This window comes from Magnolia sinica, chromosome 2 (genome assembly GCF_029962835.1).
Source record: "Magnolia sinica isolate HGM2019 chromosome 2, MsV1, whole genome shotgun sequence".
NCBI classification, from domain to species: Eukaryota; Viridiplantae; Streptophyta; class Magnoliopsida; order Magnoliales; family Magnoliaceae; genus Magnolia; species Magnolia sinica.
Window position 1 is genome coordinate 28,094,431 of NC_080574.1, and position 72,089 is coordinate 28,166,519.

At 38.2% G+C, this 72,089-nt stretch overlaps 2 protein-coding genes across 4 annotated transcripts; one reads left to right on the forward strand and one right to left on the reverse strand.

Annotated features, from left to right (window-relative positions):
• The first annotated feature begins 2,238 nt into the window (after positions 1 to 2,238).
• LOC131224673 (uncharacterized) lies at positions 2,239 to 26,360 on the forward strand. The gene is made up of 8 exons (XM_058219957.1): positions 2,239 to 2,732; positions 16,612 to 16,884; positions 17,036 to 17,466; positions 18,385 to 18,471; positions 18,633 to 18,733; positions 19,575 to 19,621; positions 19,739 to 19,815; positions 24,896 to 26,360. Exons 1-8 carry the CDS (start codon positions 2,324 to 2,326, stop codon positions 25,310 to 25,312), a joined length of 1,842 nt encoding a protein of 613 aa, XP_058075940.1. The 5' UTR covers positions 2,239 to 2,323; the 3' UTR covers positions 25,313 to 26,360.
• Positions 26,361 to 26,462: 102 nt separating this feature from the next.
• On the reverse strand, positions 26,463 to 50,461 carry LOC131236816 (myosin-1-like). 3 transcript variants are annotated; one of them, XM_058234278.1, is made up of 23 exons: positions 49,757 to 50,461; positions 49,069 to 49,595; positions 47,739 to 47,840; positions 47,502 to 47,645; positions 47,252 to 47,402; positions 47,112 to 47,139; positions 45,715 to 45,880; positions 45,461 to 45,521; positions 45,139 to 45,240; positions 38,616 to 38,719; positions 38,349 to 38,487; positions 36,719 to 36,837; positions 36,484 to 36,636; positions 36,317 to 36,406; positions 35,209 to 35,286; positions 31,198 to 31,356; positions 30,906 to 31,109; positions 29,736 to 29,941; positions 28,897 to 29,032; positions 28,059 to 28,188; positions 27,827 to 27,973; positions 27,537 to 27,616; positions 26,463 to 27,378 (listed from the first exon to the last, which is right to left on the reverse strand). In XM_058234278.1, exons 2-23 carry the CDS (start codon positions 49,489 to 49,491, stop codon positions 26,689 to 26,691), a joined length of 3,612 nt encoding a protein of 1,203 aa, XP_058090261.1. In that variant the 5' UTR covers positions 49,492 to 49,595; positions 49,757 to 50,461; the 3' UTR covers positions 26,463 to 26,688. The 3 variants fall into 3 exon arrangements, with proteins under 3 accessions (XP_058090261.1, XP_058090259.1, XP_058090260.1); XM_058234276.1 differs by adding an exon at positions 45,312 to 45,325 and having other exon boundaries at positions 45,139 to 45,223; positions 45,458 to 45,521; positions 49,069 to 50,461; XM_058234277.1 differs by having other exon boundaries at positions 49,069 to 50,461.
• Positions 50,462 to 72,089: the final 21,628 nt, after the last annotated feature.

The following is a 72,089-nucleotide window of genomic DNA, read 5'->3' on the forward strand; positions in this document are numbered from 1 at the left end:
GGAGCCCGCAATGATGTTAATGTATATGTTTTATCAACGGTGTTCATCCATTTTGACATTTTGACATGTTATTTTAAAATATGACCTAAAAAGTAAGTAAATTAAAGGCCAAAGTGGACCACACCCAAGGAAGTAGTGGATAATAAATTCTTACAGTTGAAAGTTTTCTAGAGCCCATAGTTATTTGCCATCCAACATGTTCATGAGGCCAAATAGGCATGTACGAAGTCCAAACATAAATATCGGCTTGATACAAGTACCGAAGTTTTAAAGGATAAGCTTTCAATCCGTACTGCTTGCTGTGGTGCAGTGCACGTGAGTCTTAAATCTACTTCTGTTTTTGGTCTATATGCACTGATAAACTGTCAAAATGATTGGGCGGTGTGTATAAAAAATACACATCAGAGTGGGTCCATAAAGTCCTGACAGGACAGACCGTCTCTATCCAGGTCTTGGTGGGTAGCACCCAGAGTCCGCCTAGACAATGGTGCACCAGAACTTTAGTATACAATTCTTTCTTTCCTGCCAACTTGTTCATTTTACAGGAAATCTGGACCGTTCAAAATATGCGTCTCACTACAAAGACCACATACATAAAAATTTATAGTCCGCTCGTTAGGTAGGCCACAGATGTACTTTGATCCAAACCTTTGGCCGTTCATTAATTTCAATGGCACCGCCGGACTGATGACCGTACCATCATGGTTTTAATTTTTTAACCGATTCATGGTGCGGCCCACCTTTCACACAGAATGGATGTTCCAGCCAACTCAGACATTGGCGGGAAAGAAGTCGCATGTGAAAGTTCGCGTGCAAGTTCCATATGAATATTAGACATTTAGAATATCCGGAATTCGCGCGTGAAACCCAATCCTACTCTCACAAACGGCAATTAGAACCCGGAGCATCCCTCAGGTAGGTCCCATATTTAGGTTGATCCTTTTTAACCGTCCATTTCCTTTCATTCAATACTAGACCGTCTGATGACATGAACAGCCGAAATCTGGACCATTGCCGGCACAAAAGGTGTGACCCAGGATTCTAAGACTTGCTCCGGTGGTAGACTCTCTGGAGTTTCAACACCCAGTCAAGGGTTCGAGTATCCATATGTGGTGAAATCCCACTACAGCGTGAGTGTGTGGGGGTGTGTGTGCGTGTGTTAAAAAAAACAAAAGAAAAGGTTTGACCACTCTCTGGGTCCTTACTCATACCTTGGCTGTAGACTTAAAAGAGTAATTTCAATGCGAGTTCATGAATCTGAGTAACCATTGTGGTGAAACCCACCGTGGTGTGAGTGCGCGAGTATGTGTGCAAAAAACAAAAGGTGTGACCCACTCGAGGAACGGACAAGATCTCTCCCACAATTGCAACATTTGGCTTTAAAGCAGCATCCACCGTTGCTGATTTGAATTGTAAAAATTGGATAGCAGGCAGCAAGCAACTGCAATGAAAGCTCCTCCCATAAAAGAAAGCGAAGAAAACGAAAACGCCCGCCAACCGAAACTCTCTCATCTTCGTCTCGCAGGATACAACGCCGAGAAAATTACTTTTGCATGATGCATGGCCGGCATCTTTTCACCCAATACACGGCTTTTCTAGTTATGGCAGGTGTGGGCCCACGGTTTGGTTATCAGGACCGTCCGTTTGTCAAGTCCCATCGTGCGTATACCAATATTAGGACCTGATCAGTTGAATGTGGACCATTAATATATTTCTCTTCTTAACCGTTTATCTGTAGGCCGAAAATAAAAACTTTCGTACAGTAACGTTGAGTGAAATTTTAAGAAATAACCGATCTATGGTTGGAAGGAAAAGACCAGTGGTCTAGATTACAAATCCATAGGGCCCCACTTGTCAGAAACCAAAGGTAGCGCAAAGATACAGGACACCAGCACCATACAGTTCCTCTTCAAACCAAAGCAAGACTCTTCCGTTTCTCCTCTCTCTCTCTCTCTCTCTCTCTCTCCATTTTCAAAAAATCGAACAGCCATCAATGGGTTGCACTAAAATCCATCGATGCGTTTCGTTCCCACATCTTCCTCTCGTTGCCGATATCCGATATCTTGCTTTCCAACCTCTCCACCCTTTTCCGACACCGATATTTTCATACCTCTCTCCCCCCAATTATATCGGAAGAATCCAACATCTCTATCTCTCTCTCTCTCTCACTGGAATCCTATGCTTCCAACCTCCAAAACCCCTATATTTACCTCTCTTCTATATTTAGAACACCCATCCTCACAATATAACCTCTCTCTCTCTCTCTCTCTCTCTCTCTCTCTCTCTCTCTCTCTCTCTCTCTCTCTCTCTCTCTCTCTCTGTAATGAGCAGGATGCAGACTGGAGGAGATGAAGCTAAGCTCAAAAGCTCCTCATCTCTATCTTCCTTCTCTTCTTCTTCATCTTCCTTCTCTTCTCTTTCTTTCGCCACCTCATCTTCTTCAGTTCTTTCAATGATGCCGCGTACCACCTTCGATTTTTCCGGGGAGAGAGTTGGGTTGGTTGGAATTGGAGATTGGACGGTGGGTGAGCATCAGTTCGGACCTGTCGCTGGCAGCATCAACGGAGGCCTGATTCCATTGCCAAATTTCGCGGCGGCCTCCTCGGCAACGGCCGTGAATATCACACAGAGTGTGAAGGTCGGCATGGGAGAGACGATCGATGTCGAGCAGGTCTTCCATGTCAATCGCAGGTTCACTATGCCAGCACCAATAGCGTTCCAATCGCAGCCAGGTTTGATTCTTTTGACTCAGTGACTCGGTTCTTGCTCAGCTGGGTTGACTCGCGTTTTGAGTATCTCTATTTCATTTTAATGTTCGAGTTTGATTCTGGTTTCCTACTCTGTGAATGCCATTTATTTCATTTCATTTCTTGCTAGCTTTGTGACTTTCATTAGTAATTAATCTTATTTTTAAAGTCCAAATAAATATGGATATAATTTTAAAGATTCTGAAAATTGGGATGATTAAAACCTAATTTAACACATATATGGGTTATTTCATTAGTTACTAAAGGAATGAGGATTATAAAACAGGACCAAAAAATTTAAAAAAAAAAAAAAAATTTTAAATCAAATAGAAGATTAGTTCCAAGTGCACCGAATGTGCCTCCAATACCTTCCATGCCATCAAATCCAAATATATAACCATACAAACGAATGAATCAATACCATCCGCATACAGTGATGCGGGCGATGCAAACGATATGTTTGAATACTATGTGCAAATGGAGGTATTTACATTTTCTAATTAATGCCAACAATGAATTTACAGCGGAAACATTTGCTGCGCCTTTGAGTTTTAAACAGTGTTTTTATCATGGTTCGACTGTTCCAATGAATTGTATTTGATAGCATGTTTAACCCAATAAATTCACTGGACAATGCAATAAAAACATTCAAATACCGAAATGTATTGTATTGTATTCAGAGTGTATCGAGATAGGTCTATATGATACATATGGATGGTTTTTTAAGTGATATATGTGCATGATATTTTGAAACTTGTTTTTTTTTTTTTTTTTTAAATGTTCAAAATATCAGAATATATCTTATTGTATTCGTGAATGGAATCAATAAATTCATGTATTGTATCACAATTGTAACTCCTACAAATGTTGATCAACAATATTCCAGTGCATCTAAATGTATCACGAATCAAACCAATACTGAAAAAAAAAAGAGTTTCTTGCACATATCCCCTAATTAACTTTTCCATATACTGAAAAAATCCCCACACATTCCTTTAGTTTTGAGTTAACTCTGATTCGTTTAAAGAGATAATTATTATTTTACCCCATAGAATGTGGGGGTAGGTGATTGTTCTACCCCACTTCTATTGACCTCCCCTTCCATTTGATCTCCCCTCATTATCTTCATCTCTCTCTTCCACCATCTCTTCCCTTCATTCATTTTGTAAGGAGAAGTGAGGCTCATGAACCTTTCATTATAATTGTCTATAGTATGCATAGTTGTACATATGTATCCTAAGCTTTAACACATGGTACTGGGGGTAATATGTTTAGGGGTATAGGGCCTATTTGTTTTTCAATTTATACTGGAAAGCATTGCAAATGAGTAATTAATATTAGTGACCGGTTAACTATGCCTCAGAAACTATAATCTAAATACATCGAAATCGGATGAGGAATGCACTTGTAAAATTTGTGGAGCCCCATCATTATGCATGTGTCCGATCCATGCTATCCATTCATTTTATTTGCTCATTTTAGAGTATGAACTGAAAACAGAGATAGATCCAAAGCTTAAGTGGACCACACCATAGGAAAAAGGAAAGACAATGATGTCCACTGTTGAAAATTGAAATGAACCTGGCCCCATATGGATGTCTATCTATCATCCAACCAGTTCTTAAGGTCAAACAAACAAATGGATGAAGGGTGAACACAAATATAGATTGATCCAAAACTTATGTGCCCCCAGTAGACCATCTAATTCCCCCTAATAGGTGCAATCCACTTGAGCTTTGTATTTGCCTCATTTTTGGGCTCATGCCTTATAAAATATGAATGGATGGCATGGATTAGACATACATAACAGTGAGCCTCATAGATTTATTGCTATCCTTTAATTTAAGGTTTTAGCGTCAAATCATTCCAAACAGATATAGCTGTCAACATCAAGTGGAGGTGCTGAAGTGAATTACAGATGTTAATAATGATTACTTATTTATATTTTATCATTGTAAAGGAAAAAACAAACAGTCTCTTAGTGTATTTTACGGTTAACGGGTACTGGGGTTTCACCCCTGGCATGAAGAAGAATAATAGGACGCGGAAGAGCTGAGGTTTAGGGCATGGGGTTAATGGGTTTTGTGTTTTGGGGATATTACAATATCGCATGCATGAGGATTTTGCAGTACATGGAAAAGTAAGGTGGGATATGCACACACACACACCCAAAAAAAGAAGAAGAAGAAGAAGAAACCCTTTAAAAAACATTCTCACAGTGAATCAAAATATATTGAATTGTATTGGGAATGTATCACAATGCATGCCTACACAATACATGTGGAGGTATCATAAAAAAAACATGTGGATGATATTTTGATATTCTCATTTTAAGTGTTCAAAATATTGGAATGCAACCTATGGTATCATGACATAACCCAATAAATTCATATATTCTAAAGTAAAATCCTTGTATAATTCAATAGAATACATGTGAAGAGTATGTTTAACCGACAAATGTGGACATTATTTGGAAACTTGTTCATTTTTAGTATTCAAAATATCAGGATGGATTGTATTGTATCACGAGTGGAAGCCGATAAATGCATGCGCTGTATCATGAGTGTAACTAAAACAAATTCATTGTACAATACTTTAAAAAATCATTATGCATTGTGATATATGTTTATATGATATGCATGGGCGGTATTTTAAAACTCGTTCTTTTTTTCTTTTTAACAATATAAGAAATCATAATGCACCGCATTTTACCACAATTTTATGTGTTATATGACATGTTTACACTGAATAAATTCATTGGACAATACAATATAATCATTTGCATGGGCGATTGTTTGTATCTTTATCATATCTATACTTAGATACAAATACATTGTATCAAATATGTATTGTATGGTATTGGGGCAGCAAATCGTGGTTAAGTAAATATTTCGAAACTTGTTTTTTATAGTGCTTGTATTTCCATATTTTTTATCTGAATCCATTGCATTTCATTTTTTTAATGTATGACATTGCTGTATGAATGTATTACAGTACATTCCATAAGTTATATTCTGATATTATTGACCTTGGTATGAGAAGGAATGCATTAATAATGCAAACTAATTCCAACTATAGTGCTGATACATGGCAAGATGTAATTCATGCCGAGACATTCCCAGTACAATATGGTGCATTTAGGTATCTTGCAGCTCGGTTAGGTATGGATTTGATTGCACTGGACTGAACTTGGCTCGAACTGATTGCATTTTGTTTTGATGGGTTCATTGCATTTTTCATTTTTATGGCTAGGTTTGTCTGCCATTTTAATTGTTTGGAAGCTGATCACCTACAACCGGCTCCATGCCAACTTAGCAGACACCTCACCTTTCACGGGTGCAGGATATCTGACCCGTGCAAAGGTGGGCCAGGTAACAAAGAATACTTACCTCTAAAATGAGGTGGATTTACTTGTTAGGTGGGCCACAGTTGCACCTTGGGTCAGAACATATCCATCCATTGATTTCTATGGCATGGCCTACCTGAAGGGAGTGGGCCAGCCTGATTTTTGCGCCAGTTAATCTTCAGGTGGAGCTGTAGATGATTTATTGTCTGGGATCTCTGAGTCGTATCTTTGTTTGGTTTTGGCATCGAGTCTCACCAGCGACTCAATCACTGAGTCTCCTTGGTCTGGAATATCTGTTTTCTTCACGCGTGCCCGAACACCTTCGGATTTGCATGCGAGACTCCTTGCTGACGTAATCATATTCCCTGTCCGCCGCCAGCAAGGCTAGTTTTTGTGGGACCGGAATCTTCTGCAACACCTGTTTCACGCGGGAGCGGATTAGCTGTTCCCCGCTAACACTTTTGGGTGTTACTCTTACCGTGTGGGGCCATCTTGATGAATGTATTGTATATCCACTCCGCCCATCTGTTTTATCAGCTTATTATATAACTTTATTTAAAAAAATTAATATATTAAAATTTCTTCTAGACCACACTACTGTAAAAAGTGGTGAATAACCATTAAAAGCTTTTTGTAGGCCCTATAAATTTTGGATTAAGCTAATATTTGTATATTCACTTCATCCAGGTCTGTTTGACCTTATAAACAGGTTTGATGGAAAATAAACATTACAGATTTCTTACAGTAGGCTCTGGGAAGTTTTAATGGTGAGCGTTGAATCAACACTGTTTTATGTAATATGGTCCACTTGAGAATTGGATCTACTTAAATTTTAGGACCACATCCTAGAATGAGTTGAAATAACAGATGGACAGCGTTGATATATACTTCATTTAACACCCACTAAGGTAATAGCTAATCCGCTCCCGTTACACGCCTTATTCATTTTAGACACTTGCCTGAGGCAGATCTAAGGACGCGGATTGCGTCCTACCCCGCCCGGACGTAATCCGTCCAGGCAGGGCTCTGTAGGGACCACTGTGATTTAACTGTTTTATCCAAGCCTTTCAACGCTTTTCTAGGATTATTTTAAGATATGACCATAAAAATGAGGCAGGTCCACAGCTCCAGTGGACCACACCAAAGAAAGCTGCACTGATAATGGCACCCACCGTTGAAACCTTTCTAAGGGCCAACGTGATGTGTTTTTACCATCCAACCTAATCATAAGGTCATGTAAAACTTCTCCACCTCCCAGGAAGTTTTTAATGGTGGATGTTCTATACCCACTTTGTGGTCCCCTCAAGCCTTGGACCTACTTCATTTTTTGAAAGATATCTTAAAATAATCCTACAAAAGCTTTGAACGGCTTGGATAAAACAATTACATTACAGTGATCCCCACAGAGCCCTGCCAAGACGGATTACGTCCGGGCGGGGGTAGGACGCAATCCGCGTCCCAAATCGAAATCTCAAGTAGACCACACAGTAGGAAAGGTGATTGAACACCCACTGATAAAAACTCCATGTAGGCTACCAAAGTTTTGCATCAATATGGTATTTGTGTTTTACCTTTATACAGTTTTATATGACCTAAATCAGCAAGTTGGATATCAAATAAATGTTACAGTGGGCCTTATGAATTTTTAACGGTGGACGTTAAATCTTCACTGTTTCTTAATTACGGTGTAGTCCATCTGAAATTTGGATTTGACTCATTTTTGTGCTCATTTCCTAAAATAAGCTTAATGAACACGCTGGATAAAAAACATACATCATGGTTAACCAACGGAGCTTTTATAGAAGCACACAGTACCGAGGTCGGACGTCGGTTGTGTGGGCTTACACTACGTGATCTAGTCCTGTTTTATTCGGTGCATAAAACTCCCAACCTCTGTGGGTCCCACAATGTTGTATATGTAACATCTAATCGGCCGGTGAGGTTCTATCCTCCATTCTAAGCCATAGACTACAAAATCAGCCAGATCCACAACTCAAATGGGCCACACCACAGGGAACTAATGGGATAGGATGCTAACCTTAATTTTGTTTGTGTGGTCACAATGGTGTGCGTCTTTCATCAAACTCGTTAATAAGGTGGTACAAGGGTGAAGTATATATACAAAACTCATCCAAAACTCGGACAGGCCATACCCCATGAAATTAGAGCTCTTAGGAGGTTTGCCACAATACATACCGAGACATGGCTATTTGTCTACATCGCGGCTGTAGCAGTTGGATGTGGAGTCATGCTCGAGCGATCCAAACCGTTTATATGATCTGAATTGCTACGGAATTGATGATTTCTGAAAAGATATTTAAGAATGGAAATCCAAACGGCGGCTCACAAAACAACACTTAAAGTAGACGGTCAATATTAAAGGAAAAGATTACAAGTGATCAAATAGTTGAAATACTCCAATCTGACCCTTTCCGAGTATACCATCCACCTTGAGATTCATCATATCAACGGTTTCGATCATTGAAAAATGGCGCACGATGGTAACATTATCCATGCAGGTAATGGTACCACAATGTGTGGTTCCGAACATCTTTTCTGCTGACATGCCACCTACCACTAAAACGGTGGCCGACCATGAAAATCAGAAGGCAAAAAATAGAAGAATAAATAAGGCCCGTCCACTCATCCAATGGACCACTGCGTTGGTAAAAACGGACAACCGACGGTCTGGCTCAAAAGTCAGGTGTGGCCCACAACGAGTGGATCAGCCTCGTTGTTAGCAATAAATATCCTCATGGTGGGGCCTAAGTTTCCTGGTACAGATGCCCTTCATGATTGGCATCCTAGCAGGAAAACTGGTGCCGCACCACAAGGTCCAGATGATCGCTTCTCTAGTGATTTGATCGTATACAGCGCCACCGTAAGGTAATTTTTTAATATAGATGCGACCTTCCGTCGACTTTTCTTTTCCCATGCCCTAACCATACTTACTTACCAATTTAGACTTTTATCCATACGGATAATCCAATAAAGGCGAAAATACTCCTACCTATTCAGGTGCTTTAACCTCGAAACTAAGATTTTTTGTCCAAAACTCTCCTACCTGGAAAACTTTACTTTCATAACACGAGTTTTCGTCCGTTCAGAACAAAAAAATTTAAAAAAAAAACGCATAAAAAGTAAGCGTCTACGTGCTAATTTTTTCCTGGTACGGTGGCAGGTTTCCGGGAGCGGATTAGGTACCCCGGATCCACCGAGGTGGGTGGGACCCCTGACTGTGGGACTCACGGTGATGTATGTGCCTTAAATCCACACCGTCCAACCATTTTGAAAGATCATTTTAGTGCATTATTAAAAAAATGAAGCTGACGCAAATCTTAGGTGAACCACACCACAGATTGAATCCCTACCATTAAAAACTTCATGGATTCCATCGGAATGTTTATTTGCCATCCCATCCACCCTCAACTGCATCTTAAATGATGATCTGAACCGATCATATTCTATACTCTACGCCACCCGAGTCATCATCATATGAAGCTTGAACGGATGATTGTGTATGAAGATGAATATTTAATGGCTCATGTTTAAATCCAGGATTCAAAGGTCAAGATCATCAATGAAGCATTATTATAAGAACATATTTTTATACTGTAGTAAAGAGAATATGAACGGTTCATATCACTCTTAACGATGCAATCCTAAGGTGAAAACCAGCCACCGTACCATTATGTGGTAGTACCTTTCAAAATCCGAGTTCTCTATTGCTTTTGTAAGAGAGAAGGGAGCTTACGTGAGTTTTAAGTCCACCCCTCGTAGGGCTGGGCCAATTTTTGGGCTTAAATAAAAAGCCAACTAACATGATAGGTTGGATTGGACTTTACAGTGAGGCCCAGTTGTAAAATCTCTGATCTACACCGTCCAAATTAAAGGGCCCATTGCATTGGAGCAAGTATGAGAAACTAGACTAGTTTTTGAATATGCATGCTAATGAATTTTAATTTGGATTTGGGCTTGGATATGAAAAGCCCATGATGTGATTGGGCAGGTTTGGGCTGCTCTGAAATAAGGAAGGCCCAGGCCCAGTCAGGCACCCCTAAATTTTGTATGCTAGAGAACATGAAATATACACCGTTGGATCAAGCATTTGTTGGGTTGAGCATTGTATGACAGCTATATTTTATTCTGTAATCTTTTTGGATTTAGTTACAATTGCCCGTATTGCACATGTTTATTTCAGACACAACTCAAGGAACTTTGATATTCTCCATTTTGTTTGTCTAAATGTGCATGTTCAGGGAGCGTTTGGATGCAGGAAATAACTAAATTGCATTTTCCTTCGAATTAGTATTGAAGGGCCATGCTCCAAATTGCATTTGTGTTCCTTTCAAGTTGGGACATCGATATTTAACTGCCATTTACTGTCATTTCCTTTCAAGCTGGGACATCGATATTTAACTGCTATTTACTGTCATTTCCTATGGATTAAATTGAATATTCACAATTCATTTTGATTGGTCATTCGATCATCTTCTTATTGTATCTGTTGATTTTGTTTATCGTTTGATGCCTCTGTTTCAATGATCTTTGTATTTGTATCGGACAGTTTTTCTCTTTGGAGTGCCTGTTCATTATTGTTTTTATGTTTTATATACTTGATAGGATTGCCTTGGCTTCTTTTGCAGTAGTTAGAAAATGGAATGCATGTATGGACTGTTGCGGAAAAATGCCTGCATGTGATCAATGTAGGCAAATCCAAAGGGATCAAACCAAAACAAGATACAAGAGGCACAACGATTTATGTGATTCAGCAATATACAACAACATAGAGTTTCTTCTTTACTAGAAACAAGATTTAAAAAAAATACAAGGCTTACCTCTCTCCTATCTATAAAATGAATTGTATACCAAGGAATACCCCAAAAGATGAATTAATGGAACAAAACTAACTATTGCCCCTACTTTATATGGACCATCACAAGAGAAAGCCGGTGGCAAAACCTAGAGGAACTATGCCTTCACCCATCCATAAAATGAATTCCATACCAAGGAATGCCCCAAAAGATGAATTAATGGAACAAAAGTATCTAACTATGGCCCCCACTTTATATGGACCACCACAAGAGAGAGCTGGTGGCAAAACCTAGAGAAACTAGGCCTTCACCCACTATTCGCACATCCAAGAAGTAGAGAAAGAGAAGAAGACAGAGAGAGAGAGAGAGAGAGAGAGAGAGAGAGTTTGTCTCTCACTAGGAGACCCCTCACATCTCCACTGACACAACATTTTCCCACTTGAAGATTAGTTTCTCTAAAAATGCGAAAAACACTCCAAATAACAGTTGCCCAAACGTCATCAATCGTTAAGTAACAACAAGCCCAAGAGAAGCCATGCACCAAACAAACTTCTCCCTTGCAATAGGCTTTGTCAACATATCTTATATGTTGTTATCGGTGTGAATCTTCTATAATGAGATATGACCTTCTTCCACCATGTCATGAACAAAGTAATATTGAACATTGATGTGCACGGTCCAAGTATGAAATACCAAATTTTTAACTAAGTGAAATGCGCTCTGGCTGTCACAATGAATCACCACCATTTTCTCCTTGAATTTCAATTCTTCTCACAACCTCTTCAACCAAATAGGTTCCTTGCATGCTTGTGTAGCCGACATGTACTTTGTCTCTGTAGTAGACAAGGCCATCACTAACTTGAGTCTTAACATCCAACTAACCACACCGTTGGCCAAATAGAAAATATAACATGTATTAGATCTTCTTTTACCATGATCTTCAGTATAATCTGCTTCCACAAACCCAACCCACTCTAAATTTTGGCCGCTATAACAAATAGCCCCCTCGGAAGTACCCTTCAAGTAATGAAGGATCCACTTCACAACTGTCTAATGAACTCTCGCGGGGTTCGCCATGTATTTAATGACTGCTACCATTGCTTGCTCAATGTTTGGTCTGATGCACACCATGACAAACATAAGGCTCCCTATTGCCGATGAATATGGTACTTGAGACATAGCTACCTTTTCCAATTATGTGCTAGGACACTGATACGAAGACAGCTTGCAACTAAGGGGGAATGAAGTATTGACTAAGTTAGAATTCTGCATGTTGAAACAACGCAAAACTCTTTCCACATAACCCTTCTAGTTTGTCCAGACTTTCATGTTCTTTTTGTCTCTAAGTACATTCATCCCGAGAATCTAATTAGCGGCACCAAAATCTTTCATATTAATTTCCTTAGCCAAATGAGCTTTTAGTGTTGCAATAGTATTTTTATTATTACTTACAACCTGCATGTCATCAACATACAATAATAAGATAATAAAGCCACAATTACCATATCTACGAACATAAGCACAATTGTCTGCCTCACATCTCCGAAATCCCAGGCCACAAAGGAATCAAACTATTTGTACTAATACCTTAACGCCTACTTTAAACCATAAATCAATATGTTCAGCCAACAAACTAGATTTTTCTTATTTTCTTGAATAAAACCTTTGGATTGAGTCATATAAATTTCTTCATTAAAAACTACATCTCAACTAATCACTAACTTGTGGGCAGTAAGGTCCCACAATCTATACCACTTTGTTCCATCTAAATAGCCAAGAAAAGTACACTTTCTGGACCTCGCGTCCAGCTTAGTCTTGTACTCTTTGAGAATCCACGCATAAGCAACATAACTAAAAGTATGGAGGAATAATTAACAGGTTTTTCAAACCATACCTCTTTAGGAATCTTGCAATTTAATGCATTTGTTGATGAACTATCTACCAAATAACAAGCTGTATGAACTGCTTCCGTCCAAAATCACTACTTGAGCCTAGCAGAACTCAGCATGCTCCTCACATAATCCATAAGCGTACAGTTCATACATTCTACAACTCCGTTCTACTGTAGAGACCAGGGACCGTGTAATGCTTCTCAATTCCATGCTCACTACAAAAATCCTTAAATTCTTTCAAGGTGTATTCTCCTCCATTATCAATTCTCATATACTTAATTTTCTTTTCCTTTTGATTTTCAACCAATACTTTAAATTTGGTATATAAAAAAAGTAAAAGCATCACTTTTTTCTTTCCAACATACAAACCCATACCTTTCTGGTGAAGTCGTCAATTAAGGAAACAAAGTACTTTAAACCTATCGAGGATTCGACTGGAGCCTCCCAAGTATCTGAATGAATTAAATTTAAAACATCCTTACTTTTGATAATGGATGAGGGAAAACGAGTTTTATGGAACTTTTCAAATAATCAATCCTCACAAAAATCTAAATTAATAGACTTTAAACCAGGAAGTAAATTTCGATCAAAAAGTGTCTTTAGTACTTGCTTGCTCATGTCGCCCAACTACTTATGCCAAATTATAGCAGAGTTTGTCATGGTATTGACAACAATAGCATTGCCAACTATGGTATCTCCAATCAAATGATATAAATCGCCCATTAACTCTCATTTCACCGCCACCATCACCCATTTAACAATCTTCAATCGACTCTTTTTATCAGAAAATTTATAATATCTCCATCAAACTTTCCCAACGACAAGACTCTTCTGCAGGTTCGGTACATGCCACACTATAGAAATTGTACGTGTGATACCATCAAACATAGTAATTCTGACATCTCAATCCCCACAATTTTACTTATGTTATCATCACCCATATTAATTGTGCCTCCATCACATGACTGATATGTATAGAAACAATCTTTGTGTAGAGTCCTATGGAACAAAGTGCCTGAATTAAGATCCATTGATGGCTCAGATTCTCTCGTAGAATCACTGCAGACAACACTTCTCCATACTTGGATGAATTTTCTTTCTATACTAGATTTCCTTGGGAGCCCTTTGAATTTGATGCTTGATCATTCGAATCAGGTTTGTAATTTTCCATTTTTTACTTTCTTCAGTCTACATCTTTTATTGAAGTGGTCATTCTTGCCATGATTCCAACACTTACCTGTTTTATGTCATCCTTTGAATCTGATGATTGATACATGTAGAAACAATCTTTGTGTGGAGTCCTATGGAACAAAGTGCCTGAATTTAAGATCCATTGATGGCTCAGATTCTCTCGTAGAATCACTGCAGACAACACTTCTCCATACTTGGATGAATTCTCTTTCTATACTAGATTTCCTTGGGAACCCTTTGAATCTGATGCTTGATCATTCGAATCAGGTTTGTAATTTTCCTTTTTTTACTTTCTTCAGTCTACATCTTTTATTGAAGTGGTCATTCTTGCCATGATTCCAACACTTACCTATTTTATGCCATTTCGACTTGGATATCATTGATCTCTCCCACCGGTACCCTTCTCGGTAAATCTTCCTCTGACCACCATAGCATCACCAATAGATTGTCCATGTGTTTTTCTGCGAGACTCTTCGGTAGGCAATGTGGACACGGCTAACTCCCCCACAATTTTATTTGTGTTATCATCACCCATATTAATTTTGCCTCCATCACATGACTGATATGTGTAGAAACAATCTTTGTGTGAAGTCTTATGGAACAAAGTGCATGAATCTAAGATCCATTGATGGCTCAGATTCCCTCGTGGAATCATTGCAGACAACACTTCTCCATCCTCGGATGAATTCTCTTTCTATACTAGATTTCCTTGGGAACCCTTTGAATCTGATGCTTGATCATTCGAATCAGGTTCGTAATTTTCCTTTTTTATTTTCTTGAGTCTACATCTTTTACTAAAGTGGCCATTCTTGCCATGATTCCAACACTTAACCTTTTTTATGCCCTTTCGACTTGGATCTCATTGATCTCTCCCACCAGTACCCTTCTCAGTAGATCTTCCTCTAACCACCATAGTAGGCAATGTGGACATGGCTAACTCCATAGTGAGATCTAGACTGTTGCTGAGATTCATAATCAAACCATCCCATGAATTTGACATTGAACAGAGTAGAAGTGCGGCCTTTTCTTCATCGTCAATCTTCACATTGACCGCCACCAATCTACTAATCAGGGTATCATGCCCATTAAAGTGTTCTTGCAAAGAGGACCCTTCCTTCATCTTCAAGTTATACAGTTGCCGTCGGTGGAAAATCTTGTTTAACATCAATTTTCTTTCATATAGGTTTCGAAATTTGTCCCACAAACCTTTTGCAGTAGTTTAATCAAATACGTTGAATAAAATCGAATCGTCCAGTGCAAGAAGAAGGTCCACCATGGCTAATTGATTTTTCCCCTCAAATACCTCGTCTTTCATCTCTTCAAGCTTCTTTTCTTTTCCTTGAATTGTAATTGTACATCCTTGAATTGTAACACTATGTTCATCTTGAGTTTCCAAAATGCGTAATTGAATCCATCAAACTTCGTCACCTCAAATCTAGTAGAATTCGATCCAGCCATCTGAAACACAACTGCAAAACAAATGCCTACACCGATCTTGTGCTAAAAAGGTTTCTCGACCGTTAGCTCTGATACCAATGTTGTGGAAAAATGTCCGCATGTAATCAATGTAGGCGAAGCCAAAACATAAAAGAAAATAGTGAAACAAAAGCCAAAAAGGTCAAACCAAAACAAGAGACAAGAGGCACAAGGATTTATGTGATTCGGCAATATGCTTACTCCACAGGATAGCAACAAAGAGCTTTCTTCTTCACTAAAAACAGAGAAATAGAAATACAAGGCTTACCTCTCTCTCACCCGTACAATGAATTCCACACTAAAGAATACCCCAATAGATGAATTAATGGAAAAAAATTATCTACAAACAAGAGACAAGGAATTCCTTGGTATTCTACACCAAGGAATACCAAAACAAGAGAAAAGAGACACAGATTTACGTGATTCGGCAATATGCCTACTCCACGGGCAGCAACACAAAGCTTTCCTGTTCACTAGAAACAGAAATATAAGGCTTACATCTCTCCTATCCGTACAATGAATTCCACACCAAGGAATACCCTAGAAGATGAATTGATGGAACAAAACTATCTAACTATGGCCTTCACTTTATATGGACCACCACAAGAGAGAGCCGGTGGCAAAACCTAGAGAAACTAGGCCCTCACCCACCATATACACGTGCAAGAAGTAGAGAGAGAGAGAGAGAGAGAGAGAGAGAGAGAGAGAGAGAGAGAGTTTTCTAGGAGACTCCTAACGTCTCCACCGCCACAACATGGACTGTGTTTGGATGCCCAACTGACTTGAATCATGAATATCCAGTTAATCAACAGGGAATGATAAAGCTAGTGATGTTTCTGAGTACGTATAACAAGTAGCCCTTAAATTGCAGTGACATAACCCAACATGAAAAAATTGCAATGCCCATTGAATATTGCATCCAAGCAAGCCCATCTAATCCTGCGTTGATCTTTCAACTCGTTCTTTTTCCTGTTTGTTCGAATCTTGTTTCTGATAATGCATGAGCCTTAAATTATCAAGAAAAAACATGAAGTCTGTAGTCAAAATGTCATGTCATTTATCCTGTATCTTCTCACCTTTAAAGAAATAAAATACATTTGCTATCTTTGAAGAAATGCCAACCATGCAATGCTCTTGTTTTGTAGTCCGCTTTCTACGGGAGCCATCTTTCTATCATGGAGGATCTGAGCTAAACCCGCTTTTTCCTGCAGCGCGTAGTTCACTGATACCGGAGCCCATGAATAATCCATATTCATTTCCATGTGCTTCACACGACAATGTGGGTTTTCCAAGCTCTGTAGTACCAAACCTCAAGAGAAAGCTTGAACTTCTCGGCAATCCATACAATTCTGAAAGCCTTCCACTATATGCAGAAATCCCATCTCCCTATATGACAGGCAGCTTTTATCATGATTCAGGTACGACTTAAAAGTAATTGCATCCAGACAATCGCATTCTCTATCTGTCTCATTTTTCTGATTGCACTTTGTCAAAACACTACATTCATGCACAAATGCATCTCTTTAACTGCCACTAGTCCCATATAACTGAACTTCTGCGAGTGTGCAGTGTTCCAGTCTAGCTCTGTATCTGTACCAGCACTCCACCAACAACATCCTATCTTTCCGGTTTCTGGACGGCACTCATGCATGAATCACCGTATCAGAGAACCAAGCAAGCTCGAGGTGTTTAAGAATCAAGAGATGAACATTTCATCAGCTTCTCAGGACGTAAGGATCAGCAGGCCTCTGGGTACCACATTTCCGATTCACAAACGAAAGGTGGTCCGTCAGAAGAACATGGGCACCTTGAACATGTGTGTAGCTTCAGATGGGAGAAAGAATGTCAGCTTCCCAACTGGGCTTCCAAATCAAGGGTTCCAGTTCCGCGATCATAATGCTTTGGAACCTGTTCCAAGTTTAAAACAGCCATCTATTCCTTCTTCGTCGGTACACCATCCTGAAAATCTGAATACAGAGAATTTGAGTAAGAACGACAAGGTATGTGATATCGAAACATTACTTAGTATGACTCTATAAGTAACGACCATCCATCATAAGATGAAGTCTTTTTTTTCAAACCTTCTCAACTTCTAAAGATGTTACGAGACTCGAAAGTTCAACCGATGATCTTTCATCTAGCTGAATGAGTTCCATCCTCCTTTTTTTCTTTTTTCTTTTTTTTTTTTTTTTTTTTTTTTTGTGGTAGAAAGAAAAGAATCAATGAAATTGAAAGTGATGATGATTGTAGTTTTCACATTTGGTACACGTGGTTTAAGAACAAAGCCAAGTCAAGCCCGAGTGTTCAGTGCACAAGCGGGCGGCATGACATTTATTATTAATATGGACTGAGCAATAGGATTACATGACCAATTCGGGGAGCCAAAACACGATACCTGGTGGCCCTCTTGAATCAACCACATGCAGGATGACAAGCCAATTCACAGCGAGTTGGCATTTTGACTGGGGAAGGTCATGACCCAATCTTAATTGCATGCAAATTCAAACTGCATACAGTTTTTTTTTTCCCCTGGAAGGAAACTAAAATTTTATCGAAAATTTAAGGAAATAGAATTTCAAGGAGAGAGAATTTCCTATAAATACAGAAAGGCAATGCACACCCCTTTTAGCTAGCTTGAAGGAAATTGCATTTGCCTCATGATGAGTGTGGTCAAGGGATATCTTTAAAATAGACTCCACGATACAAATTTCATAAAAAATCTGTGTATAGTTTTCTTTAGGCAATGGCATTGTTTCTTACCCTTAGTACAATTTAAGTAGTTTTTCTTTCTTTTACTACATTATCTGGCTGAGTCGGCAAGTTCTTGATAAGGGTAGTAGTTTCAGATAATTTGACATTCCATTTCTGTCATGTTTTATAACCAACTTGTGACGTGGTTGTGATTGTGATCCAATCAGGAGCCTCCGAAGGGATGGGTGGTGATGTTGCAGAAAGAGTTGCGGAACAGTGATGTTGGTAACCTTGGGAGGATTATACTTCCAAAAGTAAGATATTTTGATCTAGCATCAATGCGTGTACTTAAAAGAATCTTATGTGCATGAGGATTTATAGTAATTTCTATCATGTTTACCATCAATGATTTATAGACCTCTATTGCTCATGGATTTCTAATTGATCAGTTTCGGTTTTCTAACTGGTTTTGTAGAGGGATTGTGAGGCAAATCTTCCTCCCTTATTTGAAAGAGAAGGAATTATTCTGATGATGGAGGATATGGTTTCGTCATTTATATGGGAATTCAAATATAGGTATGTTTTGGATGAATAATGCAAATTCAGCATTTCTGGTTACAGAGACTTTGAATTTTGAATGTAGGCCATGTCTACAATTGCATAAATCCTCTGCTTGGGATGTAGCTTCGAATTTGGAATTTCATGATTTCTAGAATACTTACTCCCTAAAATAGCATTCTTTGAATTTCCCGAAGCTGCTCTACTTATCTTTCTAGTACTTACATTAATAAATGCTTTGATTCGCAAAGTTGAATTTGATTGCCTAATATTCTTGGGCATGAGTTTTTCAAAAGAGGTGCTATTTGATACTCGATCAAATGAAACAATCTTTTAAATTTGTGATAAGGCCTACTTGGGTACTCGAAGCCATTGGTGGGTCCCATAATGGGATGGGCCACACTCCAATATCTCCCATATTGGTTCATTCTAGCTCTCCAAAGAAAAAGGCCAATTCTAACTGATGGTCTACATTTAACGGGGACCAAAAAGAATGGTTAGAATTATCCAATGGGAGAATCTGTTGGTGTATCACACATCTTTCCACCACGTGAATGATTTGGAAGGCCAAAAGTTGGGTCCATTCATACAGCTTATTCAACCAAAAAATGCAGCAACGGTCATTGCACTTTCCTTTTCAAAATCTCAACTAATTTGGAGATCAAGTTCATTTGAGGCTCACAACTGAGTCTTTACAGCATTGAAGGTTAATTCGGCATTTCATCAGAAGGAAGTTGACAGATTAAATCTCATTCTAACTTCTCCAGATATATAATCAATCACAAATGCAACTCAAACCAAGTCATATAATTGAAAAGCGAGAAGAATTTTTCTAAGTTGTTATTTTCATTATCTTCAGGTTCTGGCCAAACAATAAAAGCAGGATGTATGTCATGGAAAATACAGGCACGTATATGAACTTCAATGCATCCAAGTTCTTTCCCAAATCTTTGAGTGGGAACTTGTATTGACCATGTCGATGCTGAGTCATATTTATGTTTTCTTCTTGCTTTCAACTTTCAGGAGATTTTATAAGGACACATGAGCTTCAAGCTGGCGATTTTTTCATTGTTTATAAAGAATATGGTTCTGGAAAATATGTAAGTGCTTGTCCTATACTTACATGTGTGTGCCTTGGGAAGGATTCCCATCAGTCTAACAGACCGGTGAAAAAGAAATTGCTAACAGAATCCATTCCAGAGATTTTCTTGATATTCATTGATTTGTCTATTTCCCAAATAACCAAAGTAATTTGATTACCTTTTCCTGGGTGCAATAATATCTATGTACTACTTTTTAAAGTTTCAATCCCTTTGTGTTCTTTTAGCAATCTTTACTGCATTATATTTCTAACATGTCTATATAATCTGGAGTTCTGGAAAGACATAAGCGGAAGCATAATTTTTAAATTTTATTTCTCTGAATTAGGATAGACCCATTATGTCGTTTCAAGATTTCTAGAACAAAACAGATGGTTTAGATTGTCAATGTTGTTTTTCTTCAAACCAAAGAAATCTCTCAACAATGTATCGTCAATGAAGAAAGGATACCAATCAAATCTAAAACTTACTATAGGGCTAAGATCTGGAACAGTGGGTCGGGATCAACCTAAGGGATGGACCACACATGTTGGAGGAAGGAGATCCTCTTCTCTCTCTCTCTCTTCACTTTTGTTCTCTTCCTTTTTCTCTATCCTTAGGAAACATATGGAGGGAGGGGAAGAGGCTTAAACATCCACTCACTCTATGCTAGAGCATCTACTCTCTTGAGAATAGAATTTATATGCAAAGGGGTTGGGGTTGTTTATACCCATTTTTGGCACACTTATGTGGGCCAATGAGATGCTGCCACATGTCGGCATCACATGCTAAACGATGGGCAAAATCCTACTCGCGCCCACCATCATTGTTTACACGTGATCTGGCGTGGCCATATCAAACGGGCCCAGGAGATGCCACGTGGCAGCCATGTCATGTGTGTTGTAGATCAGCTTCAAGAGGAGTTAGAGACGTGCACATGAGAAAGAGCATTAAATGCTAAAATTCTATAAAAAGTATTCTCTGCAAAAGCAAGACTCTCTCTCTCTCTCTCTCTCTCTCTCTCTCTCTCAACATTGAATGCCAGAATCCCATCAAAGGAGATCTCTATTTAGCATTAAATGCTAGAGCTTTGCTAAATGCAACTCTCTATGGATGCCAAAGCCAAGTCACGTAAGGACTCTAGCAACTTTCCAATGCGGGAGTCCATAGACGCGAGGATTCCAGCCAACGCATGCAGGAGTCTCTTGTACACATGGCCGCACACGATGGGCTACACTTACATGGGAGAATCAAGGAGATTTGCACAGCCGAACGTCCAGATCCTTCACAATGCTAAAGACTACGTCAAGGAGATTTGCACAGCCGAACATCCAGATCCTTCACAATGCTGAAGACTATGCAAGGCCACCATCTCCTAGAAGCCTATGTAAACATCAGTCCATGGAGAGCTTTAGGCGTCACGCCATTACAACCAAGCTCTTATTTATTTTCGCGTCCACCATGAACGTTTATCTTCTTCTTCTTTTTTAGCCCCATTGTTGCTTGTAGCATGGGCACCTAGTTTGTAGTCCTTATTTTATCTGTCCACCTTTCATCCACGACATCTCGTTGGATCCCAAGGAAGATACTTAGTTTCAAACGGAAAGCTGCGGGGCTTTTCTACTATGTGCTAGGTGATTTTGCCGGCCATCTCGACATGAAATCTGGTTTGTGCCAGACGACGAATGGATAGTCAATTCATGACCGTCTTGCCATGTACTTGGTTCCGATGAAGACCACGAACATGCTATCAACTCACCAACCATCTCGCCACGAAACCCGGTTCCAATCGAGCAACGAACGGATTGTCGAAGATCCGCCCTTCATCAATCGTCTCGCCACAACGCCTGGTTCTGATCGAGCGACGAACAGATGTCCATCCCACACATCACAATGTCCCACTACGAAGCTCAGTCCCGATTGGGTAACGAATGGATAATCGTCCCTCAAGCCAATCGTGAGTACCAATATTGTAAAAAATCATTAATAGAAGAATGCTTTCAGCTTATATCTTATTTCTCTATTATTTTTACTATTAAACTATGGTAGTGAATCACGTTGAAAGAAAAAGTCCTTAAGGATGTAGACTCACGTCTATTGTCACAAGGCAAAAAGAACTCATTCGGAAGAATTAACCTCCTTTCCTTCCACAAATCACCTAAACGGAGCACAATATCAGTGGTGGAGAGGAGTCTGGATCTTATGTACAGTCTCTAACATGTCTGTCTTAATGAAGGGGACACCAACAATTCAATCAACCCCTTAGTCGAGTAGACTTTGGCACTCCCGCGCTACCGCGCATCTTACTCACACACGCATCATAAAATCTAAATCTAGACCCTCGCACAAACGTGTGGCCTAATCAGATTGAATTGAGAGCAACAGGGGTTTTGGCGCTCCATTAAAAGGTAGTACTTTACCACCCCTTGCACTTCGGTATGCACTTTGGCATCAAAAGTTTGCATACCACATCTATCCATGCAACCAAACTGATGGGGACATCCCGCGCACGCCGTCCACACGTTCACGCACACCACCCCCCCACGCTCGTATGCCAGAAGGAGGAGGGCCCCACCGTCGATTTGGATCGATGACGACGTCCAGGGAGGGCCTCCTAGCTAGAAGACGAAGTTTTGATTCAAAAGAGTGGGCCCGTTAGTCAAGAAAAGCCCATCATGAGATATTATGATCGTGGCCCACTAGTCAGATTGATTTCATATTTTAGGTTTTGCTTATTGTTATTATTTAGAACATCATGAACACTTTAGATTTCTTTGTTTGGTTTTTATTTTAGTTTACTTCATCGCCAAGTAATAGGTTACGCACATGGTGCGAGTTTTTGGGGTATAGGGTTTTCTTATAAATAGGCACCCCTTGTAGCTTTTTTCATAAAATTGAAAATTAATAAAAATTCTACATTTTCTTACTCTCTGAGTTGTGAAGCCTAATTGAGTGCGAAGCCCTCTCTTCATCGAAGGGTTAACTACCGTGGTGCGAAACCACATCTATCCCGATTCGCCCTATCCATAACCATCTCTACTACCCATCTTCTATCATCCTCATCTCACCCCATCATCTACACTTTGAATCAATCATCTATTGCAGTAATTCTCCTCCCCACATCAGAATTTCAGAATTTGGCCCTACAGGAGAGCTGAAACTTCGGTGGAGCACCACGCACAAACCGTACATCAGATCGAGCTGAGATATGGGGGTTTTGGAGTCCTTCCCTGGCCGACCAGGGCCAAGGTGGCCTTTTTCTAAATAATGGGCCCCACACACGTGCGGCCGGAATCACACGCACATGCATCTAGGCCATTATTGTTGTCCACACGTGAGCTACTTCTCTGGTTCGTCTCTCTCCTTTCTTTCACTCCGCTTTCACCTAAAATTCTTAAACCTAACCCTAAATTACTCAAATCACCAATTATGCCCCTTTTCTTACCCTAGGGTTCCCCGAATTGGAATTTCTGAATCCTTTAGATTAGGGACTGATTAATATGCATGTGTGGATGATTATTTCTTATCTTTGAGTATCGTTTGGTTCATAATTTTTATTGATCCAGCCCTATCATGTGTAGGCCTGGACCTGCATAGATTCCCCTTAATTGAATGTTTAGACTTTCATGTGGGATATGGAATTTGTGTAATTGTTTCTGAACTAACGTGATGTTAAGCCTGAAATCTCGCATATCATATTTAATTTTCATGTCCTGCATCACAAACAGACCATATCCCTCCATCGTTGTGGCCACCCAGTCTCAGCTTAATCCCATGGCGGATGACTAGTGGGCAACTAGTAGATCATGACTATTAATTCTCCATCAAGAACGATAAAACAAAACTAAAGATTAAAACTAAAGATCCAACAAACATTGATTAAACCATTTCAAAAAAATTGGTGTAGTTCCACAAAGATGAACTTTTTGGAGTCCTGATAATCATACCTGAGCCACCAATCATAAGTCTGTGGCAACAATGAGTTCTTTATTATATCACGAGGTTTCTTTACCTCCATGCATATACCCAATTCTATTTGTATGTCAACCACATATTGTGGCATCTCTAGATGTGTTCAAAGTCCTCACATCAAAACTAAGACCACCTCTTGTGTCCTCAAGTAAAAGGACGAGTCCAAGTTGACATGTAATGAAATCAATCCAATCCTAGCAAGATGAGCTTTTCAGTTAGAGACTTGATGTGATCCTAGAATACCTTATGAATATTCAAATTACCGTATGGAGATGGGACCAAAAAAATATGCAACAAATAACCTGTGGTGAAGATCAAGCCATCCCAGTTCATCACCGGTTCACATAAACACAAAATAACGACAAACAAGATCCAGATGGTCCAATAGCCTGGTGTGGTTATGGAATTTGGTATACTCAAGAACCGTCAAATACAATGTACCCTTTTACCATGGAGCCAAGCAAAAGTGAATCCAATCGGAATTCGAAAGTGAGTATTTATATTAACCACGAATTAACGAGGTAGTTATTTGCAAATATATTATTTTTATGTAGGTATTTGCAAATACCCTATTATTTAGTAGTTATTTGCAAAAACCCCTTCTAAAAAGAGAGGAGTATCTTATCATTCCAAACATGGAGAACATAACAAAGTGGGTTGTTTGCTCATTCAAAAAGAAATAAGATTATGTTATTAGTATGTGCCCTTGAAATCTAAAATGTAACTTGGTCATTATTGACCTTTTTGTTTAGATTCATCTTTTACAAGATGATACAACTTTGCATGGAAACATTGCTTTTATGGGTTTTAGTTGATAATTATGAAAAGCTAACAGAATGTGGGTATTTGCAATAATTGTTAATTAACAATGCGGTTATTTGCAGACCATATGTTTTTATTTAGGTATTTGCAAATAGCCTCCTTTTGACATGGGAATCTAAAAACAAATTCCTCTTGAATGGACCTTTTTTTTTTACTTGTTATAGCAGTGAGCACAGTGCAATCACTTTAATTCCTATAACCTGATGCTTAAATTTCAGTACGCATGCTTTTCTCATTTTGGTCAGTAAATTTATGAAGGGTTGAAGTTTTCACATGAAATTGAATTCTGTTAATATTTCTTTTGTAGATTGTTAGAGGCAAAAAGGTGCCGAGGCCATCATTGTCCACTGATCAGGTTGGACTGAACAGTGGAAAGCAAAGCAACTTGGAGAAAGGAGGCAGCAGCAAGCAGCAGCCGCCATCATTGTCCACTGATCAGGTTGGACTGAACAGTGGAGAGCAAAGCAACTTGGAGAAAGGAGGCAGCAGCAAGCAGCAGCCGAAGAGCAACCGAGAGATGGAAGCAAGCTGCCCGCAGTGCACGGAACAAGAAAGGACCTCAGAACCGACCGGCAACCTCTTGATTCCGAAGCCAGAACCCGATGCATCTCCAATGGGCTTCCCATTTGACATTGAGAGAGACTCTGGTGGGCCATCTCAGTTCACTCAGTCTTTACCAGATTTCGATCCAGACATGATTTCCTTTGACCGCTTCCTGCCATGAGGACTATTCTCCATCATGGAAAAAAACTGTATCTTTGCTTTCAAACCAGCTGGTCTTAAGAATTCTAGTTATGACATTACTCTAATTCCCTGTGGAGGGAGGAATTTGGTGCTTCCTCAATTCAATGGAGGCCTGGTACTTGATATCAAGCAATTGGATTTTGAATAAATAGTTCCAAGGTGTGCTATGGAACGAACTTTTACAAAGTTTCTGCTATCTTTTGTTGTTTCCTGTCAATCTCCTCTATTTTGGATCTGTAGTGGAATTTCCACCCTCTTTATCAACGACTGCATTAGGACCTGAGCTCTTCATGATGCAGATCTTCTTGAGCCAGGCGAATGATCACAATCCATCAACTTTGAGACCTGTGATTGTGATCTTTGAGAATAAGACATTGTCTGGCGTGGGTGATTTTTATCTGTAATGAGGCTGCTCCTACAAACAATGTCCTAGTTGGAAAAATGGCGAAACTTGAAAACATCTGGGCATCGGTTGCTTTGTTTACTTTCACTTGTTGTCAAGGAGATAATTGCAACGCATGGTTCGTCTCTCTTACCTTTAATAGATATTAAGGCCCCGTTTGGTAGACACCTAAAAATGAGTTCATCTCATTTTAGTTACCAGTAATTATGAATTAAAAATCTTGATCTCTAATACATAATTACTGTTAACATGAAACCATTATGCATTAGAGATCAAGATCTCTAGTACATAATTACTGTCAACTATAATGAGATGGAACTCATGTTTAGGCAGAATCCAAGAGGCGGACATAGATAAAGAAATGATTTGTTTCTCCATCCACATTTTTGGAAAATGGATTCCATTTTCCCAAATTCAAGGGTAACGGCTATCTCAAATCTTCCTCCAGAGAACCATGAGTCTGGATAAGGCAAATGATATTTTGCAAAATCCGCAGCTTCCTTTGCAATCCAAACAACGAAAAATGTCAAATCAAGGATGTTTCTCACCCCGCAGATTCTGCCTATCTGCATGAAAGTACCATCATCCTGATTGAACCCTGCATGGATGGATGATGCTGCCAAAATCTCTCCATCTGATATCGCAATCTGAATTTCGGCCTGCGAATGCATCAGCTAAAAATAAAATATCATAAATGGTACACCAGAAGAACAGTACCAATCATAGGTGGGTGCCACTGTCCAATTTGAGTATTGCATGATACTTCTTAAACATTCTGTAAACAACGAATTTGATGAATATACAAAGGGAAAGTAATATAACAAGATGCACCAAAAAATTTGATTTTCAGCGGCCACAATAGAATATGAATTTTTCTCTTCAACCAACTCATTCTATCAACATATATAAACTTAATTAGAGATGGTTATTATATAAAAATAAGCAAACAATAATTACATCCTTGTGCTGTTTCTCCTTCCCCACCACTTCTTTCTCACTTTGTCTGCGATTCCATCATCACTTCCCAGCTTCTGAAGAATCACCTTTGTCTCCCGTAGCCGCAAATTGTAATCCTTCTTCCATGCCTCGAATAACTGCTTCAACCTCCTCAGCTCCTGGTCTGGATTCAAGCTCGCCTCTGCCTGGCCCGATTTCACCTCCACCAAGAACTTGGCGTCGTCGCTGAACACCTGAGTTCGTTGCTCAAACTCCTGCGCCAGCCGGCTGATAACGCTTAGGCCTGCGCTCATTTCCCTGTCGATCACCCGTGGTCCTGACCTCACACCATTAGTCTCTTGGCTGTTCATTCGGGTGTGATTGCCACTGGCATCCCAGCTGTAGTCCTTCTCATCACTCATGTGGACAGACGTATCGGATTTCCTTTCTGCATCATCCAGGGCAAGGCTCTTCTTGGCAATAGAAAGACTAGACTGCAGGGAACTCATCTGTTTCTGCCACACCTCTTCCATGGACTTCATCTTCAGCTCATACTCCGACCACCGGCTCTCATACTGTTGGAGTCTTTGGTGGAGTATGTCATTCTCTTCTTCTTTCTGCCTTAATGATGCCTCGGCTTTTAGGACTCTCCGCTGTAGTTCCGCTAGAATGGATGACTTCACCAGCACCTCACCAGTCTCAGATCCCTGGTTTGCCCATTTGGACAGACTTAGTATCTCGTGTTCAAGTGTGGAGGAGTAGTTTAAATAGAGAACAGGATATATCATTCATTACAGCGCCAGAAAGCTGACGACAAGAAAATGCATCTTTACTGGGGAAAAAAATGGTTAGAGATGTAAAATACCTTCTCCCCTTCAATTTTCTTCGTTGCATTCAGTAAAACTACGTCTCCTGAACACCTTCTAACAAGCCAGCCACGAATAACTGTAAAACAAATAGAGTCTAGATCATCAGTTATATCAATTTTTATGAACTCGTACTCAACCCACAAAATAGATTTCTGCTTTCGAGTTTGACTAGGCAAGTCAACAAAAACTTGTCAATTCGACAAGAAAACAGACAAGCAGATCATGGGCTTGGGTATCTTCCAATTTGATTACAGAAATCTGAACATTCAGAGACTCAAAATCTTACCAGATTGTATCACTACAGATGCCCTGCGAACATTTACGAAATCTTTCCTAATAACCTTGCTCTTAATATGCTTCTGTATAACCACAGCAGCTCTGTACATCCGTACGAGGAGTGCAAACTCCCGTCTCGTTTTCTCACCCCGAACGACTGCAAGAACATGGTTAGGAAGTAGGGTCAGAGAACTTCTCAAGAACTTGGCAATCTATAAGTAAAGAGACGAGAAATGTAATACATGATTGCAGCGTGGCAATTCCTGTCCTAAGCTCCCTGAGATAAGAACGAGCCTGGTGACCTCTGAAACAGCTCTGAACCCTTAAAATGCCATGGAGGGTACGGTTTCTTGTATCTTCGAGCACGCCAATCTACAGATTGAAATAGCTTCACAAAGGTCAATAACAAGACAAATAGTCGATGTGTTCCTTGTAACTAGGACCAAGTATATATGAAGAACATATTCCAGCATCTGCCGTTACAAACTCATAATGGCTCACAGGACGGCAACTAAATCTTTGTTGCCATAAATTGCGAGAAGGGAGAACAGGCTAGGAAGTAGATTTTTTTTATTATTTTTTTTTTTTTTTGAGACAGAGATAACTGCAATTTATTGAAAGGCTAGGGGGTAGAATTGGGAACAAAGATAGAAAATAAACTATTTCCTGATCTGAAGAGCCCAGGAATGATGACAATCTGAAGAGAGTGACACCCTATGTAGAAGAGCTCTAAATCTAGCTGTCAGAATTCGCACACATTCATTTTGTCAGCTTCCAAAATGTGACGAAATGAATGGAGAGGCTGAAGTGAACTACCTATCAAGGGGCACCCACAAGGTTTTCTTTATCTAGATTCTAAACCACAAAAATACAGCTACAGAATTTTCAGGAAATAACCAGAAATTTTGAGAACCAACATGTAACAGCAAGAAAGGGCAGAAAATAAAAGTAAAACACTTTTCTAACCCTAGGAATCACGAGACTCAAAAGAGGGAGTTTGTTGATACCAGTGCCTGATCTTACCTTTCCGGTGTCATTGCAATTAATGTATTGTGAATAACCCAGAAGCAGTGGTCTTACCTGTCCAGTTCGGAAGAACAATTTCGTATAGCCGACTTGATACAGCTCTGGTAAAATATTGAACTGGTGGAGAATTGCAACTGAAACACTGAGTGGATCTTGAGATGCAACATGCTCCAGAAGAAGAAATCCATACCTAATGAGATTGTCAGAGGTATGAGAAATGGATTTTTTTAAAAATCGGGCCTTGAAACAACAGAAAATTTAAGGGCCTGTTTGGTTGGGATGTATTACAGGGGAATTGCAGTGTATTTTGCAATTTTAAGCATTTATTACATGCTACAGGAATTTGTGATGGAAGGGATGCTGCATTACATTGACAGCAGCAACTTTTAGATATGGAAAAGGAGATGGACTCTGTGGGTCCCACCATAATGTATATGTTTTATCCATGCTGTCCATTCATTTGGCCAGATCATTCTAGGGTATGCCTCCAAAAATGAGGCAGATTCAAAGATCAAGTGGACCACACTATGGGAAGAACATTTAAATGATTAGCATTCAATCTCCGGTATTTATGTAGTGTGGTCCACTTGATCTTTGAATCAGCCTCATTTATGGGCTCATGCCTAAAATGACCTGTACTAATGAATGGATGGAGTGGATATAACACATCATGCTGGGGCCTACCAAGCTTTGGCCTTGAATTATCATGAAATCTCATCCAGGGCAACTCCTCTTCACTTTCAAAGCATGCAGTGTTGTTTGATGTATGCATTTAATGCTGATTTGAGAGAAATTACATGAAAATACATGTAATTACATCAAAGCAAACAGGCCCTAAAGGGGGGGGGGGGGGGGGGGGGGGGAAGGGAACTATAGCAAATTGATTTCTTTACCTTCTTGCAAACTTTTGGTGTGACATCCTTGTAGGATAGCCAGACCTAGATATGCGAACCACCTCAAGGACTCCACAACACCGCAGCTGCTGCAATACAAGTCCTTGCTCGTAGAGGCCAGGAAGTTGCAAGTTGTTCGGCTTGATACAACGTATGAAGTGTGGTGTTGTGTTCTCCAGACGTTGCATCAATTGGAATAATTGACTCTATACATCAAAAATTAGAAAAGGTTATGACAGGTGAATGTAAAAATTAATCATTCCGACAAAGATTATTGTTAATGACAGATTCATGAAACTCATAGATATACAGTTGTAGTTTTTATTGATTAATGCTTGTATTCCAGTTTTAATTGTTTGGCAATAATACTGCCGTGGAGTAGTCTTGTGAGGTTGCAACTTGATAATCATATTCAAATCTTCAGAGCTAAGTCAATCTTTCTTTCTTTCCTACTTTTTTTTAAATATGGAAGCATTTCAGTCCTTGATAGGACTTCTAGTTGGCCCCTATCTTCTTGTTGGCCACTTAAGTATGTAGCAAAGTCGTCCCAATTTGTTTTCTTGTGTCCATACATTTATTAATTCCAATGACCTGCTGGCATACAGCATACCGGAGCAGGACCAACCTCTCAGAATCATAAAATGTCCACTTAAATCCAATTTCCCTAACCATTGCTCAAAATGACCTCTAATTCATTGCTCTAACCAGCTGCAGTAATTAAAAATAAATAATAATAATAATAATAATAATAATTAATAAATAAATAATTACAGAACTAATGCAACAACTCTCCCTTTCAAATAAGAAATGGTACTTTCAATCTCCACATTGATACTAGTTCATGGAATTCAATCTCCTGAGAATATTTTTTTTATATGCATATACTAGTTCGTACATTTCAACCATAGCACTCAGATGATGTCACCACCAAGGTTTCCAATCATCATCCCAACAGCTAAAAACCAGGTCACAAGACGCTTTTTTGACAATACCAAATCAGTTTCCATATTCATAGAGTGCACATGTAAACATCAAAGCCATATGTATGGTATCTTATGTTCTCTAGAGGAAGTGAATCATGCTCATCTTTCTTAAATTGATTCTGTTGCATAGTTCCCACTGAGGCCTTGCCACATTAAAAGCAATGCTGGAAACTTGAAGTGCATTTACCTTAAATTTTGTTGCGACACTTAGCTTTTGAGAGTCCGCTGCACTGGATCTATATAAATGGCCCACATGGTTCTCAGATTGAGTAAGCATATTCGATGCAAATACCTGAGGAAGTGGGCACGTGCACGAAGAAAGAAGTTGAATAGAGTCTAAGTGCAACAGGTCCCTGTTCTTCTCCAAAAACCCACTCGTGTCATATGTAACCTGAGTAAAAAACCAAGTAAATCATTAAACTGCACGCAGTCACAATAATGAGGGGGGAAAACACTTCATTAAGGATCTCAGTGGCAACCTCCCCCGCATAATGGAAGACACAGAAAGCTCTTCCTCTTTCTCCCCTGAAGCAAGAATTGGAATTCAGGTGCTGCTTAAGCTTGTTGGCAAATGTCAAATCGGTACCATTTGGAAATGTAGACTCCTCATCCAACAGAGATAACAAGCCCAATGGTTTCTGCATGAAAGATGAGGACATATCAAGGCAGTGAAAGTTGTATTTCATAGCAAAAAATCATGAATTGCAAAACACAACCACTCTTTGCTTGCAGAAGATAAAAATCACCACAAGCCGAGCTCAAAAAGAAAAGGATAAAACAAGAAAAAAGAAAAAAAAAAACCCTAGTGAAACAAGGAAACATTTTCTGTAGAAAGGACTCAAGAGTAGTATGGCTTGCTTTAACAAGCATCATAAACAAATAGAAAGAACAAAAGGATGTCTAGTTGAGTTCCCAGAAGGGGTATCTATTAATTCTCTATTGAAACTAAGACACTCTTCTTCCTAGGGGTGTAATGGTCGGCTGCTTTCTCAGCAGCCGTGCTATGTTTTTTGCTTTTCTCTGTTAATGAAGCTCTTCATCTTTCAAAAAAAAAAAACTAAGACACTCAAACATTCAGCAGTTTGATTACTGACCATGTTAAGGGACAAGTTTATGAGTCATGTTAGCATTCTAGGTAAAGAGGACATGGCCACCTTAGGTTTTTCGCCAGGCCCATTCATATTGACATGGACATGTACCAACAAACATTTTCTACAAAAAGGACTCACAAGCAGTATGGCTTGCTTTAACAAGCATCATAAACAAATAGAAAGCACCCCAAATAAATAAATAAATAAATAAAGTCTACTTTTGAGTTCTCAGAAGGAGTTTCTGTTGGTTCTCTATTGAAACTTGCATACTCTCAAACATTCAGTAGCTTGATTACTGACCATGTTAAGGGAAGTTACATTGTCACTCTATAAGTCATCTTAGCATTCTAGGCAAAGACGATACTCTCAAACATTCAGTAGCTTGATTACTGCTGGTTTTTCACCATATTCATTCACATTGACATGGAGGTGTATCAACATGACAAGATTGCTATAGGTTTTCTTACAAGTAGTATGAGCAAAACCAGCAGCAGGGACATACAGCCAGATCCGGTGTATACATTGGACCTCCAAAAACCAAAAAAAAAAAAAGGTCCAGCCGGCCCGCCTTTTTGCTCAAAAAATGCATAAAAACATTTTGAATCTGCACTAGGGCAGCATTCCTTGATAGATCATCAAAAAATGGTCCATAATGAGTGGATCTCAAGGATTAAAAACCACCAATTCAGAAGAAATCTGAGAAATTGACGATTTGGGGCCATTTTTCAGAAAAAATGGTATAATCCATTAAAAAAATTCCAAACGAATCCGAAAAATTATGAAAAAAAATACTTATAATTCCTCCCATGTGTAGCCACACTTGGTGGTGTGGATCTCGACCCAAATTGATCCATATGGGGCTGTATGGCTAACGCTAGTGTCTATACAGCTGACGTTAGCAGTCCCCTACGTCAAAAATCCTTCGAGCTTCAATCCTCCTTGTGTATAGATCCTCAATCTAACGTAGAACCAGTGTTCGAAATATCGGTATCGTATTACATATCGCATCCTTGGGATACGGATACATATCGGTTATCGCATGGGATATGTCGTTTGTATCGGGTAATTTATCGCAATTTTTTGGGAAACATGGGGAAACATTGGGAAAATGGTTGAATTTTTTAATGTAACTTCAGGGATTGTTAAAAAAGACCTTAATACACTCTTTTAAATCATAACATCTCAAAAAAGAAGTGCACATGGTAGGTTTCCCTTGTATGGGGTCCTATGCTATGCGTTATCTGATTGGACTAATGCAACTATATTCAAATTGATTGCATAACATTTAGAGTGTGCATGTTAATTATCTCCTCAAACACTCCTAAATACTTTGAAATTAGTCTCAATTGATAGTTGGTTGAAGGGAAATCTCGAAAAAAATTAATATTTTAATAATTTTTATTAATTTTTAATTAAAAATGATTTTTATTCTTATTCTCCGAAAATTGACAAGGACTTAACAAATCAATAGATCAACCCTCATACATGCTTGATTTCATGTTTGGAGTGCAACATGCAATTTGAGAGAAATTGGGGAAACTTCGAATTTTCCCCAAAGCCAACCACCTACACTAAAATTTCTAAATTAGAGTGTATGTGATGATTATTTTAACAAATACTTCGAAATTAGTCTCAATTGATAGCTGGTTGAAGGAAAATTTTGAAAAAAACATGGGAAACATGATGAACCAATGGATATCAAAATCAAAGCTCCAACTTCATGGTTTTTCATGCAAAACACGAAGAACCAATGGATTTGTAACCATTTGACACTAATTTAACATAAGTTCAACAACAACAAAAATGTATCGGAAATTGAAAATGCTCACCGGATCAAATATGTGGGATATATCATCACTACCTATGCGTTTCGTATCGCATAAGTGGGGTACAAGATATACCGTGGGATATATCGGCCGATATCGTTGATATTTAAAACATTGCGTAGAACTAATCAAACAAAGCTCTGGCACCAAATAGTTTTTGTAGAAGTTGTAGAGAGAGAGAGAGAGAGAGAGAGAGAGATGAGAGAGGAGGAAAAGTTGAGAGAGCTCAAAACATGAGCCGTCTCTTTTTATTATTCTATTTATATGTAGGGTTTCCCCTATTTACAAGTTACATCATAATCCCCTAATAAATATAAAATTAGACATAAGACTCTACTTTGCATATTTACAGCTAAACCCCTACATAACAAATAATGTTCCAACAATCGCCATCTTAGGTTTTTCACCATGTTCATTCACATTGACATGGACATGTATCAACATGGCAAGACTGTTATAGGTTTTCTTACAAGTTCCTTAACTGAATTAGATTTTCTCTACCTCTTTCCACATTTTTGGGTATTTTTACATTAGAAGTTATATGCTGATGTAGAACCAGTAAAGGACAACACAGTGGGGGGCCAGGATTGCACAAATTCAAGCCGAAGGGGGCCCGACTGGGCAAAAATGGCCTAAACACACACTATAGTTTCCGAGGGCCAAAACTTTGCAACAAGTTATCCGTTTCGCATGTATAAGATACCATTGGAAAGTTATCATCCAGCCCTACGCCGTAGCCAATAAGGTTCATTGGCCCCCAAATGGCTTCACAAAATTCAATCATTTTAGGAGTTAAATTAGGGTTTTAAGTTAAAACTTATTATTTTTAGCAAGTTTTGTTTTTTTTTTTCTATTTTGAAGGTTTTAAGAGTCCGATTATGGTCCAGAGTCTTTGTTTTAATCATCTAAGAGTTGTTTACAAGTTTTAGTAGGATTAAACATTTTTTTACTATTTTTTTGGTATTTTTTTCTATTTTCGGAAAGTTTTCTATTTCGAGTCAAATTAGGGCCTAGGGTTTCTTTTGCTTATAAAAGGCCATCAAATATGTTGTAAACACTTTTCATCAATAATATCAATTTCATCTCTTGTTTTTAGAGACTCCTCTCTCCTTGTGGATTCAAAGCTATTTTCGAGAAGATGAAGGTGATCTCCTCTTCATCCAATCACCCGCTACATTATACTTTCGCTATCATAATATATCTATATAAACATGTCAGTGTATTGGGTACCCTTGAAGTTTCCATGTCAACCAACTTGTGCTTTTGTTTGACATGGGCATGCTGATTTATCTCTAATTATAGAGCAGGCATGCCAAAAACCAAGAGCAATTGGCAAATATTCAGCAATATGGGCTTGGTTTTAAGAAATATTCAACCTTAGTTGAACTGTTTAAATTTCTAATATATCCCAGAGCACCATAATTCAATATCATTCAGTATGAGATGATATCTAACAAAGCCTTCAAATATTCAATGAAAATGTTGAAATTCAAGTAACAGAGAAACCAATATAGGTTCGTAACCGAAAAAAAAAAGAAAAAAAGATGGAGTTAAAAATTGATGAGATGCATACTTTCTCAAAAAGATTTAGGCAATCTTGGTTGTCTTCAAAGTCAACTTTTGCCCAGTCTATGCCATCTTGGATGTATTCCTGAGGAAAAAAGCACGATGGTGTGGCAAAATTACAAGGAAGAAAATGAACCACCAATCCAGTTCTAAGAAATAGACAATACGGTTTCTCCCTTGCAAGAGCAAAGGTAAGCCTTAAAGTGGACATCAATACATTACATACACAATCCCAACTCACAAATTTTTGCAGCATGAATTCACAGTCATCCCAAACTAGTTGCCATTGGCATAGACAGAGAAAGCCTCATCACATATTTTGGTCTATGTATACATTAGATGACTACAGTTGTGATGAACACAGAGGAGACAAACCATGACCACAGCAACACCAGCGAAAGTAAATGATGAAAAAACATTCCTCATGCAACTACTTTCACCACAGTTAGGTCTTGTAGACATCATATGTAGAGCCCCAAATTATTACAGAAAGAACAATGAAACCAAAAACTGATGCTGCAAGGCAAAGTCAGAATTAAGCAGAAATAACCCATGGGACTAAATTAGAAAAGGAGAAGGTATTTGTGGTGGATGAGTAGTGGGCTTAGGTTTCTTGCTCTTGTTCGCACAATTCACAACTACCAGAAATGCATTAGTGCCATTAATTAAGTGCAATGTTCATGAAAATGGAAATTTTATGGACCCTAAAACTGTTCGACTTTCGGATCTTTCTTTTTCTTTTTTTTTGAAAAATAACTTTTTTTAATGGCTACTTCCAAAAAATGTTTTTTTTCCCAGGATTATAAAGCAAATCAGAAAAAATCAGGAAAAAAAAAAAAAGTTTTACTTAATCCTCAATATGACTCTATTAACTCCACCTAACTGGCATATGGTTCAGACGAAAGCCATAGGGTCATGGTGTTGCAATTAGCTTCAAGAAATGACAACTTTGCTCCAATAAACCATGAATAAATCACAAATGATGCAAGACCCAGTGTTAAAGCAGATAAAGTCTCGACTGAAGTTCCTGATGCAGATAAAATTCCAAGAATCCTTGCAATTAAATAATGAAGTATCAATTGCAAGTAACATGATGAATAAGCCATGATAACTACCTCCTGTTCCAACTTGAATAAATGGCGATTAAAATGTTGCTGCAGCCTCTCATTCGCATAATTTATGCAAAACTGTTCAAAACTATTTTTCTGCAAAAGGCAGCCATATTATGAAAATGTGCACAAAAGAAATTGAAAAACACAACTACAAATGATCACTAACATACATCAAATGATTCAAAACCATAGATGTCAAGAATGCTGATGGATCGGCCTGTTCGTCGCTTGCCTACTTCCAAAGACTTGTTGATCTGTTCTACCAGCCACTCAAACAAACTAGCATAGAGCGATTTTGCCAATGCATCCCTTGTGTCAATGGCCTAGAGAAGGGAAATCAGTTAGAATTTTGTCATTGATAGAAAAATCTATAATACAGAACCTAGTTGAAAGAAATCTCACAACCTGTGATAGTGTAAGCTTTTGAACAATATTATCATTTCCAACTCTCATTTTGCGAATTGACAAAGCTAACTTTAGCTCCCTAACATCGCATCCAATCAATCTGGCAACATTGTTTGCAGCTGAAAAAAGTAGGTAGTTTCATAGGTTGTAAGAGAACCAAGCTATTATAATAATATAAACATGAACATGAATATTCCGTAGAAAATATGCGGAATATGCATTTGTAAACATGTGCAATGTGCAAACATACACAAATACAAGCGTTGATACTTCCTTTGGTAAATATACATGCAATGCACCTTAGAACTTCACACATGAAGAAGGCAATAACTGTCTAATTGTGTCATCCAACAAAACCCATTTGCTCCATAATCTCTCCCAGTAAACAGTCCAGAACATTGATAAATTTATTTTTAGACTTGCTATATTTTATCACAGTTATAATATGTATTAATAGCAACGCATGCAGGGTAGGAAGATGCTTTATATATTATGCTACTTCATGATCATACTATAATACTTCTACCTTGGCATGCAATTTCTAGTTACGGATGCAGGAAGCCTATGTTACTACAAGAACATCCAATCCAGGAGTAGAAGAATGACCCTCGAAAGATCCTTCCACAATAAAACTAGTGCTAAGTTATATATCCTTTTCTTCTGAATGGTACTAAGCTATCTATCATTGACTAGTTACGTTTTTAAGTTCAAGAAGAAGAAGAAGAAGATTGTCAACTGGCCTCAATTTTTAAGCCTCTCACGAACTTCTCTTCCTCATTCTGGACTATAAACAAGATGGAGTTATGCTCGACTACGCGACTCAGCTTCCAGATCTGAGAAAATTCAACCCTACAGAGAAAATAAAAATAAGAACAGCACCGACATATACTTCCATCCTCAAGGACCACCCACAATCCACACCACAGCCTCCCTCAAGAACATGACAGGAATGCTCAGAGCTGCTAATATAAAAATATAACTTAAAAGGAAAGGCATAAGCATTTTAACTCCATAAGAAGCTATTTAGTTCCATCATGCACACCGAGGCACCAGCCAGAAGAGAAACAGGCCATCATCAAGATATGCAGTAATTCTGCATCAAGATGAGATCCCATGACAACAACTAGTCAACTCAAGATCCAACCTCCATTAAAACTCTGAATCTCTTTAGCGAAAACTATAAACTTCGCCTAGCTTCTTGATAACAAAATGCTCCACCTGCAAGTTGATATATTTGCTTGCATGGTATAGTAGTATCGAACCTAAGCCTCAACACGGCTGCACTTACATCCTCCTAGCTAGGGCACAAGGCTCGTCCTCAATCTTTGGAGTTCAGCTACATCTATGTTTGCCACTGAATCAATGCTGCTTTTCTTTCTTTCAATGAACCAATGGTGATTCCACCATTTCCAATGCAGACAAACCTCGTTCCCGTCGCGAGTTTCCCCACTCAAATAACCCAATTATATTCCAAAGGATTAGGACAAGAATGGCATTATAAACTCATCTCAACAAAAATCTTCAAACAGAAACAGAACCAGGAAAAACATTTAAAACAACACTGAAGAAAGTATCTGATTAGCGTTTCATAATGACAAATTGCTTGTAAGAACGTCAAGAGGGCTTTTACCTTCATCTTCCACTACTTCAACATGGTTTTCATTATCAATCACGGTAAAGGAGATATTACCCATCCACAAAACTGCAGCAAGCATTGCAAATACATTCTCTTGATCCTCTTTGCTGACATGAACAATATCCAAAGCTTCCTGGAAAAGAGTCATTCATAGAACTCAGCATGTATGTCAACATTGTACTCTACAAAGTAAAACTTACAACAACAAAAATGATGTCAGAAATCCATTCATGAGAAATTACTGGCAATAAGATAAAGTACCATCACAACACGAAACCTTTCAGCATCATCGACCCCAGAAATTGAGAAGCAACTGCTCTGTTTCAAATATTTATACTCATCTACGCTCTTCAAATTCAGTTTCTCTGTGTTTCAAAGCAGGGCAGCTAGATGAGTGAAAGTCATGTGAACTATATAAGACGAGGACAAGGAAATTTGTACTGGGTAGAAGAAAATCGCTTCCAAAATGTCAAACTAATCACACAGATTATCTGACTTGCATAATAGAATATTGTTTAAGATGACTAAAAAAGTAAAAGGAAGTAAAGCGGGAGAAGATGGGCAGAAACATTAATCAGCAAAAACTTTTAAATCAAGAGAATCTTAGAGGGCAGGGGCTCATCCTCAACAAAGATAGCAAAGACACAGGAAAGCATTCAAAAGTCTGCGAATCAGAAAGGCTAAGTTCCATACGAAAGAGGTTGACCTACAAAACTAGTCCGGATGCAATCTTGCAAATTAAACGATCAAACTCATTCCACAATGACCAGTTAGCAACATTTGCTGCCTAATCAAAATCAGCAAATAATTGAGGGATCTTCTGAGATGCATGAAGAAGTCCGCTGCAACAGTCTACAGCTTCAATGATCTTAGATTTTGCATTCAATAGTAAAGTTGATGACTTGAACTTCAAGACGAGTTTGTTGCCAACTATAAAAACTGCAATAACTAGAGCGAACTATTCCAAATTTCACAGTACTATCAATGTTCCACTGGATGGAAAAAAAAAAAAAAGAATAAAACAAGGTTATTGTATTTTCTGGTTCTGTTTAACATAATAATCGCATTGAAGCTGGGCCACGTTCCTGCTGAAAACTGGAGTCAAGAATTCCTGCGCACATACTCATCTTTTTTTTTATTAACTAAATTAGGAAAAACAAGATACAGGAAACAGCTGAATGCCTCCACCAAAGTAGCGGTGAAGAAAGCACCTACCACCTCCAAAGAATCATTGTCTAAAATCAGCGCATGTTTTTACAGTTCACTGAACAGGACAGATCATTCAGTTTCTTCAAACCCTGTCCATCTATTTTTTTTTAGGTAAACCCCTGTCCATCTTCAAATATGCCCGTAGGAAATGACACCACTTCTTTCCAGTAAACATGGTCTCCTACAATACCTTTCAGAACCAGAACACCTGACTAACCTGCAGTTGATGAATTTAGTATTGGGTCGATTTGAAGTCTCTGGGATTACCATATAATTTTAACCCATAATGTCTCCCCGAAATCCAAGGGACTAGGAAATCCATACGGAGGTGATGGTAAGATCACCTACCACCTCTAAAAGAATCATTTTCTAAACTCGGCACATGTTTTTGTAGTTCATGGAAGCCGACAAATCATTCAGTTCCCTCAACACCCACATCCATCTTCAAATCACATGTAGGAACTTAAACCATTTTGGTGCATATCTTCCCACCATAAGTACAAGTGATGTGGAAGATATTGTGCCACAATCATCGCCCCCTAACCACTCGAGCCGTCGATAGCATGGTCCGTTGGATAACCAACAACTCTCCCCTATCACCATACACATCCGTTATATCTTCCGCAACAGGCACATCATCTTCATATGCATGGTCTTCATACTTTGGGTCCACTTCAATTTTGGTTCGCATGCGGTCGAGAGTGTCTTCAACATATTCTCCTTCCTCGGCCAAATTTATTTTATTGTGGACTGATGTTCCGGACAATGAAAGGAACAATGTCCCAGTCACTTACACTTAAAGCACATGAAAGGAGTGTTGCTTTGTCCCATCTTGAGTGTCCCTCATCCATAACCATCTCCCCTCGGGTTAAGGCTTGGCTTCATAATTGGACATTGTCCCATCGTCCCTCAGCTTATAAAAGGCCCTATGGTTGACTTATATGGGAAGTTAGCATGCTGCCCCACCGTCAATGACGACCTTGGTGGAGCGCCAAATCGTCTCCCAAGTCCCCAATTTATTCTCCCAGGATTACAATGCAAGTGTATATGCATCAGACATTTTAAATACATCTTTGAAAGACAATTCGTTTCTGATATATGAGTTAAGATTGTTCAGATATCTTTAAATCTTCTGGTCTTCATACTCACAAAACCCTGCCAGTAATGTCAAGGTATGGAACTCCTCGTTGTATTCATTTACCGACTTATTCCTTTGACATGATATTGTGACATCTTTGATAGAGGTCACAAGCGTAAGTCCCGGGCGGGAACTTTCCTTTTTAACTTCTTTTTCATATTTTTTCAAGAATTTATTCTCTCCTTACCTTGACAGATTCGTTTGGCTTGGAAACCATCCCGCTATCCTAACGTGTGGCTAGAAAACTTTACGGCTACTAACTTCACATTCCGATTATCCGCGACTTCCTTATACTCAAACACCTTTTCCACCTTGCTCAACCAATCGATGAAGTCATCAACATGCAACCAGCCATGGAATTTCAGAATTTCTACCTGAATTCAAGGCTTCTCTGTTACGTTCCAAAAATCGAACGATTCGATCATTGATGTCTTCACAAACCGAGGCCGCCCATTATTGGTTAGGACCTTGGTGGAGACCTCCCCCTACATGTCCACGTGCTCCAACTTACGCCTCTGGATTTCCTCCAAGCAGGAGGTCTCCCACTTGATTAGTGAGATCACCTACCATATGCCTAAGTTAATCTACTCGCTCCGTGAGTGTGCAGATCAATTAGATTACTTGCACAAACTCTTCCCATGTCACCCCTCTTGAAGCCATTAAAGGATGATGTAGAGTCGAAAAATCCTCAAAGATGACTCGGGTCTGATACCAAAATGGTAAACCCAGTTATCAAATCAATGAGATCTCAATACCCAAATTGCAAAACAATTTTTTTTTTTTTTTTTAAGTATACCCACAAGAACAATAGAGTAGAGAGGGAGAGAACTTAATTGATACCAACCGTCTCTTACAAAAACTTAATAAAATAAAATAAAAAGACTCACACTTAGAAAAATATCCAAATGCCTAACTCCTACACCACCACCCGTTTTTAAATAAATGAATCTTTAATTCAAATTCCCCAAACTAAGAGATTGATTTTAAATCAATCACAAATTATTTCAAGCCAATCTAAATTTTAATCTTCCTTAATATGATAAAAGCCCAATAAAGCAAATTTAGAAAGTAACTATATGTCTAAAACTAGCCCATAATAGTAAATTACAATCATTGATTTGGGCCCCCAAATCTGTAAATAAGCAGCCCAAAAATTAGCACATGTTGGACTCTACGGTGGGCTATGGCCAATATCTTGTAGGGCCCTACAGTGGGCCTAAGTGGGCCGGGCCATACAGGGGACTTGGATGGGCCGTGGGCCTGCTGCATCACATTGCTTTTGAGAATGCATGTTCTGCTCCCATCCCCTTTTGAACCACAATACCTGAATAACCTACACTTGATGAATTTCCTATTGGGTCATTGCCATAATTTTTAACTAGCAATGTCTCCCAAAAACTCCAAGGGACTAAGCAATTCCCCTTCATCAAAAACCCTCAAATTTTCAACTAATCAATTGAGAGCTTCTTGAGTTCCTTAGTTGCATCATGCATGAACCTTCTACCCAGTTGTTCCTCCCGTTTGGAATCATGCTTCGGACTTGGACTTTCACTCAACATTCTGGCTGTTTATAACTGCTAAAATTGTGAAACATATGCTTTCCTACTCCTGTACCCAAATATGTTGACACTTCCCTACATGCATTCTTCAACTATATCAAGTCCCCTTTGATGTAGTTGTGACCTCAAATCTTTAAGGGCAACCAAAGTTCATACTGTCCATGATCTCTCTGAGCGATTAAACCCACCAGCCTCACAAAGAGAGAGAGAGAGAGAGAGAGAGAGAGATGCAAGGCCTTTATTCCTACACTTAACTCTCTTTTTTTTTCTTATATACTAACTCCTTCATAAACCATTGATTGGTAGATTAGGCATGAACAAATGGAGAAGCCACACTTCCTGGTGTTAGACTTGCATGAGTGGAAACAAGGCAGGTTTCAGTATCCAAACTGCATATGCAGCAATGCCCACAAATTTCAGTGTTTGCTTTGGAACTTGCTGCAAACCATTCATTCAACTGTCTTATCAGATCCACCCGTACTTGATTCAGCTTCACCGGCCATCTCAAGGCACAAACTGATCTCGAAAAGATTTTGGCAAATGCAGTATGTTGCCTCTATAAAACTGCCCTAAATTGAGTCTGCTGCCTAGCACTGGAGAAAGAATTGATTTAGCAACTCTGTATCCTTCCAACATTTGAAAAATATTTTGGAAAGAGACCATTCCTTTTTTAATATTCTATATCATTAGAATCTTATTAGCAGTGGCCACCCAACAAAATGCCTCAACTCAAGAAGGGGCCCAAGTCCCCCATGCTTTTTTCCTGGTGTATCCTTTGTCTCCAACAACCTAGTATGACTGTCTCCAACATGCTATCGATCCTCCAGATTCAAAAAACACTGCCCCTCCAATCTCAGCTGAGTACTTTCCCTCAAGAATGTTCATTTGGCTGCACAAACTGATCTCGAAAAGATTTTGGCAAATAAAGTATGTTGCCTCGATAAAAACTGCCGGCCCAAATTGAGTATGCTGCCTTGCACTGGAGAAAGAATTGATCCAGCAACTCTGCATCCTTCCAACATTTGAAACATATTTTGGAAAGAGACCATTCCTTTTTTTAATATTCTATATCATTAGAATCTTATTGGCGGTGGCTGCCCAACAAAATGCCTCAGCTCGAGAAGGGGCACAAGTCCCTCACACTTTTTTCTGGTGTATCCTTTGTCTCCAATAACCTAGTATGACTGTCTCCAACATGCTATCGATCCTCCAGATTCATAAAGCACTGTCCCTCCAATCTCGGCTGAGTACTTTTCTTCAAGAATGTTCATTCGGCTTTATGTTTCCTTCCCATTGCAACCAAGGTTAAAGAGATTGCCCAGGCATTATCTTCGACCTCATCTATGGGGATCCCACTGTCAAGCATTGGAGGGATTAGGGGCATCGGAGGGATTAGGGCTGTCAATGGGCAAGGCGAAAATCAAATCTTGAAAAGGCCCAGCATGTCAGGTCTGGCCCGAACAGTTCAAAATCCGGGCCGAAGCCAACCAAAGGCCCAGCCTAAGAGAGATCCAGCAAACACAACTCTGTTTGAAGACCTCCAACCTCATCAAGCTCAGAAGTAACTGGCTAATGGCCAACAAGTGATGGTCCAATGAACTATTAAGTTTGCATATGAGGCGTTAATTGGCTTCAGCTTTTAAGATGGGAGTGACCTCAAGATTGCCTCCCATTCTCCAAAATATCACAATAACTTCCATGAAAAAACTCAGAAATATTTCTTTCAAATTCAAATACTGCATGGATGACATCGCAGAGTCACTTCTTTGGGCTACACTCGCCAACCAACGCGTGTTCCCTACATGATCTCTCCCAAAGCTCTTCCAACTGTCCCAACCCCCACACTACATTTAGTGTATCTGACAAAAGCAGATCCTCGTCAAAACCCCATTTGACAACATATGGAGAAAAGTACTTCCAGCACCATTCCTAAGTTTCCAAGTCCTGCAGAAATTATACCTTGTTCCAGTCTTCCTGGAAACCTTCAACATAGAATTTGAATATTTCTCAAGTCAACTTCCTCAGCACTCTTCTATTCTTTAATTTTATTTTATTTTTTCAATTCATGGCAGAGACCCATTCACTAGAAGATTCACTATTAAAACTTCGAGGAAAAACTACAGCGAACAACAACAGAAGCTCCAACCAACCAAAGTTAGTTTTACAGATGGGGAGGCATGCCATCATTCCCCAGCATTTGCAGAGCACACATGAAATCAAGCAAGACTCACTGAGAGATGGATGTGATTGGCAGGAGATAGATGTGTGCCAATGTTGTGTGCATTCCCTAACATCCATCCCCTCCCTCCTTCTCCCTCTTGAATCACTATAATATTTGTGTCTCAAAATTGATAAAGATGTCCATGCCCAAAGTTACATGGCTCCAGAGCACTGAGGATTATTTCCCGTATGACATTTATAAGGAATGAAAAATTTCAACCATAGAATGGATATAGATTTCAAAAGAATCCATTAGACACTTGAGGAACTGAATTGACTACTGAAGATCTTATCACTGCATTTGTTTGCACTTGCTCCTCATTATTCTTTGAAAAGTAGGAGACATCTCATTAATTATAGGTAATGCCATCATCGTACTGCATCACATTTTCAACTCTAGCATGCATAGGAGTTGTTATTAGTAGGTTTTTAAGAGATGTATTTTACAACACTGAAATACTATTCGTAAACAAATCCTATGATGCAAACGCTTTCCACAGTTTTTAAGGGAAACAAGTTGGTTATTACGAAACTAAAACAGATAATAATTCCAGATTTTGATACGAAGACCTGCAAATGTACAACAAAATTTTCAAATCACCGCCTATGGTGTCTAGAAATTCATAAAATGACAGACTAGAGAATGGAAATAACATACCTCTAAGAGCAGGAGGAGCTCCAGCACACAGCTGATAAAATATATGATATGATCGTTCACCCTCAGCACATTGGACAACTCTCGACTGCTCATAAGAAAGATGTTTCAATTCAAAACTAGTACAGAACTTAAAACAACAACACAAGCTTAAGAATTAAAGGATGTCGATGTACCTTCTCAAGTAAAACTTCAGAATTTAAGATGAAAGATGGCAGATACAAAACACAAAAGAAGCTGGAATCAGTTTCGACCAAAAAAAAAAAAAAAAATTTGCTCTCAGGTAGATCCTTTCGAATATGGCAGAGTAAAGTGATCTTACAAGTTTGAATCTTGGCACCAGAAATTTTTCCAGTTACACTAAAATGAATTTCAATCAGCTTACCCTGCAAGAGAAAGTAATTGAAACACAGAAACCGAAAAAGGTCAGAAAACTGGAAGATCAAATCCTTTGAAGACCAAGCAACCCCAAAGCTTGGAAAAGGATTTCTAAGAAACATGCATACTTAGCCCCCAAAATAAATTGATCAAGTTGTAGCTGGCTTTTGAGAAATTCACAAGATAGAATATGGGGCTTACAAAACGACTAGAATTGTCATTTCTTGATGTTTTAGCATTGCCAAAGGCTTCCAGTATTGGATTTGTCTGCAAAATTTCATATTCAATTCCGCTACCCCCTCCAAGTGCTGCCAAATACTGCATTGCAATTTTTGCTGTTTCAGTTTTTCCTGCTCCACTTTCGCCGCTGAACAAACAGATAGCAGAGACGGTTGAGAATTCAAGGACTCAAAAGAGAAAACAAAATTGTGTCTTTAACAATTGAAATCAATTCTTCGTTCTTGCCATATGGTGCAAATCAGAGGGTGCCATTAAGTATTCCAACGGACATGGAACTCAAACTAAAAGGACCATTTTCACAAAAACTGTAGAAATTAAATAAGATCACAAGTAAAATCTAAAGAAGCTTGACATGATTCATCAAGAACCAGTACCTATAGTACATAATAGAACCATTCTCCAGCCAAATTTGTACAGCATGTTAACATTTTCGACTGGATACAGTAGTTTCACCAGTATTTATAGTAAGGAACATTTCAATTTGTATATATGCAATTGAGAAAGCAGCCAGTGATGAATGCAACTCTCCAACTTAGTTATCAAGCACTCATCTCTGTACACTGAAAGGTGGCACACATATACAAGATATGGATTATTCACCTATTATACCTTACCATGGATAGAATAAGCACCAAAAAGTACACCACTCAGATGACCCTAGCCATCAATTGGAGGATTTTTGCCTATTTGAAACTGACCGATGGTTGATATTTTCCTGGCTGTCCATTAGTAAGCCTCAAGAGTCCTCCAAACAGTGCCTAGGATCACTCAAACCATTGTGATTCTTAGGTTAAGCCTATCCAGGTTAGGGTCAAGTCGATGAAAGGTCTGGATCTTGCACTATTATAATGCATTATTGGAACGAAAACAGGCAGAGATTGGTAAAAGAAGCCTAAGCAATTAAGCATACTGAAACTAGAAAGGAAACAGATGAAAGTAGCTAGAAATTAACAAGCAACATATCATTTTCCTCTAAATGTATGCTAACTTCTTTTTTTTTGGCCTTCTTGAATATTATATATGTATGCTTAACTTTCCCCAAAAGCAACCAAGGGTACTAGTCTTTCTTTTGAGCTGGTAAGCAGCTCATAAGGTCATTTTTAACATATTATTATGACATACGGCATTAAACAACCAAAAAATATGTGACAATATGCATTCTAAACTACTAAGTACTAACAACTGCTTTTTGACAACAATGAGAAATAATCACATAAATTAAATTACAGATTCACAATTCTTTTTTCTACGTGAAAGGTGACAGAATTCTATTAGACACAATCTTTACTAACCAAATGACGGAACTTCAGTGACTATGTTACTATTTTCAGAACTGAACATAATAGTTTTTAACCAACCTTATAATGATAGACTGATTGACTTCATCTGCCAAAAAAATCCCCAAAACCATAGTCAGTAATGTATTCAACACAGACATTGAGGCTTGCAAACAAACGGTTGAAAATGCATTGCTCTGGATTAAGATGTAGTTAATCACCTCGTATCATTTCACGAATGGCTGTATCTGCTATGGCATACACGTGTGGATTTTCCAAAGATTTCCGCCTGTAAGCTTCAATGTAACCATCTCCATATAGAGGAACTTTCTTAAAAGGGTTGATGGCAACCAACACTGGCCCTGCTTTGGTCTAGGGGGCAAACAGACAAGATGCGCACAAGAACATTAGAAAGAAAGAAAGCTTTTAGAAGCAAATGCATGAGGGCCATTCACAAAAATAAACACTCACATAGATCATATCTTGAGAATATCTATATTGGAGATTGTACAATACTGATGGTTCATTTAAATAACTAAGCTGCATTAGATCGTCGACACCATCAAGGATCTCAGGATTTGCAGATGATAGACTTTCAGCATTCACCTTTAACACCTGAAATAACGATATAGACAATATAGTAGGGAGAAAACAATCAAGTATCAAAGAAAAACACCTTCCCACAGAATTTTAGAGAAAAATGCTTACTTTCCCTTCAGGAAGTAAAATGATGGAATCTTGCCCTGAAGTTGAAAGTATATTTCCCAATACCCAGTCCCCATTTGGAAGCTGAAACCAAGCTCGAAGCTTCTGAAACAATAAACTTCAACATGTTGGTCTTGAAATTAGTAGAAAGTGTGTTGGTAATATCAACACAAAGCATCATTATCCAGGAAAGTTTTGTAAGCATCCAAATAAACATTATTGCATCAGGATCTCGACAAAGGAAGTTTTTAACATTTCTCATGGAAATAGCTGTTAGAAACTATGTGGTTAGTGATATAGCTATATAGGTCCCAAAGGATTAGTCAAGAGAAGGTGAAGTTCTGGTTATCAACAGAGTGATCTTTTCAAGTGAATGACCATGATTGGAAAGAGACAATTATTTGGCAAGGTAGAGTGAATTAACACTATAACAAAGAGCCGTGCAATAATACTGATGGACGAAGTCATGCTGATATATGTAAAAACATATAGAATACTACTGTAATAAGGCCATGACAAATAAAAGTGGACACATCAGAAAGGAACGCATGGGAATTTTTGTGTGTATCCACCACAGCCTCAGTCCCAACAATAGTATGACCACAGTAGCTAGTTCTCTGCAAGTACATGCCGCCAAGAGTGTCATGCTTGGCTATCTTCCCAGTTGAAGAGGAGAAAACGACCAAAAGAAAATCACTCTCCCTTCCCAATTTTACACTTCCAATAGCATTATATTTTTCACCTTGCAGCAAAACATGTATCTGCTTTAGCCCTGCTAAGGCTGCTCTTGCAAGAAGGATTACCTTGCTACTTGCAGGTGCTTGTGCTGGCTTGGCATGGCCATGCATGAACTGTGCCATTCTCTGGTGGGCCCCATCCCGGACATGTGCTGGCCAAAATTCAGGCCTGTCTGCTTACAAGGCACCAAACATGTACGGAAATAAAAGGGTAAATTGGGCAAATTTGGATCTTTCGCCTCATGAACAAATTTGGATCTTTTTTCTTCTTCTTTTTCCTTGGCAAACTTGTGCACCATCATGCTGACACATGCGCCCATGAGTCTGATTCTAATCCTACCCCTATATGCATTTATCTTCTGCTCTTTATCACTAAAAATGTGATACATTAAAGTTCAAAAAGATGTTGGGGTTCAAAAGATGCCTAAGCCAGAATTGAAAATCATGCAACATATAGTAGTTGTTGTTGCGACAGAAATTAATTTGTCGAAAGTTCTGCATGCATAACATTGCAGAGAAGCTTTTAAAAAATGCCAATAACAATCTTAAGTATAGACTGAAGAGCAAAATTAAAACAAAACAGGGGCCACTGGTACCTTCTTCAGACCAAAAGAGGTAGTGTCACTCCACCTTCCATCAGCACTGGATGGCGAGACATGAGTCAACCTTGAAGCACCAGAATCCGAATCTTCATCTCCTTCAGAGGACCTCTCTTCAATAGATGTGATTTTCCTACCATAAGGCGAATCATCATTACCCTGATCCATGTTGCCAACACTATCCTCGCCAGCTAACGCATCATTCTCATGAAGATTGGAAGAAACCCTCTTATCATTATCTGCATTTGGAGCATCAGAATTTTCAACAGGCTGAGAACCCGGTGACCCAATAAACTTAAAATCAACGGGCAGTGACTGTATTGACTGGAGCGAAGGCGGAAGCCGAGATTTCAAGACCGGCGGCCGCTCAGGCATTTTCTTCGCTTGCGGTCCCAACAAAGGCATTTCTGCTGATGCCATGAAATGTGTAGGCTAAGAGAAAATCCCCCCTTTCCGTGAATAGGCTATCGAGCTTTGACAAGGTCCCCACTCCAACTTATCTCTTTGACTTTACAGCGGGGACCCTTGTTTGATAAAATTACAGAAAAAGAGCCTTTCATTCCTCAATCATCGAAAGCAAATGCAACCAAAATAAATAAAATATACAGATCAATGAGTAGTTGTAATCTTGTGATAATCCGAAACTGATGGCAGGATTAGGAGAATTGCTTCGAATCCAATTTACCTCTGATGGAGTGAGGAGAAAAAAACAGGAATAAAAAAAGCCCAGAAATCTGTGCAGTGTCTAGAAATGCCCGAAGATTCGTCGACCTTTCACCTAATCAAATTGACGGCTCCCGATACTCATGAAAAGATCAGTGCTTTGCTTCTCCAATCTCAAATTAATCTTCGCAAGCTGTAGAAATCTTCATCTAAATTCACTGACGGCCTTACGATATCTAACCTCGAAAGCACTCGAAAATCTCACTAAAAAACCCTTCAGAGCTTCAACTGATCGACTTAAAGAACTCGATCTTGAACCCTAAAAATCCAAAAAGGCTTCAAAAGAATATAAGAATCTACGAAATCTCCTTCTTAGAATCAATTCCTGTAAATTCAAGAACGCTGCCAAAAAGCAAAAGGAAAGAATGAAAGAAAGAAATTCGAAAAATGATGCCAAGAATCGATCTAAAACCCTAGAAAATCCTCCGCAAATATGTAAAATAAAAAATCTCCGAAATTTTAAGGGAATTGGGAGGAGATAATGGAGATCGAGGTTTCCGAAATCGATTGTCGAAACCCTAGAAATTTTGGGAGAGTGGAAATTCTGCTTTCTTCTGCAAGAAGACTCGATCTTCGGCGCTTTGAAAGTCTTCAAAGAGCCAAGGGCGAGCAGAGAGAAGAAAGAAGCAGCTTTTCTTTTCTTTTCTTTTTTATCTTCTCTCTTCTTTTTTTAATGGCTGCGGAAAAAGGCGTTTCGTCAGCAGAGGCGTGGGTTTTTTCGAGGGTTTTATATTCCCACCCAAAAAGAAATTTAAAATTAAAAGATGACCAAAATGCCCCTACCTTTTATCTACAATGGCAACGGTATTCATACTTTTTTTAATTTAAAAAGTTTTACAGAAAACTCCCTACTGATTAATGAATTAACATTGTGGGGTCTTCTTCAAGATGGAGAGTACCACCGTTGGATTGCTCAACGGCGGCTTGGATGGGCCCCACTGTGATTTCATGTAAAATCCAGCCTGACCATTAGGTGCATCCTCACGACACTAGGCCCAGCCACAAAAGTCACCTCTATCCGTAGTTAGGTGGTGGCACCGCAGGATTTGAAAGTGTGCACAGGGCAACACTCATCCACTAAATTATTTCCCTGGATATGGTCCACCTGTAATATGAATGGGCCTGATTTTTAGACTGTAGGTATAAATTATGTTGTAGCATATAATGGTTGGAGTGGATTTTGTATTGTCATCTTAGTGGACCTTGTGAAAAATTAAGAGCATGCATCTATTTTTTAACTATTTTTTCAAGTGTATCCAATATAAATCACAACTAGGACTAATTTTTTGGCAATGGACCCGAATTTGGATTAAACATCTACTAATCATAAATCACAGCTAAGCCTGATTTTTTTGGCAATGGACCCAAAGTTGGATTAAACGTCTACTAATCACATTGAATTTCACATAATCATTGCTGTGGCCCTATCAAGTATGAAGGGCATATTGATAGCCACCCTTCATATTTTTTTATCCACCCTAATATATGTGTTAGATCTATTCTATCAACTAGACGTGTGATCCTAATAACCAATGAATTAGGTGGTCCAACTAAAGAAAATAGTCAAAAGATGTCCACTCTTAATTTTTTACATGGCCCACCATGATGGTTATATAAAATCCATTCCACCCATCATATGCTACACTGAAATTTAAGCATAGTTCCTAAAATTTAGGCTCATCCATAATTCATTTAGACCACACTAATGGAAACAGTTTAGAAAGTAAGCATTTCCTTTTATACCGTTTTCAATTATATGATCCACATGAAACATTGATGAGCTGATTTTTGGAACCTAAGCTTAAGATGGGATTACTCACCTACTGGTCGAGGTGGATTCTGCATAAACATCACGATGGGTATGCCTGATCTGCCGACCCCTTTGTGGTTAGTCAATCTATACTTAGATCATTCAAAACAAAAACTTTTTTAAAAAGGTTTTCTGAGCCTAAATTTTATATATTAAGTAGGGAGTTTTTAGTAAAACTCCCTTTCATTTGTGCATGCCCGAATATGCGTTTGTAGTTGTTTTTGAAATGGTGGTGTCCTGTACACTGTGCATGTGGCATCCATGTTTGTCAATCCAGGCGGTCCAATTATTAGACCGAAGTGTAAGAAGAGTGAAGAAATGGATAGCTTGGAAGATTTTGACTGTCAAATGTCTGCTTTTGAATTTGGAGCGTTCAAAATCATTATGTTAATAATCCAAGTTGTGATATCAAATGCATGATGTGGGAATTACTTCTGGATGATTGTCAATCAAAAGTAAGCCCCATGAACTTTAATGGGATGGATTGAGGTAGATGGACCAAGCATGTATGGTGGATGAGTAACCACCGTGAAACTTTCTGAAAATGTGGAGAGAGAGAGTTGAAACAAATGTACAGTTAGAAAGGAAGAGGAAGAAGGGTGTTAGATATGATACATGGGACAAGAAATCATGGATCAAGACCGTCCATTTGTTGTATGCCACTAATTGTATAACATGGTTCAAAATTTTTAGTGATTGGATTATCCTAACCATCCCATCAATGACATGAAAATGCTGATCAAGATAAATCCAAGAAACATTGTATCTAGTCATCATCTCAAAATAAATCTACTCAATTGCTTGTATCAGTGATTCCACGTGAGCTGAGATGAACCGATCCGTCCTTCAATTATAACAAGATGATAAACACCCAGAGCAGCAAAATCATCCTACCGGTCCATTTTTGCATCATGGCCTTTCAACTATGGTGTAGAACAATGAACAGCTCAAATTGACAATTGATAGTTTCACGCGTCATTTAAAAGTGTGGCATTCCCTCTAGAAAGTATTGGAAAAGATGCAATTGCTTGTGTGTAAATTAGGAATGATCATATGCAGTCAACAGAGCATGTGTATTTGGATACATGAGATTCGAGGAATGATCAAATATCGGCCATCCATGGATTTTGAAAGGCTATTAACAGCTTAGCCCACATAATGAATGGACACATCGCTTTTGAGCCCAGATGGTCTTTATGATGTCCAACATTTTTAACGGCTCCGGTATTATCCACAAATACAAGTTAGTATTCGAAAGTTTGCATGCCACATTGTAGGTGAACATTAATCTACAAATGACAAAAACCAACGGCTCTTATTCATGGGCAAAAAGCTCGTATTAGATACTTGAGATGGTAATTAGATAATGATTTTTTTTTACGGTCAATGGAAGGCTGATTTCACAGGTGTACGGTCCAGATAGTCGTAAAAATGTCTGATGTGTGTGATACCCAATCGGGTGGCACGAAAATGCAAATGCCATGCCTCCGGGGTAGTAATTCGTTCTCCTTACCTTGCGGGGCATATTGGTAATTTTCAATTCGCAATGGAGAAATTTAAGTTCAAAGGGCATACTCGTCATCTGATAGATTCAGAGACAAAACCTCCAAAAATTCTTAAAACGGAAGGTCGATATCAGGGATTCGTTCGTAATTTTGAAGATTAGATTACAACGTGAAGTCTAGAGTGTACGCGACCAATACCACAAGCCAATCGCACGCTGCAACTTCTAACACGTGAGAGAGATCCAAGAAGCTCATCATATGCATCGCACCGTACAGTTTTCTAGCTAAAAAATCAGTCGGATTTCTTTTTTAGGTAAGTGATATTTGTTAAAAGAATTTGGGTGGCAGTCCATACTCAACATAACCTGTGGCCCACCTAATTATAATAACAGTTATAATCACACTTAAGATTATCTTCGTGATGAGAATAAACTGATGAATGTCACGGATTTAATCCATTTGCTTTATATTAGAATATATTCTGCGAAGCCTTCTCCAATCTCACTCGAGCGACTACACACTACACCTCATTGTAAAAAGCCACGGATCTAAATGGTGCGATATAGCTGGGTGATAGTTCACCGCCGCTTTTAAAACGGCAGTAATTGATTCCGGTACAGTAGACATATATTTCAGGCAATCCAGACGGTCCATCTCACGGGAACTATCTTTAAAAGAGTCTTTCCTCAAAAAATATTAATCTCACTATTTTAACAGTCTGATTTAACTAATGAATTTGGACCGTTGATAATTTAATTTTAACTCCAGAATTAACAGCCACCAGCTGGTGAATAGGATCATTACATCAATAACATTTTCGGTCTATGATGTGGACCCCACAAATTTTGCTGACTGGATTGAAATTCATGCCCACCACATATAAAGTGGTGGCAACCGACCCACGACGGTGGTCTGGATTATAAATGCTACGTTTGACAAATGAGGCAGGGACTTAAAGAGGCGACGTGAATGGCGCGTAACGTTGCGGGTCCCGTTTCAAATATGAACCGTCAGATATTGATCGAACGGTCAGAAAGGACCACACGTTGCACTTCTTGACGCCATTACGGCACGCAGCAAGGTCTAGAAAAGCTGGCAAAAGGGGACTGGGACTGATTCGTCTGTCTCGTTTGACCTGTCGTACGTAACCATTTCCAATCGGCGCCGCTCGGCTCGGCGAATCAGATCTTCCATTTAGCCCTTTGAGGGATCCAGGCCGCAAGGTCCGCAGCTTGCGCGGCTAACTCGGCCCGACTCGTCCGGCCTCAAAAATGACTCGGTGGAATTAATACGCGAAAGCTGCTATTATAGTCATAGTCATAGGAGGTGAAATCTGACTGCGTCTGAGTTATTCGGTACGCTCTTATCGTACTAAGTAAACTATATTGGATACACAGTGAATGCGTGTGTAGTTTATCCACGCCGTCCATCCGTTTTTCCAGATCACTTTAGTGGTTGAGTCCAAATTTGAAGAATATCCAAAGCTTAAGTGGACCATACCATAGGAAACGGTGGAAGTATTGATTACCACCGTTGAAATATTCCCAAGGCCTACAGTGGTGTTTATTTTTCATCCAACCTGTCCATAAGATCACACGTACATGGATGAAGGGAAAACACAAATATCAGCTTGATCTAGAACTTCTGTGGCCCCCAAGAAATTTTCAACGGTAGACTTTCAATTCACACTGTTTCCAGTGGTGTGGTCCACTTGAGCTCTATATATTCTTAATTTTTGGAGTAAAATCATAAAATTATCTGGTAAAATGGATGGACGGAGTGGATAAAATGCATGAATGAAGATGGTCCCACATATTTTACTCAGTACGCTTAGTGTACAGAGTTGGTCAGTACGCAAGTCCCTTCCATGGAAGGTAGGCCGCTGTGACTGCGAGGCTAAGACTGTGAATGAGAATGACTTCGATGCTCTAGCAGAATACATTGGATGATACGCAGGCACTTTGTATTGAAATTACACGAATGGCATCGAAGTAATTAAAATTAAACTGTCCAATTTATGGGTACCAGTTTAGATGTATCATATACCAGAATATATGATTATTCGATTACTGACTGTCAGATTGGTGGACATTAATTAGACGGTTGAAATTGAAAGATGGTCCAATTAAGTTATGAGTTACTACGGACTCACACAATTTCTGAGGTCAGAACTGAGTCAGCCGGATATCGAAGCATTGGTATGGGGGTCCTCACTCTTGCCCGGGTGATAGACTCTCACGACTCAACTCTTGGTCAAGGGTTCCAGTACCCATAGGTGGTGAAATTCCACCAGCGTGAGTGTGTGGGGGTGTGTGTGCGTGTGTAAAAAAGCCAACAAAAAAAAAAGAAGCATTGGTATGGATTTTGAAACGAGTATTAACCACTCACGGGCATTAGACGGTGGGAGATCAGTGCGTACCTACTCTGGGTAGACACTGTGCGCACCCAAACTTTTCTCCCAAAATATTGATTTTGACTCAGCCAAGGAATCAAACGTGCATTTGAACTTTGTATTTGGACTCATGTGCGTGTCTTATTAACAAGACATGGAATTATAGAATACACTCGCACCTTGGCGTCGTATGCACGAGTTTTTATTTATGACAAGTGGGGCCCATGATAAGGTAATCTAGGTCGTTGGTCTGTTGTGCCCACCTCTGGAGGGAAAATGGCCCAAACATCTCCACAAACCAAAGATGCCAACAACGAATCTACGGACGTTTTCAGTTAATTTGGATTGTTGTTATATTTTTCTTTTAAACCGTCCGTTTGTAGCTAAGAAATCCCACGGTTAAGGTGGTTCCATATGAGGTATGTTGTGAGCTTAGTCCATGAACAATGGAAAATAGCAGCCCATTGTTTGGATTACCTAGTCATTGTACTGACTAAGAATTGATAAGTACTGTACATGTTGAGGTTTAATCACACATTGCATCAGACTATATATGTTAACGAATTAGCCTATTCCATCAATTAAGATAGCATGAAGTGTCTCAGAGTTGTATTTAACTCGAGTTTAATTGAACATTACTTGTAATCCTACGTGTCAAATCAGTTGTAGAATTAAACTTATAAAAGTTGCCACGACTATCCAACCACCCATGTGCATCAATCAAATGATTTAAAAGGAGAGGTTAGTCCTTCTAAATTGGATTTATTATCTAGAGTTATGAACTTTTCTTTCGACGATGATCTTAGTTCATAGGTTTCTTAATAAAATAATAATGAAATAATATAATTAAAAATAAAAATTGATCATTGATTTTATTAATTTAGAATGAATATAAGTACAAGCAGTGAGAACATAAAATAAGTAAAGATAAAATATATGCGATTGTTTGTGTGAATAAACAATCAATACAGATGGTTAGCAAAATGTGACCGATGCAATCTTCCAATTATGGACTTGGTTTATTAGAGATCCGACAACGGAAGTTATGAATATTTACACTACTCATAAGCGTACTATAGCGATGGCATTGGATGACAATGATCTAAGTTATACTAAACTCCAAACTTTCTGCAGCAAGGTTGGACAAAAGTAAAAGAACTAAGATAAATAGCGTTGAATTGCTTCATGAAAGAGGTTGTTTGTAATGGCTCGGTTGATACCTCAAGCTCTTCGTTGGATGATCGTTAAATAGACTAGGAAGGGCGACAACTATAACGGGTTTCCTTGTTGATCCATGTTTGATCATTGTATATTATAAGATCGTATTCTAAACAGACTATCCTCACATCCCTTGTTTTCCATCTAATTTAGAAAGTATCCACTTTTTAAACCTTCATAATCATCATGAAAGCACCAATCATTTTAAATAAAATTTCTATTTAGGTATACTTATGTGAGAGGCATTGCCAAGCATATCTAGATTGTAATAAATTTCTTATCTCATCGAGAGTTTACATAGCTTGTTAAGCATGCTACTTGACCATACGTGTCACCTATGTGAGGCTACATGTCTTTCTCACAAAGTCTTGCTTTTATTAATGACAAATGTGTATATGACTCTGAGCCATTATGCTTTTGGTAGGTAACGTGTCGCTGATAACATCTAAATATTGCATATTTATCCTCTCAATTGCATTAGTTTTCATGCATTCAAAGTACCTAATTGATTAATTAACATCTATTTTATACATGCGAAGTAATATGGAAAACAAAGATGAAACCATACTTAAGAATGAGGATCAAAGCTCAAAAGATCAATCAAGAAAAGACTTGGAGAATTTGAAGTTATTGATGAAGAATTCACATGCCAAAGATATAAGAAACCAAGTTTAAAAGATGAATAAATGATTGAAAAATCACACAATTCAATAACAGAAATAATAGACTATTCGGTCACACCTGAAGTTGATATAGTCCGATCGCATATGCACGGAATAGTCAAGCAACAAACTGTGATTTTCAGAGATAATTCGGCTTGACACTTAGGTCTCATTGAATGTAGGTTCAATGTCATCGAAGAACAATTTGGTGTGACTTAAGGGAGATAGAGACTTTAGAAGAAAATTGAAGAAATTCAGCTGCAACCGAAAGACAAATTCGGTACGATCGAATGTTATAATCAGTTGCAGCCGAAACATAACAAAAGTGGAAAATTTGAAGTCGGTTCTAAGTCAATGTGAACTTTTCTTATTTAAATGGGTATTTTAATCATTCCTGGGTACGGATTAAGGTAAGGGAGAGAGACCTAAGAGTTGTGGAGCTTCTTCATAGTTATCATTCCTTTTTAATCATTCAATTCTAGTTTATGTTTTTTAGTTTTTCTTATGTTTTGTTTAAGATGTTAGTCATACTTAGTTAATCTTTTAGCTAATACTAAAGGATGAACCTTTCAATAGATATTTGATATTTAATTTGTTTCTTTAATGAAAGTTAAGGTTTTTATGTTGTATTATGATTGAATGTGATTAAATTTTTAGATTGAGGAAGAAATCAATTTATAAAATTATTTGATTTATTATTACCTCCGGGTACATTAGATGTTTTCAATTCTCTACAATATGACTGCTTAGATCTTCATGATAGGTCAAGCCTATTGTGATTATAATCTATGTTAGATGATTTTTTTTTTATTGATATTATTGTACTATATATCATCTTATTACAACATATTGGAATCCAGTTCTAGTTGATTTATCAACTTGAGAGGACAAATTGAATTTAAGGTTTATTGATTGAAGGTTCCTGAATCCTTGGTCCTTTTTATAATTGTTTCTACAACTCTCATATCCCTCTGAATTAAAAACTCAGACCATTCATTTTTTTATATTAAACTCTTAGTATATTTTCACCAAGTTCCATGTGGATCGACCAACCTCAATTTTACCGAGTTATTATTACATCGCAGTCCTATACTTGAGGTTGTTAACTCTTGGGTTTGATTGGCCACCAAAGGGAGTGGGGTCGGAAGACGCAGGTAAGATTTCGTTTGTCATTCTTATGTAATATCGACATGTGGCGACATCTCATTGATTTATGTGGATACATCAGAGCATGCATAAACAATACATTATACATAGATGTCAATAACATACTATTAATTTCGAGACTACGTTTCACTTTGGGTCCACCGAGCACTGAACCGTGTAAGCTCGTCCAAGGCTCATGTGGTATATAAATATACAAATCCAGATCATCGAAATCATAATGATTACCAAAGGATCTCATCTTGAAAATAATGGTGATTGAATTATCTTAACAATCTAATTCATGTAATCAGATGGAAGGTTAAGTAGAAAAATTGCCAGCAGTCCACTTTAACATGCATAATTAAAAGGTTATGACTTTAGCCTCATTATAATGGGCCCACAATTTTGATAGTGTAGATCAACATGCATTTTTTTAGGATTGGAAGTAAACAAACAGTGATTGTACTATTGTAACATTGGGCAGAAGTAAAAAAATGAGGCAGATCCAAAGTGCAAGTGGACCACACCATAGAAAACAAGGATAATTAAATTCCTGCCATTGAAAACTTATTGGGAGCCATAAATATTTTAGATCAATCCGATATTTATATTTTGCCTTCATCCATGTTTGTGTGACCTTATGATTAGGTTTGATGACAGATATACATCCCTTGGGTTCAAGGAAATGAAGATTTCAGCTTTTAATGGTGGTTGTTATTACCCCTATTATTTATAGTGTAATCCACTTTAGCTTATACTATGTCAAAAAATGAGCTAGTTAAATGGATGAATGGCGTGGATTAGACACATATATCAAAGTAGGTTATACAAATTTTACTTAGGTAATCCCCATTCGATTTGGATGCATGTAATTATAATTATCGAGATTGTAATTAACTCGTTATTTTTGTCTCTTCCAAACTTTGATGCAAAGTCATCATTGTTGACTTTTCACCACTTTATAATAGAAAATGGTAAATAAGCCCTTAGAAAATTCCTAATAAGCCCTTATAAGTGAAACGTCTCATACAAAGAGAATTGTGCTATTAACACCTATCAACTTATCAATAAAATCACTAGGGATTTTGACTTGAAAGTCATCGAGTCAGTTGCCCGAGAAGTTTTTATTTAAGAGCTTTGAGAAATTAAAAAAGATCTAGTGGGTAGACAAGATAAATGATGTCTTTATTGATGTACTTATTGAGCAAATTAGTCTGCGCTGTAAAAGTAATAATGATTTTAGAAAAGATCTATATAGGGTTGTTGTCGCCGAGATTCAAACCACCATTAGACCACCATTGGAATATTCCTTACTACTCTCAATGTACAAAATTACTTGTGAGACATTCAAGAATATCTATTGGATATTAAGAATATGCTATTTGCAAGTGATTTTAGTTGGGATTTTGTATTGAACGTTCTGATTGCATTTAATGATGTGTGAGATACCTACATTAAGGTATATAATATCTATTTGTTGCACATTTTATTTATACATTGCAACATTTATTTCTTTATAGAATACTGACGTATTGATATAAAAAATTTACTTGTGAATAGTCAAACCTATATGCAAAGTACCTTTGTGAGAAACCAATCTATTGATACAATGATTTTGTTTTCATAATAGGAAACGAACAACAAACTTATCAATATTTCAAAGTGAGGAATAATATACCATTCATTAGATATTGTCGAACTAATGATGTAGAGATTCCACCATCAACAGTCGCGATGTTGGATTGAATGGTGACTCATTTGTGGAGTCTCTTTGATTATTATATGATATGTTTTAATTGGGTAGATAACTCATTAGTTCATAACATTTGGTCTTAATGTGATCAAGTATACCGCAGTGCCCACATTGAGGGCGAACACGCCCACGTCTTGAATCGCGACGTGTCCCTCATCCTATGGCATGAGAGAGAGAGAGGGGGGGGACATTAACGTTCATAGCAATGACATCATTTGGATTAGAGAGAGCTAAATGAAGAAGTTTCTACTTTTCTTCTTAATTTATGATGGCAAATGCTTCGTTAACATTTGGTAAAGTATCAATTGCTAGAATCTGGTTGCATATATGGGCATAGGTATTGTTAAAACTCATAGGAGATTGAAAAACACATTCCTTTTCTTACAACACTTTAAGGTATTTTAAAATGTCATAAATGAATTCAAGAATGGTGATGTGAATATTTTACTCATCTTAATATGATTTGAGTGATTTGTAATAAGAGATCAGTGATTGTTGATCTTGTCGAAGAATGCTAATATCCAATTTTAATTGAAAAATTCAAGGATTGTTCTTTTGAGAAAAATGATTTTCAAGATCAAGTCATACTTCATGATGATTCCCACCATGTATGATGTTATTAATAAAAGTTTTATTTATAGAGTTGAGAATCCATGACAAAACCAAGATGTTGCCTGCTTTCACAACTATATTTCTTCTGACCTTATGGATGACTTGGTGATGCTTCAATAGGCGAATTTAGATTTGTTTTTATTTTTTATTTTTTATTTTTTTATTTTTTTATTTTTATTTTTTGCATTTAATATTATTTTCATGACTGTTTTTCAAGTTGGATAGTATCTCTGACGAAAGGAATAGAGATAAGGATCATTATGGAATGATAAGAGAAATAACGGAAATAGGGAAACAATACATCATCGATCATTTTCGATATGTATAAAGATATTTAAACGGATGAAATTTTTAATAGAACCTAGTATACTTTGATACCATTATAAATTAAAATAATAATAATAATGAAAGAACCTTTTTTTTTTTACTTATCATTCTATTCATATAAAATAAATTTATAGGCTACAATAGTGTACAAAGGGAAAATTTTTAATTTTTAATTTTTGAATTAAAAAATAAAATATTTTCTACTAAATTCAATTTTTAAAATGTTTTCTAATCATTTAAATTTAAAATTAGAAGATTTTCTAATAAATTTAAAATTTAAAAGCTTTCCTAATAATTTAATTTTTGAATTCAAAATTTAAAAGATTTATAATATTTATTTCGTGTTTTAAATGAGTCATATACATATTATTAATTCATATTAAATGGGTACATACGGTCAAGTACTACGTTATTTTTGACATCTACGGGAATCAGGATAACTATAAGTAACATGTTAACGGTATAGTAGATGCATATTGAAGTCGAATTTAACACATTTTGAAATACCAATTTCTTGGTTGGCCTTTTAAGGGTTTAATGTTGTTTCACTTGCCCTTTTTAATCCAATCGATGATATCAGTCTACAATGGATGTTTTTTGATAAGTAGAGCTGGGCATCGGACCGAGTCGAATCGGATCGGGTCGAACTCGATTCGATCCGAAATCTACATAGGCTGACCCGAACTTGATCCGATCCGGGACAGAGTCTGGGACATCTAACTCGAACTGATCCGCTGCACGGTTGGCCTGACCTGAACTGAGTCTAACTCAGTTAGGGAAACCAAGTCGGATCGGGTTGGGTACGAATTGAATTGAATTTTTTAATGATGAAAATCATTATCCTCGTTGCTATTTTCAGTGTGATCCATTTGAGTTTTAGATATGATTCAATTTTTTTTTTCAAATGCTCTAAAATGATCACAAAAAATGGATAAACGGTATGGATATAATAAATACATCATTATGGGGCCCATGTAATTTTGATCTCATTTGAGCCGTTCGTATAACTTGGAGCTCGAGGGGCGTCTTCGCTCGTCTTTACACGACACGTATCTACACCAACTAGCAGCTTAGCTGCCAGCTACTACCCGTGTCCCGTCATATTAGATAATGACAGGTTGAGAGTGGGCTACTAAAGTGACGTCACCAAGTTCTGTGGGCCCCACTATGATGTATGTGTTGTATCCACACCGTCCATCCATTTTGAGATATCATTTTAATGCATGAGCCAAAGAACAATGCAGATAAATAGCTATAGTGGACCCCATCACAAAAAATAGTGGGGAGAGTGATTCCCACCATTGAAACTATCCTCGGGCCCATCGTAATGTTTATCCAACATGTTCAAAAGTTTAACAAAGATAGAAATAAGGGAAAACACAAATATTGGGTTGATCTAAAACTTTTGTGGCCTTTATAAGTTTTTAATGGTGGGCGTCACTGTCCCCACTACTTTCTGTGTTGTGGTCCACTGGAGCTTTGGATTTAATTCATTCTTTGGATATTGCCTTGAAATGATCTCTCCAAATGGATGGAAGGTGTGGATACAAAACATACATCATGGTGGGGCTCACGGAACTTGGTGACATCACTTTAGTAGGCTACTCAACCTGTCAGTAGCTACCCGCCTACCCGTGTTGACGTGCTGTGCACGTAACTTAGTGGGTACAACAGCTACAGCTGTTGCCTTGGTAACTATGTTGACGTGCTGTGCACGTAACTCAGTGGCCCTTATCATACTGAGTAAATTGTGTTGGGGCCCATAGTGAATGCATGTGGTTTATCCACGCTGTCCATTCGTTTTTCCAGATCTTAGTGGTTGAACCTAAAATTGATACATATCTAAAGCTCAAGTGGACCATACCATAGGAAAAGGTAGAAGTATTGATTTCCACTCTGGATCGGATAGGATCAGTCCAGATCGGATCCATTCGGTTCGGATTTCGGTTCGGATCGGTCCGGATTGACCACGATCCGAACTCAATTTGAAAAATGGTCGGATCTGAATGACCCTACTTAATCCGCACCGATCAAAGCCATCGATTCGGTTCGAATCGGGTTGGATCTAGTCGGATCAGGTCGGATCCACCGAATTGGGTCAGACATGCCCAACTCTATTGATAAGGCAACCCAACTGAACTGCTGCTAAGTGAACTACTTACGAGATAAAAGGTTTTTATTAAGCATGATGGTTGATCCGATAGTTTTGTTTATATTCTTTGTGATCATTTTAAGGACGTGATTGAAACGTTGTGAGTAACATGTAATTTGTATTGCACATGCTGCATTTGAAAAATGGCTATAATAATTTTAATATATGCCTCTCGTAGTCGAGCAGTGAAGTTCATGTTCATTTTAATAGTAAATTTGGACGTTATATTATTGATATCACATGAAACTTTTTTAGCACATTGTCTTAATATCCTTATTATTTTTATTATTTGCATTTTGACATATTCAAATACTGTTCGAGTGTGATGTAAACACTTGATCCTTATCGGATGTCTACTATTCAGTACCTTTACTTATTGAATATTTTAGTTAATATGTATTTCAATGACAATCATTCATATATAATGGCTTACACTCATAGGGATTTTCGACTATGTTAATGACATAAGCCTAATGGAATGTAATGTTTCCATTATTAAAAGCATGTAGTAGTTCTTGGTCACACTTGTACAGATGTCCACATATGTTAGGTAACCAATTGTGCTGAGCATGTACATGTATGATGCCCTCCGAATGTTTTGCCTCTTGATGGGAGGATGTGAAATATGGAGGTTGTCAATTGTATCCACATCTTGATTATTTAGGAATAATTCATTTGGTAGATACAACAATCACAATTCGTATGGTTTAAAATCGTTATATACAAACAATTGCATTAATGTAGCATGTTAATAAAGCTGCATACTCCCATGTTTTACCCAAAAAATTGGCACCCCGGTATGGAAACTCTGATCCTGAGTTTCCAGGTGTGAACCTAGCAGAAATGTACATGGGTGAGTTCGTATGCGCCTATGTAGTCCGATTAAAATTCACCCATGATCAATTATCAGTCTGCTTAACATTCACCCGTAATCAATTATCAGAGTAGCTTTAAAGTTAAGTAGAGATAATTAAATACATAAATAATGGCTAATATTGAAAACATACAATTTTAATAGTGGCATTTACCCAAATGGAAACTACGCAAGTGATAAAATATATTTTATAAAATCAAACTATGAAGTCCATTCAGCTGGAGACTCCATTATATGCATGCTCAAAATGAATAAAATGTAAAAAAATTTAGTTTTCGCTCAACACTTTAAAACATCACGATAGTGAAATGAGTCAATCAATACCTCCCATCCGAGATCTTGATGGCACCTGCATCAATAATATCGTTTAGTTGGCATTTTAAAACATCGTCGTAGATAGGAGTGAGTAACTAACTTAATGATACCATTTTCTAAATTACATATGTTATCAACACAATAAAGTATAGGCAATAATAGCATTACAAAACAAACAATTCCTAAGTTAATTATTTAAATGCATAAACGACATGATGATATGCGTAATGGTTGGCCCGCAACACAACCTAGCAATATTTACCATGATTATGCCTGGGAATATAAAAATTATAAACTTCTCACATCAATATTATTACTAGCGAGAATGTCAACAGATGCGCAATGGCTGACACACAACACAACCCAAAAATGTTTGTCATGATGATATACATGATTAGTCAAATAATTATTATTGCTAATTCAAATAATAGTTAGTGAATCTAAGATACTTTTATTATATTAAAAGTCGCTAAACAGATTCACGTAACTTGTGGCGGCACATAGTGGCCCCTCACTAGTGTCCATTGATCTAAATTAAGGCATCACTCATTATATTTTATAAATTAATAATTTTAAAGGTACAACACGATGCCCAATAGTATGTAAATCAACATGGTAAGGGTCGTTCTCCAAAGACTGAGCATGAATAATCAAATTAAGAGGTGTAGGTTTATCATTCAAAACTAATCAATATAAAGAAAATGACTCGTCATCTAATTCTATTTACACCCGGGTCGTTTGAATGGTACTCTAGCATATAACCATTGGCATGATATTTGATGGGGATCATTTGAACAATAACATATCACCTCCATTAATGCTCATTGGTCACTGTGGGGAGGCTCATCACTCAATATTTTACGAACATGGTGGTCTCATCACCCAATGTTTTACCAACATGGTGGGCTTGTCACCTAATATTTTGCCTTTGATAGACACATCACCTTAACGTACGTCGATAGCTCAGACACGATATCCCATACCACCATGCCTGACTCATGAGTATTTGTAGGATCATAATATATTAACGGTTATGAATAGACTCAAATTACGGGTAATGGTGGTATCCCAGATTCTATTGGATGTTATACAATCACCAAACATAAAAATGATCGGGCCATGTATTAGACCAATTCGATCGACAATGGGGGACTGCGGACAAAACCGGCATTGGGTGCCAAGCATCCCATGTAACTCCAACTATTGTCGGTCGTCTGTGTTCAATGTTGGTCGACCGTATAAGTCTGGGATAGACAACCTAAAGTGGGTCATCTATTTACTTAAGCGATTTAAAAGGCTCAATCTACACAACAACAATTTAGATTCGCAATGCATGTATATAATAACAATAAACATGGTATAACAATTAAACACATGTGTGAATTATCATACTTTAACATATATCAATACAATCCAACGAATAACGACAACACCAATCAATACCCCACCAGGGTATATCAATGGAGCACATGTATGAATCATTATAATCTAATGTATATCAACACAATCTGACATATATCAACAACACTTATCAATTAGCATAAAAGAGCTTTAACAGTAGTAATTTTACTTTGCTCAAGCATTTCATCAAACATGTTAGCTATCAACTTCAAATAACATTAGAGATATAATAATATAGCAATCTAAACCCATAATATAAAAATTCCTAACAATAAAAAAAAATCATTATTTAATACTATCAATGATTGATAAAAAAAAGAAAACGTATAAAGATGGTCTGCACCTTAGAAGGTTTCACACGATCTAATTGCGCTTAGGGTTAGGGTTTTGGAGGAAAACACCAATTCCTATATAAAAACTAATAATTATACGGGATTCATGCAATTCATTCTAAAAAAAAATTAGGTCGAAAAATAAGATTCGTTTCTTATCTTCAATTATGAGTGGGGATGGATTCGTCAAAGGAAAACGGTAACAAATAGGGCTTTAATTGGAGGGAATTGGTGAAAGAAAGCACCAATCTCCCCTGCTCATACTTTCACTCTTCTTCTTCTTATTCTCTCTCTCTCTCTCTCTCTCTCTCTCTCTCTCTCTCTCTTCTTTCTCACCCAAGTTAGGGCATGAAATTCGTATGGAAAGCAGGGGTGATGGATTCGTCAGAGGAAAACGGTAGCAGATAGGGTTTTAATTGGAGGAAATTGGTGAAAGAAAGCACCAATCTCTCCCGCTCATACTTTCACTCTTCTTCTTCTTTTTCTCTTTCTCTTTCTCTCATTCTCTCTCTCTCTCTCTCTCTCTCTCTCTTCTTTCTCACCCAAGTTAGGGCATGAAATTCATATGGAAAGGAGGGGTGCATCGTGGTTTGCTATTTATAGTGTCAGATGTTATGCAAATGGCTCTAATGGATAAGTATCTACTATTATAACCCTATAGGAAGTTGATTCTAGATTTTGGAGTCACTATGGAGTGTACAGGTTGATATATATTATAAGATAGTTGGCCTAGGTAATGATCTACGCATGGATATGATTGACTCAACATTTGGATGCGCTGATTGATGAGTATGATTAGAACTCAGTTCAACGGTTAGTAATTATCGATTGGGACCACGACTAGAGAAATATGTGCAAAGTATTAATTTAGGTTGTTGACCTAAATTTGGTCACAATCTAATGGTCCAAAAGCCACAACTTTGGTAAAAATAGATACGGATAATTAATTTAAATTCCTTTTTAATTTTAGTAATATTCACACATCTCATGCACTAGCTTCATAAGTCTAAGTTGAGTTATTCGAGATGCGATCTCAGCTTGATGTCCCGCGATGGATGTTAAACCCGCTAAGACGAATGTCTTTCTATAGTTTCAGGTTTAATAATCCACTAATGAGCGATGTAGAGCATGTTCGAATAATCATAGCATTTTTAAAATGAATTTGGTAGCGAGATTTGTTGCGCACGATGATTATGACTTGATTAGCTAAGTTCATAATATGACCTATTTGTAATTAGCGAAAATGATGATTCAATCCCAATCATCATAAACTGTTGGTTCTTAGGTTAAAAGAGCAACTGGGTCAGTTTGATTTGAAAATCAAGATATGATCGTTACTCATTTTAGCTTTAGGTAAGTTTTATTTAGTTATGATTGTCTTTATTAATCAGTGATAGGTTAATTAAATTTGAGCCCTAGATGAATAAATCACGAGGCTAGACTTGTGATTTAAGTGATTGGACAGATTCGTTAGTTTTATACAATTAATTAACCGAATTTATATGATTTTTTACCAGTAACACTCACATATAAGCTAACATCGAGTGTTAAAGCGATTTTTAAAAAAATATTTGAAATCCAAAATAGTGAACATCTAAGATATTACATACGATAACTATATCTATTGCTTGAAACCCATTTTCTCTACAATATCTAAGCGATAATAATCGATAATGGCAAGGATAAAATATTTTATATGAATAAACAAATATACTAAACAAACAGTACAAATTATAGTTATTATGTTATTTCATAAATTTACAGTGAAATCCAAAAATCCAAACCTGCATGCCCTTAATGAATAAATCACCTTATTTTACTCATTTTAAATTTAAAAAAGAATACCAAGTTGCAATAAAAAACTCACAAAGAAAAAGAAAAAGAAAAAGAAAAAGAAACTCCTCTGAATATTTAGATTGTTGGATCATTTGTTACTTTTTCCTTGAATATAGACTCTGTCTATTCTTGATATCCCCAATCAGCTATGGGACTCATCGTACAAATGGTTTAAGTATTAAAAATGAATCCTGATAGATAAAGATACGATGCAACCCATAAGTAGACTAGAATCCTCTACAATACGTGTTTTATTCCGGACGTAAAAACACGCAAGTTTTAATAGGCCCACCATACTCTATTTGTAAAATCTGCTCTATTAATAATTGAGAGTCCTTATTGGAACCATAAATACAAAAGATCTGCTCCATAGACAACTCAGATGGGCCGCATCTTAATTAGAACAATGTAAATTGCTCATAAAAGCTCTAATTTCATATGGCGTAGCCAGCCTATCAGGTTAACTTTGGCATCTTTATACTCATGAGTTAGACCTGAATAACATATTCGATGAAGATGCACGCCATGGTAGCCCCACACACAAACGTATGGTTGGCATCCAGTCTCCATTCAATGATTGGCATCCCATCTCCATCATTCCTCATGGTGTGGTCCACATGAGTTATAGATTTAGCTGATTTTTTCACTGGGCCTGTTATAAAGGATAGAACGTGATGGATAGACTGGACTTGACCCATATGACACCGTTCAATGCTGCGGTGGATGTACAATGGAGCCTAGACCTGGTCCCATGCAGAGGATACCGTATCTACCAACGTATCATACGGTGTGAGATATGGCATGCTCATCAGGTGGGTCTCACCATGTAGATGCTCACGTTGGTCCATTCATCATGTTCGCTACTATGAAAGAAATGCACGGCTTTGAAAAATGTTGCTTGAGTTTTAGTAGACTGAGATCCCTTTGTTTCATAAATTGTGGCCCACCTTATCACAGCTAATCTCATGCAGGTTGTGTGTTGAGTAAACTTTGTGGGGCCCACCAGTGTTGTATGTGTCTTATCCACACCATTCATCTGTTTTACCAGCTCATCTGGGGCATGAGCCTAAATTGAAGAATATCCAAAGCTTGAGTGGACCACACCACATGAGACAGTAGGGATAATGATGTTCACCATTGAAACCTTCCTAAGGCCACATTAATGTTTATTTCCCATGCAACCTACTCATAACACAAACATGGGCAAAGGAAAAATACAAATATCAGCCTGTTCCAAAACTTGTGGCCCACGAACTTTATTGGTGTCCCAACTAATCCACATTAGTTTTGAGTAGAGCTGTACACGAGTCAAATTAAGTTGGTCAGCTTGCTAAACTTGACTTAGAAAAGCTCGATTCATCTCGACTTGAAATTGGATTTGGAACGAGTTGAGTTGGTTTTTAGAGTTCGAAAAAACTTTGAGCTGAGTTCGAGCTTGCTAGAGCTTGGCTCAACACTTATCAAACTTCAACTGGAATTAACTCGGACCAAACCACCTTGGTGACTCGATTATTTTAATGTTGATGTTGCGCGCTAAGTGCTTGATAAAGTGACTCAACAAAGTATTGTTTCGAGTGCATACATTCCTCACGTGATCAATTGGTGCCAAGAAAGGAATGACTAGGAAATAAATCACAATAAAAAAATTCGCATTATAAAACCAACCTCATATCTTAATTTTGATGTTTCCTATCAAGTGTTTGATAAAATGTCTATATTGTTATTATTGGTTTGCGTTATGTGAGAAATTTTTGATGCACTTTAATTTTTTTTTAAATGCCGTATAAACTTGAGCTAGGTTGACTGTTGACCAAACCAAGCCAGGCTAAGATGGCTAGTTAAGATCGGGGACTGGCTGAGCCAAGTTGGAGCTGAGGTTAGCTATTGGCTGAGCCAAGCCGTGCCAAACTCAACTCAGTTTCAGTTGTGTATAGCCATGACTTTTGGGCAAAGAATTTACCTGGTGGCACCAAACTGAGCGGCAGCTGGGATCTTGTACTTGTGCCGTGTGCATGCGCATGGGATTAGAAAACCTCCCTAACAGATTTTTTGCTAATCACACGGTTCACACCTCTTATTCTGCTGGTAGAGGTCAGCTAATTCCACCCGCCGGCCGTACACATCCGCACACGAGCATGGGTAAACACAAATACGTGTGTTGGATCCAACCCTTGCATAAATTTGGAAATAATGCTCAAATCTTTTTGCCTAAAAATTAACATTCTTTAGGTGGGCCACAATGTAGGGTTTAAACATTTTTCTGGCAGTTCATCTATTTTAATAGTTTGTGGTCCACCTAAGGTCTGCAATGGTATGAGTTTTATTCTAGAAGACCTCAACAGCGTGGATCACTTGATGAAAAGCCTAGATCTCACGCACGCGTTGCGTGTGTCACATTACCACAAATGCGGCCGCATTTGGATGTGACGGCTCCCCAATACGAGTGGAATTAGCTGGTAAGTGGTTAGCTAATAGAGACTTTGGCACCGGCCTTTGAAAAAAGGAAAATGCGAGCGTACCTTACTTCGGTACCTACCGGGGTTAACTTTCTCTCACGTGGGGAAACGATCTAGCGTGCATAAAATCCATCCCGTCCATCAGATGCACCATTCCTATTTTGGCCTTGATCCAAAAAAGAGGCTGATTCAACATCCATCCACTTTAAAATTATACAAAACACATCTAATTTCTTGTAGTATGGCCCACCTAAGCTTCGGAGTACTGGGATTTGATGAGGCACATCAGATGAATGGTTTGGATATCAATTAAACACGACGGCGGCTCTACTAATGGTGAGCGTTTCATCCCGACTGTTTCCTATGGTGTGGACTACTTAAGTTTTTGGATAATCATCATTTTTGGGTTGCGGGCAAACATAAGGCAGCGTACCTGATGGACAGAGTGGATTTATGAAAGTTCACCCACGTGGCGCTCGGTTAGCGGTTGGTAGCTAAGCCGGGTCAGGGTTAGGTACCACGCGGGTTACGCACGGTTCTATAAAAACATGGCGTTTGCTAGAGGTTTGCCCCTTCTTGTATTTTTTATTTTATTTCACACGTACTCACACACTCCACACGTGCCTGTGCACTCACAAGCCACATTGTGCTTGAAGGCCTCGCGTTGAAACTCCTGTGAGTTTACCACTGAGACATAGGTCGCTCGCAGGTTTCCCCTTTTCATGGGTAGCTTGTTAGTACACATTAGCCGGTATCGATACCAAGATCTCAGTTTTCAAACGAGATATCTTTTACTCAGTCTAACACTTTGAGCTATGTATCAGCGTGTAACTATGTACGGTCACCTGGTGACCCAAATCATCTATTACGTCCAAGTACGGTCTACATTCCCCCTCCTCTGCCTACAGATCATCATTGCCCACACACTAGCTCAGATCTATACCGTTGTTTCCAGCACATCTTTGCATGGACGGTTGGATCTCTCCCTAGTGTGAAAGAGCTTTCTGTGACATAGATCGCTGTCGATTAAACTGCGGGCTCAAACTCAACAATCAGATCTATAGTCAGTGATAGTTTTCCGACCTGGCCCATTTCCAGTGGGACCTTTTAAATGAAAGGCTCACATCACAACGTTATGGGGGCAGAAGGAACGTCGCCCCTTAGTATATTCCACAATGTCGTAGTTCATCATTTGATAAGCGCATTCCCTCAAGGCCCGGATTCGGTGAGATTGGGGTAACAGCTTAGTTAGTGATCCCTGACTCCGTCTATTAGTTTTTCCGGCTTGTTTGAGGAATGGCTCTGAAAATGACGTAGATTCATATATCAAGTGGACCACACCACAGAAAACTAGTATTGACCACTAAAAACTTTTATTTGATCTTATTAAAAAGGTTGGATATAAAATAAACATTACACCGGTCCCTTAGGAAATTTTTTAACAGTGGACATTCAATAACCACTGTATCCTGTTGTGTGGTCCATTTGAGATTTTGATTTGCTT

Excerpts from the sequence above, each read along its gene's own strand:
- LOC131224673 (XM_058219957.1), top strand. The coding sequence starts at position 2,324 with ATGAGCAGGATGCAGACTGGAGGAGATGAAGCTAAGCTCAAAAGCTCC. Across the intron at positions 18,472-18,632 it reads GGAGGATTATACTTCCAAAA|AGGGATTGTGAGGCAAATCT; the intron begins GTAAGATATTTT and ends CTGGTTTTGTAG. Across the intron at positions 18,734-19,574 it reads ATATGGGAATTCAAATATAG|GTTCTGGCCAAACAATAAAA; the intron begins GTATGTTTTGGA and ends CATTATCTTCAG.
- LOC131236816 (XM_058234278.1), bottom strand. The coding sequence starts at position 49,491 with ATGGCATCAGCAGAAATGCCTTTGTTGGGACCGCAAGCGAAGAAAATG. Across the intron at positions 47,646-47,738 it reads TTTTACTTCCTGAAGGGAAA|GTGTTAAAGGTGAATGCTGA; the intron begins GTAAGCATTTTT and ends TCGTTATTTCAG. Across the intron at positions 45,881-47,111 it reads AATCAGTCTATCATTATAAG|CGGCGAAAGTGGAGCAGGAA; the intron begins GTTGGTTAAAAA and ends CTGTTTGTTCAG.